This window comes from Myodes glareolus, chromosome 2, assembly GCF_982192425.1.
Source record: "Myodes glareolus chromosome 2, mMyoGla1.1, whole genome shotgun sequence".
In the NCBI taxonomy this organism is placed as follows: domain Eukaryota; kingdom Metazoa; phylum Chordata; class Mammalia; order Rodentia; family Cricetidae; genus Myodes; species Myodes glareolus.
The window spans coordinates 97,098,625-97,168,674 of record NC_142027.1 but is presented as its reverse complement, the minus strand read 5'-3'; the positions used below and the strand labels follow the sequence as shown (position 1 = coordinate 97,168,674).

The 70,050-nt window shown below is 48.8% G+C and overlaps 3 protein-coding genes and 1 long non-coding RNA gene across 6 annotated transcripts in view; 2 read left to right on the top strand and 2 right to left on the bottom strand.

The window, feature by feature from the left end:
* Znf74 (zinc finger protein 74) overlaps positions 1-2,446 on the top strand; it is a 4,233-nt gene extending 1,787 nt beyond the window's left edge. The window contains 2 exon segments of the mRNA XM_087898052.1: positions 578-683; positions 920-2,446. Of these exon segments, the coding sequence (XP_087754178.1) occupies positions 578-683; positions 920-2,009 (1,196 nt within the window). The 3' untranslated portion in view covers positions 2,010-2,446.
* A 9,181-nt stretch (positions 2,447-11,627) lies between these two features.
* Scarf2 (scavenger receptor class F member 2) lies at positions 11,628-22,776 on the bottom strand. 2 transcript variants are annotated; one of them, XM_085684398.2, is made up of 11 exons: positions 22,506-22,772; positions 17,764-17,822; positions 17,569-17,670; positions 16,873-17,392; positions 16,569-16,787; positions 16,301-16,429; positions 15,741-15,844; positions 15,546-15,663; positions 15,219-15,334; positions 13,821-13,973; positions 11,628-13,181 (listed from the first exon to the last, which is right to left on the bottom strand). In XM_085684398.2, the coding sequence occupies exons 1-11, from the start codon at positions 22,655-22,657 to the stop codon at positions 12,331-12,333; spliced, it is 2,523 nt and encodes an 840-aa protein (XP_085540524.1). In that variant the 5' UTR covers positions 22,658-22,772; the 3' UTR covers positions 11,628-12,330. The 2 variants fall into 2 exon arrangements, with proteins under 2 accessions (XP_085540524.1, XP_085540525.1); XM_085684399.2 differs by lacking the exons at positions 15,219-15,334; positions 15,546-15,663 and having other exon boundaries at positions 22,506-22,776.
* A 4,650-nt stretch (positions 22,777-27,426) lies between these two features.
* On the bottom strand, positions 27,427-63,127 carry Klhl22 (kelch like family member 22). Of its 2 annotated transcripts, none has more exons than XM_048452341.3 (7): positions 63,062-63,127; positions 57,273-57,536; positions 48,852-49,017; positions 45,612-46,330; positions 35,628-35,820; positions 31,129-31,362; positions 27,427-28,362 (listed from the first exon to the last, which is right to left on the bottom strand). In XM_048452341.3, the coding sequence occupies exons 2-7, from the start codon at positions 57,497-57,499 to the stop codon at positions 27,997-27,999; spliced, it is 1,905 nt and encodes a 634-aa protein (XP_048308298.1). In that variant the 5' UTR covers positions 57,500-57,536; positions 63,062-63,127; the 3' UTR covers positions 27,427-27,996. The 2 variants fall into 2 exon arrangements, with proteins under 2 accessions (XP_048308298.1, XP_048308296.1); XM_048452339.3 differs by lacking the exon at positions 63,062-63,127 and adding an exon at positions 61,887-62,025.
* A 2,002-nt stretch (positions 63,128-65,129) lies between these two features.
* LOC146895522 (uncharacterized) lies at positions 65,130-68,156 on the top strand. The gene is made up of 3 exons (XR_015000221.2): positions 65,130-65,214; positions 65,337-65,508; positions 65,699-68,156. It is a non-coding gene; the product is annotated as an uncharacterized LOC146895522 (long non-coding RNA).
* Positions 68,157-70,050: the final 1,894 nt, after the last annotated feature.

Sequence of the window (70,050 nt, the reverse complement as noted above, 5' to 3'; positions counted from 1 at the left end):
GAACAAGGAGGGAAGGGCCCAGGTCAGAGCAAACAGTGGAATTGCTCCTGGGCAGTTAGATAAAGGATACTAAGTGGCGACCAGTGGTGGGTAAGGGAAACTAGGTGGGGGCCACCTTCTTCCACAGGCTCCCCGCAGAAGATATCCCAGGAGGCAAATCCATCAAGGTTCGTTGCCTGGGGGTGTGTTCCAGCCATTCCAGCTGTTCTGAGGGAATGCTAAAGAGGGCAGGGTGGCAGGCCTCTTTCCCTTGGAGCTCCACAGACCAGGTCCTTAGACCTGAGTTTCTGCTGATGCAGTATATCCGTGAATGCTTCCATGATTGAATTAGCTGCTGATCCCCAGACCTCCTGAGCTGAGCCCTCAAGGGACTGATTTGAAGCCTGCTGCGTGTTCCTGTGTTCGGTTGGAAGAGTCCCTTTGAGCAATCCTTCTGTCGCTCTGCTTTTGTGCCTTCAGACTTCTGGGTACTTTTTGGTTCCTAATTAATTTTCTGGTTTACCTGCATCTCTAGGTCAGCAATCCAGTCTGAGTTCCAGGGCTTACCCACAGAAAATGGCACTTCAATCTCTTACAGAGTGGAAGGCGGAGCCTGAGGTGATGGAGGAGGACCTTTACAAACCAGGGCTGTCTCAGAAGCTGGTTCTGAAGCAGCTGAAGAGGCCAAGTCAGATGGGAGCCAGGTAATGCCCGAACCTGGGAGCTGCAGGATGACACAGTGTTAGGGAGCAAGGTTGTGCAGCGGAAGCCAGCTCCTATTGCCAGTGGAGACCGCATAAAGGAGAGTCCCGGCAGACACAGGGGGTCTGAAGAGGCCTTCTCTTCCCAGCAGGGCACTCCCACAGAAGAACACTCACCTGGCAGATGCACCAGAGACACCCAGTCCTCAGAGGGACTGACTGACCCAGAACCACCAAAGAACAGAGAGCCACCCGTCAGAAGAGCCCCGGCAATCCCCACTGGAGCACAGGCAGCATTGGATGGGCAGGGACGCCGAGGAGAGCAGGTTTGCGTGCAACCAGTGTGGGGAGGTATTCTCGCGGAGCTCAGCTCTGGCACTGCATTTGCGCTGGCATGGCAAGAAGCGCCACGAGAGCGACAAGGCCTTCCCCTGGAGCACCAGCCTCATGAAGCACCAGCGCAGGCTCTCTGGCGAGAAACACTTTTTTTGCGGTGAGTGTGGCAAGGCCTTCAGCTGCCACTCATCTCTCAACGTGCACCACAGCAGCCACATGGGCGAGAGGCCCTACAAGTGCGGCGCCTGCGAGAAGGCTTTCAGCTGCAGCTCGCTGCTCAGCATGCACCGCAGGGTGCACACCGGGGAGAGGCCCTACGCATGCGGCAAGTGTGGCAAGGCCTTCAACCAGCGCACGCACCTCACTCGCCACCTCCTCATCCACACCGGCGAGAAGCTCTACAAGTGCGGGTGCGGCCAGGCCTTCACCTGCCATTCCTCGCTCGCGGTGCACGAGAAGACCCACAGCGGCGACAAGCCATTCAAGTGCGCGGAGTGCGGCAAGGCCTTCCACAGCCGCGCGCGCCTCACCCTCCACCAGAGGACGCACACGGGGGAGAAGCCTTTCCGATGCTCCGACTGCGGGAAGGCCTTCAGCTGCCACTCCTATCTCCTGGTGCACCAGCGCACCCACAGCAGCGAGAAGCCGTTCCGTTGCTCCGAGTGCGGCAAGGCTTTCGGGTCACACTCCTACCTCATAGTGCACCAGCGCGTCCACACCGGCTAGAAGCCCTTTGACTGCAGCAGGTGCTGGAAGGCCTTCAGCTGCCATTCATCCCTCATAGTGCATCAGCGCATCCACACTGGCGAGAAGCCCTACAAATGCCACCAGTGTGGCAAGGCCTTCAGCCAGAACCACTGTTTTATCAAACACCAGAAGGTTCACTCCAGAGAGAAGGCGTCCAAGTGCAGCGAGTGTGCAGGGGAGGCCTGCAGCTGGAGCCCACACCCGGATCACCAGAGGCTGCACAGCACCTTTCACCCAGCTCAATAGGCACCTGCTGAGCACCTGCTGAGCACCTGCTGAGCACCTGCTGAGCAGGGAACATCCAGGGGCATGGACTCCACAAAGACCTTGGGTGTAGCAAAGCTCTTGTGTGCGCACAGCCTCCGGCTAGTAGAAACTGCCCTTTGGAGAACAAGCCTGTCCCTAAGGGTGACACTAACTGGCCACTTCCCCAATTACCCAAGTAATGTGTCATCAACTCTCTAGGCTCTCAGAACCAGACTGCTGTCCCTCCAAAAGGCCTTGTGGTTGTCTCACAAACCATTCCCTCACACTAAATACGGTCACTCTGGGGAAGGGACAAGCTACAGAAGAGATCTGAAGTTATCGCACCACTGTGTTTTCCTTAGCGGGGCCAGAGGTCACTAATGGGGTATCATGAGATGGGGTTTCATGTAGCCTAGGCTGGTCTGGATAGCTGGAAATGCCCTTAAAGATCCTATTCAGTCCTCTTGTCTCTACCTCTAATGAGATGACAGGTATGTGCGAACCACCATGCCTGGTTCATGCCATGCTGGGGACTGAATGGGGACTTCATGCATGTTAAGCAAGTTCTGTACCAACCGAGTCCCTTTCCCACCTTGCAAGACTGTACCTGGCTGGCTGGCTGGCTGGCTGGTTTAGTTTTTAGAGACAGGGACTCTGGTTAGCACTGGCTGTCCTGGAGGTCACTTGGTGGACCAGGCTGCCTCTGCCTCCTGAGTGCTGGATTAAAGGTGTGTGCTACCCCACCCAGCTAATAAATAAGGAGGGTGGAGAGGTGTACACCAGAGGTGTAGCTCAATGGTAGAACGAGCCAGGGAAAGAACGGCTCTCTAGTCCACATCGGCTGCACACTCACTGGTGCCAGATGATCTGACACGCCTGATCCTCTCACTTCTCCCTCCCACGTCCTGGATTACAGGTGTGCACCGTCATGCTCAGCTTCAACAAAACGTAGAAACTGAAAACGTGAGACTTATCTCAGTGGTAAAGAACTTGCCTAGCAAGCACGGGTTCAAGCCCCAGCACTAAAGAAAAGACTGAACAGACATAATTTCTGATAAACATATGCTTTGATGCACTGCCTTCTGCTGTGTTCCCTGTGAACTTTTAAACTACTTTAAGTACGTGTAGTTTATCCTTTATTCATGCTGTAACAGTATAGATTTTTTCACAAATACCTGATCTGTGTGTGTGTGAGTGTGTGTGTGTATATATGTGTGGGAGTATATGTGTGTATGTGTGGGGTGTGTGCATGTGTATGGGGGTGTACATGTGTGTGTGTGTATGTGTGGGGTGTGTGCATGTGTATGAGGGAGTGTGCACGTGTATGTGGGGGGGTGTGTATGTGTATACTCATGTGTGTGCTCATGTGCATGCCTGCCGTGTGTGCCCACACACTCGTGGAGACTGAAGGTTGATGGGGGGTGGGCTTCCTCTATTGACCTCACCATTTTTTTTAAATGTTTACTTGTGAGTTGGAGAGACTGTTTTCTCAGAGGACAAAGCACTCACTGCAGCCTGGAACTCCAGCTGCATGGGCTCAAACACCCCTGCTCTCCAAGAGCACCTCCACACATCTGTACATACCCATACCCAGATATACATGTGCACACACACACACACACACACACACACACACAATTTAAAATAAAAATTTCTCAAATATTTGCATAGGGACACTGTGTGTGCTCTGTTATGCACACAGAGATCTGAGGACAACTTCTAGGAGCCCTTTTCCATTTTCTTTCTTTCTTTTTTCTTTTTTTTTTTTAGTCTTTTAGCTTTTCAAGACAGGGTTTCTCTGTAGGTTTTTGGAACCTGTCCTGGAACTCACTCTGTAGACCAGGCTGGCCTTGAACTCACAGAGATCACCACCACCGCCACCCAGCAGTTCTTACCTTCTGCCTCCTTGAAGCAGGGCCTCTTCTTCCCGCTGCTGTTCTATATAATCTGCCTCCAGCATCCCCAAAAGGGTGAGGCCTACCCAGAGAAATGCTGTCTCGAGAAACAAAACAAGCAAATGAAAAAGAACAGTGAAATTCTCAAAAAATGAATAAGAAAGAAAGAAAGAAAGAAAGAAAGGAGAAAATGGTGGAATCACAGATTTGTGCCCCTGTGCGCAGCTTTTTCCGTGGGTTCTGGGGACTGAACTTGGTTTGTGAGACTTCACAGCTGCTACTGTTACCCATGGAGCCCTTCCTGGTCCCCCACCTTATTATTTGTTTCTTTATTTTTTGAGACACAGTCTCTTATGGAACCTGGAGCTTGGCATTTGAGGAGAGCAGAGGAGAGGAGCCTGCCCAGTCCCTATGCTGATGAGCTGGGAAATCTGCTAGGTCTCCCTGGGAGGGGAACTATTCAACACTGGACAGCCAGCGGCACTTTGTTCAGAATATAATATTCTCAGTCACCAGGATCTCAGGGCCACAAAATGTGAGTTCGAGGCCAGCCTGGTCTACAAGGGCTAGTTCCAGGATAGGCTACAGAGAAAACCCTGTCTCAAAAAACCAAGAGAGAGAGAGAGAGGTTTATTTTTAATTGTGGGTGGGTGTGTGCGCGCGCACACCTGAGTGCAAGTGGCTCGGCTGTGGCAGTTATAAGAGGGTGTTGGGTCCCCAGGAACAGGGCCTATGACCTGCCCAGTGTGGATGCTGGGAACTAGGACTCTTCTGAAGAGCGGGAAGTGTTCTTACCCTGGACCACCTCCCCAGCCTCAGAGTTTATTTTTTATCACAGTTTTTTGAAGAAAAAGGTACACCTCTTGTTCCTCTTTCCAGTGGAGTCTTCTTGCATCCTTAAAGCTGTCTCTAACAAGTCCCCTTCCATATCAAAGAAAAAAAATATATGTATACTGAGGAAATTTAAGAAAGATCAAGATTGCCAGGTGGTGGTAGGGCACACCTTTAATCCCAGCACTCGGGAGGCAGAGGCAGGCGGATCTCTGTGAGTTCGAGGCCGGCCTGGTCTTCAGAGCTAGTTCCAGGACAGCCAGGGCTATTACACAAAGAAAATTTGTCTCAAATATATATATATATATATATATACATATATATATATATATATTCGAACAAAACTAGTGTTCAGTATCCACTCCTGGGTCATGACGTGAAGATTTGGGGCTGCAGCTACCAGGATGCGTTTTCCTTCAGCTTTTTCCCTTACAACTACACCTAGGCATTGTCTTTTAAAACAAGATAAACCCAGGGCCTCTGGAAGAGCAGTCAGTGTCCTTAACTACTACGCCATCTCTCCAGTCCCAGAGATACCATTTAAAAAAAAGAAAGAAAGAAAGAAAGAAAGAAATTAGAGCCAGATGTGGTGGCATGTGCCTTTAATATCAGCAGTTGGATCTCTGAATCTGAGGCCAGCCTCGTCTACAGAGTGAGTTCCAGGACAGCCAGGGCTGCACAGAGAGATCCTGTCCCAAAATAAATAAATAAGGTAGAGAGCCATAAAGAAAGACACCTGGTGTCTCCATCCTCCACAAACACTCACACACAGATTAGGGGGCTCTGGAGAACTGGCACAGAGGCACCAGCATGGAACCCCGAGATCTGATCCCCAATGCACACACCCTCTCAGCATTGCGGCAGGGACAGACAGGAGGAGCCTTGTTGACTGCCGGTCTAGCTCCAGATTTCTAAGAGACCAGGAAAAAGGCTCAGTGGTCTAGCAGGACACTCGATGTCCCCCCTGACCTCTGCAAATGAACACATGGGCACACACACTCGTACATGCACCTACACTAAACACATGCACACCAAAAACCATTTAGGACTTGGAGTCAGTGGCACATGCTTCTGTTGAGATCCCAGCACCCATGTAGAAAGCCATAATTATAACATGCTTGTCCTCACACTGCTGGGAATGCAGAGACAAAAGGGACCCTGGGGATTGTAGGTCTAGCCAAATTGGGAAACTCAGGAGTCTTTCGTCAAGGGCCATTTACCTTGTTTTTGGAGACAGCAACCGAGGGCTTGATGATAGTGCTATGCTGGCTGGTAAATCCCAGGGCTCTGCCTGTCCCCCTTTGTCAGTGCGGCGGTTTCAAACACGCCTGTTACCAGCAGTCCCCTGATGTGAGCATTGGGCATGAAGCACGAGCCCTCCCTCATGTTTGTGCAGCAAGCGCTCCACCTGGCCTGCTCCCCCATCCCCTAAAGCTGTATAAACAAGCAGAGGAACCGAGACAGAGGGCAAGAGGGCAAGGATCTATGGCCTGGGTTTCCTCATTTTTAAATTCCTGTTCTATTGTGAGTCCTGGTCCCAGTTCACGGGAGTAGAAATTTGGAAATTCACTTAATGAACCCAAAAAACTATCCCAACCCCAGATTCCCATGCTGGGAAGAGCTCAGAAAGATCCTCCTAGGGCCACTGGTCTCCAGGTCACTATCAGAAGCCCCAGGTTCTCATTCAAGGTTGTTCTGAACTTTCCAGGCAAGTAGATCTCTGTGAGTTTGAGGCCAGTCTGGTCTACATAATGAGTTCCCAGACAGCCAGGGGTGCAGAGTGAGACCCTCCCCGTCTCAAACAAAGAATAAGAAAACAAACAAACGAACAAACTTGTAGGATGGGACAGGAATTGTGGGGTGGTGGGGTTGGGGTGGCCTATGCTTCGGCTCCAGCAGACACCGTCGCCTTTGGCTCACCAGGTTTGCTTCACAAACCTGAACGGTTCTGTCACGTAATCCACAGCGAGAGCAAAGACCTGATTCTAACTAGCTGTCCCGGACCTCCATAGGCATACTATGGCATCTCGAGCCTGCACCGAGATGTGCGCACACATCACATGCACACGATAATTATTTTTAAGTTTTAAAATATAAGCCTAGTTAGCGCAAAGTCTGGGAAGTGCCCGCAAAGTGGGCAGTGACACCCTGCTACCGACTTGCCCTCTCTTGCTCCACTTCCCTGTGCCTTCCCGTCCTTGCCACAGGTTCCCACCAGCCCGGCCTAGCCCCGCGTTACACTGTTCTTCAAGCTGCTCCTCTAGATGCTTATGCTCGTGAAAAACCTGAGCCTGCCCCCACCTCAGTGCTTGTCCTTGCAGGACAAACAGCAAGGCTATTTTTCCACTAGGACCTTGGTACACACTCGTTTGGATTCCAGATGTTCTAGCAGTTGACCACTAGATGGCACCAGAGGAATATGTCTACCTTAATTAACGAAGTCCCATCTTTGGTCTTAAAATAGCAAGGGTGTCCTGCCACACAAGAGACAGCAGTGTGATTGAAATGCAAAATGCCATGCCTCTAGAATGGATGCTTTTCACCGTGAATATAAAACCAGAAAAAAAAAAGCCACTGGACACTGGATATAGTGGTGTACACCTTTAATTCCAGTTCTCAAGAGGCCAGCCCAGTCTACACAGAGTTCTAGGACAGCCAGAGCTATGTAGTAAAATCCTGTCTTAAAAAAAAAAGTTGGGATTGGTCTGGAGAGATGAGGCAGCAGTCAAGAGCTCCTGCTGCTCTTTCAGAGGTGCTGGGTTGATTCCCAACTCCCACATGGTAGGTAGCTCACAGTCATCTGTAATTCCAGTTCCAAGGGACTCGGCACTCTCTTCTAGTTTCCACAGACAGCAGGCAAACACTCATACATGCAAAATAAAAATCAGAAAGCCACTGGAGATGTTAGGAGTATAGCTTAGTTGGCAGAGTGCTTGCCTAGCCCTGAGTTCGATCCAGTACTGTTAGATAAGGCATGGTTCTGAACACTTATAATCCCAGCACTTGGAGATAAGGGTATCAGAGGCTCAAGTCATCCTCAGCTACAAGGCTAGTTCAAGGACAGCCTGGGCTACAAGAAACACTGTTTGGGGGCTGAAGAGATGGCTCAGCAGTTAAGAACACTGGCTGTTCTTTCAGAGGTCTTGAGTTCAATTTTCAGCAACCACATGATGGCTCACAATCATCTAGAATGATGCTCAGCGTCCTTCTGGCCTACAGGCATACATGAAGACAGAACACTGTATGCATAATAAAAAACACCTAAATAAATAAATAAATCAAAAGAAAGAGAGAGAGGGAGGACGGGAGGGGAGGAAGGAAGGAAGACAGTCTGGCAAAGAAAAAAAAGCCACCGGAATAGCTTCCATGCTGCTGTGTGCAACAAGCACCTTTGGGGTCACTGTATCCATCGACACTCTGACACCCTGCACCCTTCCCAGCAGCCAGGCAGCTAGACAAAGGCTGCTGTAACTGGGACACCTAAGAAGATCCATGAAGTAGCTAAAGTCTTCGCAAACATAGGGAAGCTGTTACTTTATCCCAAACAACTTTCTTTTTCTTCCTTCCCGATTGCTTTTGTTGTTGTTGCTTGTTTTGGGTGATGCTGAGGATTGACCAGGATATTATACATGCTACACCTCCTGTTTTTCTGGGTCACAGTTCTCAGATGACTCCCAGTACTGTCTCAACACATCTGGGTGTTTCAGGGGCATGCGCATGCTGTGGACCTCTGTCTTCGTGTCTTTCTACCTATGGACTTAGTGTGCTTTTCCGTGTCTTTCCAGTGTGCATGCATATTGGGCTAGTGTGTGTGGGTGTGTGTGAGAGAGAGAGAGAGAGACAGACAGACAGACAGACAGAGACAGAGAGAGACAGAAACAGAGACAAAGACAGAGAGACAGAGTTGTGGTCAATGTCTTGATATCCAACTGGCATGTTACAGGTTGTGCCGCCGTGTCTCTGTGTAGATGGTGGCAGAGGAGTGTCTCTCAACGTTCTTGTCAGATGACAATGGCATGGATGTTGCAAGTTTAGGTGAGCGCTCCTGGACATGCCTTGACATTTTATCTAGTCCAATGGTATGTATCACAGAAAGCAGGCTTGGTGAGTGTGCTGAGTGTTTGCCTCCTGTTTCTGCATGTGGTGGTTTTATGTCTGAGGTCAGTACTTGTCTCTTTTTCATCACATTAGGGATTGTATGTATGTGTGCTGCAAGAAATTCGGTCTCCGTGTGGCAGGTATCCCACGTGATTCATATGACATGATCCAATTCTTTCACCATGCCTGAAGTGTGTATATTGCAAGGTGTCTTGCTGTGTCCCCTGCCCTTTGTTTGTGTGTTTTGAGGGATGATAGTTCTCTGCATTACTGTGGGCTGGCTGGACATGTGGGTAGCAGGGTATGTGTCCCTTGGTGTGTATGTGCAGTGCTGCAGTGTGTCTGCATTGGACATGAAGGTCCATTTCCTCCTCCTGGATGGTATGTCTAGCTGCCTCTGTGTCCCAGGGAGTTCTGGAGCCTTGATAAGTATGCCTCTGCTTCTTTGGATGCGGTTTGTGTGCGGTGCATGCTGCTGCATGTTTGTTCTGTGCTTCAGGGCTGTGCTGGTTTGTCACACATGTGAGTGTTTTGCATTGAGTGTGTTGGTATTTCTATGCACCTAGTGGCAAATGTATGTATGTCACACGCCAGACAACTGCTGGTGTGTGTGCACGCATGCATGTGTGTGCATGCACATGTGTGTCTGTGTGTACGCATCTGTGTGTGCGTGTGCGCATGTATGTGGTGTCTGGCACAGCCTGGCCTATCTGAGTGATGTGTGCTACATCCTGCTGGAAACCAGACGGAGCCCAGGCCCCTCTCCAGTCCCCACATTCCTTTGTGCTCTGTGCTACAAAAAAATATTTGCGTTTTCCACGACTCATAATTTTTCCTCCTCAATCACTACCAGATGTGAGCTCTGTGGTCCCCGTCCCCATGGCAACAGAGGTTCCAGCAGTTGTGGTTCCCTTTTGTGGCGCCTGCCCTGGGAGCTGGCACTACTGCAAGCCCAGAGGGGGTGGGGAATACCGGCTGGTGAAAGACATTTTAAGGGGAACTCTCCTGGAGTGGGAGAGCGGGACTGACAACAACAGGCGGCAGGGCTGACTATGGAGAGCACTGGCCTCTACTCTGGGATGTGCCCACAGAGGCTGCTGAAAGTCAGACTTCCTGGACAGTGGGAGGAGAGGCCCCAGGCCAGTGCTGGGACATTCTTGCACTGCCCAGATCATAAGAGTCCAGACAAGGGAAATGGAGGGCGAAAATAAGGAATTAAGGAGTAAGCAAAAGACCATTGTGGCAGGATGGCTTGGTAGGGGCATAAATTGGTCAAGAGTTGGGCCTAACAAGTGTCACCCACTACGCTGATTGTCCCGCCTTGGCCACTGCCCCTTTCTGGCTGACACTGAGCCTGACTGCAGCCCCAGCATCTATTATGGCTTGGTGCCTCAGTGGACCAGAGGCCAAACAAGACCCAAGCAGGAAGGGGCCTTGCTGGCTGAAGGAAGACACCTGGTACAGAGCAGCAGGACTGCCCTCCGTGTGTTCTCCAGTCAGGCCAGCCTGAGGCGCTGTATCCATCAGCTGCTCTGAAAGCTCTCTCCATTCAGGTGTGGGACCACAAGGAACCTCAAAGCGGTAGTCAGACTGGCCAGAGAACAAGGCCCCTGCTGAGGACACCCCTGAGTTAGCAACATTGGAGATGCATGAAGCAGGAAGACAATGGCAGGATCAGTTTTGGAGCTGGGCATCAAGAGATAGGAAGAAAGTGCTGGAAAGCTGGCTCTGCAGTTAAAAGCATTGTTTTGCAGAGAACCCACATCTGATTCCCAACACCCACTGGCAGTTCACAACCATCTATAACTCCAGTCCCATGGGATTTTACATCCTCTTCTGACTTCTGTGGCACCAGGCACACACGTGGTACACACACACATACATGCAGACAAAACACTCACGTATCTAAAAGAATCAGTCTTTCAAATTAAAAAGCAAAAAACATAGGGAAGTCACACCTATAGTCTCGGCACTTGGGAAGCAGAGGCATAAGTTCAAGGTCATATTGAGCTACAATATGTGACCCTGTCTCAACAACAAAGAAAAGTGGGGGACAGGAGGAGCCTGCTAGTGGCAGGGCAGTGGGAGGAACCCTGGAGGAGCACCAGTCTGAGGCTTGGAAGATCCAGTTAGAAGTCTGCCAAAAGTGAAGGTGCTAGGGTGGGGTCTGGACAGAAAGCCCAGCAGCAGGCTGTCTTCCCTCTCTGTCCCCTCTTGAAGCATGTGGTCGTGGGGTAGACAGCAAGGCACCCATGGAGGCAGACCACAGGCTCTGTACAGTGGCAGACTGCTTTGGGAGCTTGGCTGGAGGCTGCCCACTGCCCATTGTCCCTTGCCCCCGTCTGTCTCTGCAGAAATGGTTCTGTCCCCTGGATCCACCCTCCTTCCCAAGTGACAACTCAGGACTGGTGGATTTGGCACACTTTTCTTTTCTTTCTCTCTCTCTCTCTCTTTTTGTTTGCTTTATTTCTTTGTTTTGTTTGTTTGTTTAGTTTTTGGTTTTTCGAGACAGGGTTTCTCTGTAGTTTTGGAGCCTGTCCTGGAACTAGCTCTTGTAGACCAGGTTGGCCTCCAACTCACAGAGATTCACCTGCCCCTGCCTCCTGAGTGCTGGGATTAAAGGTGTGTGCCATCACCGCCCAGCTTGGTACACTTTTCACATAGCTCCTGGGGACCCACACTGGGGACTCCAAGGTTCCACTTAACTGGAGGAGTCCAGAAGATGTCACATACAGGTTCCAAAGGGGCATCTTTGCCCACAACCTCATGTAGGAAGTAATCAGAGCACAGAAAGTGGGGAGAAGCATTTTATTAAGAAAGCTTTGGCTTGGCCCTGCTAGGAGGAACCCATCCTGGAAGCGCCAGATGGGATGGAAGCAGCCCTGCCCGGGGCCTATAAATACATCTAAGGCCATCAGAGTCGCACCTGGGGTTCCCACAACCGTGGGGTGGTGGGAGGCCATCAAAACCAGCTTGACAGCTGAGGGACCAGGGCTGATGTCGGTGGGGAAGGGACAGGCCAAGGTGCACTGAGCCTCCTGAGGGGCAGAGACCAGCTCTCCTCCCCAGGTTCGAGTCAACCAGATTCTCAGGAGCCCAGTCCGTGGAAGCAGCCTCAGGCTATTTTCAAGAAAAAGACCCTACAGCCATAGGCACCAGGCCCTGGCAACTGAGAGGCAGACACGCTAGGCGTCAGTCAATGACAGGCTAGCCCAGCCAAGCACGCTCTTGGCCAGTATGAAGTCTGTAGGCTCTCCCAGCCATGGCCAATGAGACGCAGATTGCTAGAAAACTCCCCAACACAGCTAGTGGGAGCGAGTAGCCAGCTAAGTGTCTGTCTGGCCTGAGAGCAGATCCAAGCCCGCAGCTGCTGCTGGAGCCCGGGCCAATCAGAAACAGCCTCGTGCCGGCCGCTAGCTGCTTGGGCCAATGAAATGCTTCGCTGCCGCCACGCGGGAAACGCCGCCGAGAAACGCGGTGGCTCGCGCCCTGCGAGCCTAGGAAGCTGCGGGTGGCGCGCCCGGCCTGCTCGGCTCCCCCGCCGCCTCCCTGCTCTTCTTCCGAGGCGGTTTCTGGATGGGGGTCTTCTTCCGAGGGGTCTCGGGCGCAGACGTAGCGGCCGCTGCCTTCTCGGGCGCCGTGGCCTCCGACGCCGGGGACGCGCGGACCGTCGAGGCAGGGAGCACGGAGCGCTTGGCCTTCTGCGGCGGCGGTGGCTTCTCCCGCGATCCCGGCGGCCCCTCGGCGCGGCCCAGGCTGCGAGTCTTGTCGCGCAGCTCGGCTGCCAGCATGGAGGCGGCCTCGGGCGCGCTGCGCGGGGGGCCACCCGTGTCCGTGGGCTCCGAGAGACCCGGGCCGCGGCCGCGCGCTCGCGCCCGGGGCGGCGAGGGTGCGGCCGGGGCGGGGACCTCCTCGCTCGGGCCCGGCGGCTGCACCGACGTGTTGCTGGGGGTCCGTTTCCTCCCGCCAGGGCTCGGCGCAGCCATGCGGCCTGCGGGCGGGGGCGACGGGGCGGCGGTGGCGGCGCCCTGCTTGCCGTGGATCCAGGACACCTTAGGCTTGGTGGCAGGGTCGGGTGGCGGCGGTTTCCTGCGCTCGGGCGATGGAGACAGTGACAAGCCCCCAGCCTCACCTCGGGCCCGGGCCGGCCGGGCCTCGCGCCGGGCCACACGCGCGTACAGCGCTCCTCCGGGCCCCTCCACGCTGGACGCCGAGCGCTCGCTGTCTGAGGATGCAGGGAGGGCGGCTGGCTCCTCCGCGGGCGCCGAGGTGCTCGTGGGCGCTAGGGACGCAGCGGGCACCTCAGCCAGCGCGGCAGGAGCTTCCGAGTCTCGGCTCTCTGTCGCCTCTAACAAGGGAAGGACAAGCGAGTCACAGCATCCAAGAATAGCGCGTGGATCCAACCTCCACACGTGACCCTCCCCCCCTCGGCCGAGGCCCAGCTGTCTCTGTGTGGTCCAGACATTCAGGCATGCCTGCTGCTTCATTGCATTACCATGAACTTAGTGGGAACCCCCATGGTGTGAGCTGACTGCTGGGGAATGAGGGATACTTTTTCAGGGCTCAGGCTCCAGACTTTGTGCCCTTCCCCCACCATAGTCCAGTCTCAGGGGCCACAGCCATCCAACTTTAAGCGGATTCATGTCCTTTAAGAAGTAAGGTTTCTGATGTTGAGGGAAAGTCACTTGCTGAAGGTCACCTACTGGCACCAAAGTTGGAGCGGCCAGTTCCTTCCCACTAGCTATACTGTTTCTGTCTCCTCTGCCCTTCCCTGTCCAGGTCCAGTCCCAGAAGCTAATATGACTGACTAGGAACAAGAGATTTCACCCCAGCAGAGCAGAAGCACTCAACTTTTTGCTGGAGGCCTGTGACTACAGCTCCTAGGTCTTGGTCTCTTGGTGCCCTGATCCCACCCTTACCACCACCTCCAACATAGAGAGCAAGGCCTTTCACTGTGCCGGAGGGATACCCACGCAGGACCACTCACCCTCGTGGGGCACACAGTACACAGGGCCTTCATCTGTGCTGTCAAAGGACGAGAAGGAAGCCCTGGACGACCACGATGGAGAGGGCTGCTCCAGCCCTGAGGGTGGTTCCAGGAAACTGCAGTTGAGTGTGTTGTCTAGGTCATGATGAGCCACTGAAAAAACGGGTGAAGCAGAGTTGCCAGGGATGCTGCCTTTTCCCAGTCTGTACCGTTAAGTACCTAACGTGAACGATGTGGTCATGATCAGTCCCTAAGGAAAGCTTCAGGTGGGCCATGAGGTTCAATTGAGTCACCTTAGCTCAGGGCTGAAGGGTGGCAGCAAGCAAACCCAGGAAGAAGCTGGCATGGTGGTGCCGCCTGCAACCCAGCACCTGAGAGTCGGAGGGAGGAGGAGGGTCACTGTGAGCTTGAGACTAGCCTAGGCTACATAGCTGAGTTATGGGACCCTTTATCAAAAAACGAACAAACAACAACAACAACAAAAACGGGCTGGAGGAATGGCTAAGAGCACTGGCTGCTCTTCTAGAGGACCTGGATGATTCCATTCCGGGGACCCTCACGGTAGCTCGTACCATCTATAACTCCAGGCCCAGAGGATCTGATGTCCTCTTCTGGCCTCCAAAGGCACCAAGTGTACAAGTGGTGCACACACACATGAAGGCAAAATACCTTACACATAAAATGAGTAAAAGAATTTTAAAAGATAGTTTAAAAAAAAAGAAGAAGCAGGGGAAAAAAAAAGATGCAAGCCCAATGCAGTCTGCTTGGGGGCTGAAAAAGGAGACTAAGTGTACGGAAAATCATAGAGACCCTAGCACATGTGGCCAGGAAAGGCCCCCACGTTCACCAACCAACACTGAACTCTGCCTGCTGGGGCCTGGCCTAGAGGACTCCAGAGTTCAAATGGACAGGGGCAAGACAAGGGCTGGGCTCTGGCTTTCCTGATACCTGTGTCTGTAGGAGTTATGCCGCTAGAATAAACCAAAGCATTTTTAAGCTGTCCCCTTGACCTCCTAAGAGCCTGAACTATCCCACCAATCTTCAGAAGGAAGCTACCTAAAGGAAGGAACCGCCTATTTGCCTGTCATCACAGTGAACATCTACTAGAGACTCTGCAGTGGACCAGCCTGCCCTTCCCCAGGAAGGGTTCAGTAACTGTTGGGAGCCAACCAAACTGTTGGGTGTGCTTCATCACATACACATATATGTCCCCTGCAGCTCTGCACCTCCTGCATACCCCCAACATCTGCCCACACATCTAGCACTACTTTCTTCCTTCCCCTACAACCTCTCCCATAGCTGCATCCGCCCTTCCTTTACCCCCACTTCTACAAGGAGTCTTGTACCCCCGTGCACCATTTTCTAGAAACTCTTGAGTCCCAGAGCCTACATTCTCACCTACGACTTTGGGCAGCTTCTGTCTGCGAAGCGGGATTCGGGGCAGCTTCATGCTGATGCGGCTGAAGCTCCCGCAAAGGCGTTGAGGTGCCTTCTTCCTTCCCAGTGAGAGTTCCCTGCGGGGGCGGGGCCTGAGCGAAGGGGCGGGGCGGGGCGGGACTGGGAGGGGAGGTTCAGTCTCGGTGGGAACAGAAAAGGGAGGGCGGGAAGAAAGAGAGGGACGCGCTCTGCCCCGGGGGGTGAGGTCTGGATTCAAGAAGCACACCCTGTCACTGAGAGCGTGCGACCTAAACCAAGCGGTGGGTGGGGACTGGCTTGGGGCCTCACCGGCGGGCCGGGTCCTTGCCCCGGCAGGCGCAGCAGCAGCCGAGCAGCGAAAGCAGCAGGCCGAGGAGCAGCGTGAGCAGCGCGCCGGCGCCCATCACACCTTTGCGCTGATTGGTCTCTGTGGGGGAGCAGCGGCTCAGCGCAGGATCACGCACCCCACTTCATTCCCTGGCCCGACGTTCTTCACCCACTCACCCAGGTGGCAGGCACCGGTGACCGGGTCGCATGATTCCTCGTGACAGCTGCAAGCCTGGGCGCAGTCCACGCCATGGAGCCCGGCCGGGCACGTTATATTACAGCTGCAAAGTTTTGCAGTCAAGAAGGGCCGCGGTGGCTCTCCAGAATGCCTCCTTCCCCTGCACCGGCCGCCACTGATGGCTGGTCCCGGGTGCTCTAGACAAGCCCTTGACTACACTCTCTAGAGGCTGAAATCCACCCCCACCTGAGGGAGAGCACTCACTTGATAACCACAGTTTGGAAATGTATGTGTGTGCTATCTCCCGGAGGAAGTCGTGGTTACCAGGGACTGACCATTGTGCGAGTGGAAAATAGAGATCACAGTTCAGACCACTGACTCCTCTACACCCTATCTGTGTATCAGGATGCCTTTTGGCCAGATTGCAGTCTGAGGATAGGCTCCAAATCAGATTCTGCCCTAAAGTGCTTGCTGTCACTCCCTGGAGTATCCCTGAGGTCTGGCTGGAGGCCCTAGTGTAGGGTACGAATTCCCTATCCCTCTGCAGGGCCCTACTCACTGAGGTCCGTGAACACCAGGGCTGCAAAGGCAGCGCCCGGACTGGAAGTCACAGTGGCCGCTGCCGCAGTCAGAGCACACGAAGGCACAGTCCTCCCCGTAAGTACCATTACTGCACTTGGTCTCGCACCTTGGTATCAAGACAGGAGGTGTGAGTTGAAATGTAAGCCAAAGGCCACAGAACCTACAGAACCCACCGTTCAGGGACTGTGTGGAAACCAGGACCAGGGATCTGCGTGTCTGGGCCGAAATAAGCGCGGGCTGCTCACCGGTCGCCAATCCAGCCCGCATTGCAGCGCGTACACTTGCCAGTGACATGGTTGCAGGCGTGCCCGTCGCGGCAGGGTGGACAGCGGTGGCCGCAACCCTCGCCATAGAAACCGGCGGCGCAGGGTTGGTCACATTTGGTTCCGTTCCAGCCGGGTTCGCACGTCACACAACGGCCATCAGCTACAGTGCAGGGCTGCTGGCCCTTGCACTGGCCACACCTAGGGAAGGGTCAGGAAGCTGAGCCGGATGGAGCTCTACCTCACCCCTCCGTCTTCCCGCTACCTACCGGGCCCCCACGCTTACCTCCGGCGACAGCCCAGGCCATAGAAGCCAGCGGGGCATGGCTCGCGACAATACTTGCCCCGGTAGCCCGGATCGCAGGCGCACGTGCCGTCTACCGGGTGGCACCGACCACGAAAGCACTGGCAATAGCGATCGCAGCGAGCACCGAACGTGTGCTCGCGACACTGGCAGCGGCCGCTCTGCTGCTCGCAGGGCGACGAGTTGCAGGCGCACTGGTTGTTGCAGCTGCGGCCCCACCAGCCCGCATGGCACAGGCAGGCGCCGGTCTGTGGATCGCACCGTGATGTAGCGCTGCAGTAGCATGCGCTAGCGCATTGCGCACCCCACCAGCCCGGCTCGCAGCGGCACGCGCCGCTCCGCGGGTGGCACGTGCCATGCTGGCACTGGCACGCATGCTCGCAGCGCGCACCCCAGCGGCGCGCGTGACACGTACACTGTCCGGTCACGTCCTCGCACTGTCCGTGAGGGTGACAACTGCACCTCTCCTTGCAGTCGGGGCCCCAGAACTGGCGCGGGCACTCTGCAAGAACCCGGGGCGCGGGGCGATAATTTAGTTGTTAGCCTGCATACACCCCATCCTCTGCTCTACCATAGCAACCCACCCAAAGCCAATCCAACCCCAATCTGCCTCCTTGTAATCTCTCTAGTTTCCCTCCAAGCTGTCCAACACCCAACCCCACCTCGCCCCGTGCTCACTAGTGTCGCAGTTGGCGCCGAAGTAGCCATGCCGGCAGCGGCACTCGCCTGGCCGCACGCACACCTCGTTTTCTGAGCACGTAGAATTTCCTTCACACACCGCTGCAAACAAGAAGGACTGAGCTGCAGCACATGCTCTTTCCACCTCCACCCTGCCCGTCCCCCCCCCCCCCGACCCCAGAAAGTCCCACTCACCGATCCCACACTCATCCCCCAACTGCCTCCAGCCAGCGCAGCACGTGAGCACCTGGGAACTTGAAGCAGAGGACGCCTGAGTCCGAAGCCCTTTTCCCTACACTCCTTCTCTAGCCTTCGCGGTGTCCTGCCTTAGGGAGATGGTTGGATACCCAAGCCTGCTGCCTGTCAGACAGTGGTAGGCGAGCGAACTAACACTTCTCCGCTGCCAGAAGCGCATACAAAAGGAGCAAAAGGAGCAAAGAGCAAGACCCCAAGAGCTCACACCTCCAAGAGCTGTCATCTACAGGGGCTCCTCCAGCCCATCTGCCTCAAGGGTAAGAAATAGGAGGCAGTGAGGCCAAGAAGGGGCCACTGTGAGTAGGAGTAGGGAGTCACCTGCCTCTCACGATCTTTTTGAAGGTGGAGCACGGTTCTCAGGCTTGGGGGCCTAGCCAGATGGGTGTTAGGGATCCAAATGCGACATTTGGATTGCCAGATGGGCCTGAGGGCACGTGGGGCTAAAACCCAGGGTGGCCGAGCATCCTTGAGGAGAGGATGGCGCCAGTGTAGACCCTGCAGAGTTCTCCCAGAGGGGTTTCCTGGAGGCAGACACCTGGGAACCTTGTTGTAGGCCAGGGGAACCACACATGGGGGTCAAAGTAAACTGAGGCAGGTGGGCTGGAGTATCTAGCTGTATTTAATGTTTTACTCTTGTTTATTTGACCTTACAAAGTGCATGCTATGTCTGTTTTTCAGGGGACTTCTGCTGACGGCGAAAGCTTGAGCTACACCCCAGAATTTCTGACTGCATCATTTCAGGGTGGTTCATCCTGGAAAGGCTTCTGGTGTGAAAGCCCTGTCAAAAGAAGCCAGGGAGGGTGCCTTGGAATTGAGTTTGGGTGTACCCATTACAGTAGAAGGGACAGTCACTGAAGCCATAGCTCCCCAGAGAATCCTGAGCTCCAGAGTTTTACCTCCATCCTACAGAAATGCAGCATCCATTTACAGTTTAGAGGAAACAAGCGTGCTTCCTCTGAGGCTAGGGAATTTAGAACCCCGCAGGGTCTGGGGGCAGATTGAAAGGAAAGCCCACACTGCCCCAGACCAGTTTGGGGGTAATAGTCATATTGTAGATAGGATCCAGATGCCTCAAAAGGCCCCGTGCCCAGCCAAAGAGTTCTGTTCTTCCCCAGATCAAATTTGGGACCTTAGGGACAGGGCCCATAAAACCTTAAACTAGGGGAACCCAAGCTTTGCATATTTCCACAGATACAAGTGTAAACCACAGAAAACAAAACATGCCTGTTTTTGTTGTCCACACTGGCCCACCCACCTTGCCCCAGGGATGCCAAGGATCCCTTCTCAGAGGGACCCGGGTCCACAGGCCCATGTCTCACTTCCACCTGGCTCTAGACCAGACTCTCCAGATAGCGCTTCTTCACAATTGCCAGGTGGCCTGGTGGGAGCCCAGAACCACTCAGTCCTGTCCTCCCTGGCTGGCCTAGAACACAGCTCTTGGGAGTCTGGATCTAGGGCCACACTCAATGGTGTTTACGGTGGGTCAGCATATGTGGGAAAGCAGACTGCAGTAACCAACAAACTGCAAGCATCTTAAGCTCTTTCCTCTTGTCAGATCCCATGGGTCCCATTCTTTAAAACAAACAAACACACAAACATACATTTATCTCCCTCCACCTGTGTGTGTGTGTGTGTGTGTGTGTGTGTGTGTGAGAGAGAGAGAGAGAGAGAGAGAGAGAGCGAGCATATAAACCACTTTGTGCATGTGAAGATTGAGGACAACTTGAGGTCGATTTTCTCCTTCCACCAAGAGGGTTCTGGCAATTGGACTCAGATCATCATCCTTGGCGGCATGTTCCTTTACACACAGTCCAGCAGCTTCAAGTCCCACTGTTTAAAGAACCTGCAGCTAGCCGGGTGGTGGTGGCGCACACCTTTAATCCCAGCACTTGGGAGGCAGAGGCAGGCGGATCTCTGTGAGTTTGAGGCCAGCCTGGTCTACAAGAGGTAGTTCCAGGACAGGCTCCAAAGCTACAGAGAAGCCCTGTCTCGAAAAACAAAAACCAAAACCAGAAACCAAAACAAAACCCTGCAGCTCAGAGAAGTTCCTTGTCTACGCAGGGCAATTTACAGTAATGGGAGCAGGTTACTGGTACGTGAGGCCTTTGACTACAGCTAGCAGCAGACCCAAGCCCATTCCTGTTCACCAAGACAAGTGTCGTGCATTCTAGCAGGGATCATCACTGCAGATGAGGATGGCTATTGGAGTGAGCACTACCTTGACGAATGAGAAGTGTGCGGTGCTACAGGTCAATGCTCTGGAGGCCGCTACCATTGCTGTGTGGCAACCAGCTCATTTCCCCCACTTTAGAGCCCTCTCATTAGATCTATATCTGTCCCTGGTCACTCCCAGATCCAAGCAAGAAAGCTTCTGCAGCTACCCCTCCTCTGGGTTCCCACACATCTGGCTCTCCTCTTGCCCCAGACACGGCTCTTCTCTGTCCTGTCCATGCCAGCTTCTCCAGAGAGCTCTCCCAGTTCCCACTAGGTAAGGAGTCGTGCTATGGGATCTGCTCCAGTGTGGCCTGCCCCCTCAAAGCTAGATTTGTTAATGCAACTGCCCACTGGATGACATCACAACCTAGAGAGCTCAGGAGCCAACCTCCTCTGTATTCTGTCTCCTCTGTCGCAGGTGGCCTCGGGGCCCCTTCCATGCTTGCCATGCTGTGAAGCTGGGACCATGCTCACACCAGACTAAGAAATAGGTCTGCTCTCTTTTCCAGCCTCCAGAGAGCCACCTTTCATCTCCTAACTAGCTCATCCCCTGCCTCAGAGTGCATCCTTACCTGGTTAGGTATCCCCTCTAAGAAAAGGGGCCTCATTTTTAGAGAACTGGACACACCTCCTGTGGCCTTGGCATCTCTTCAGCATCCTCCCCACACCCTTCCCCAGCATCTGCAGAGCTTCCAAGGAAACTTCTAGAAGGGGGAGGGGTGTAGGGTGAGCTGTGTCTCAAATACCTTCAGGATTGCCTCCTTCTCTCCTGTAAGCCTGTGCTCATTATGGTGGGTCTCCCCTGATCATGCTAAAGAAAAGGCACTCCCAACTCAATAACCACTTGGTACACAAGGCACTGGTCTCTGGGGCAGAGCCCCTGCACTAACAGGCCCAGCACAGCGTGCACAACATGACGTACTGGCTGAGCTCGCACCTCTCCCTCCTGGACCTCATTCATTAAAACCACAAGGATGGTCCAGACTCGGGTGAGCACAGTCCAGAGACCGTTCTTCCCACAAACACTCCATACACAGTCACGGCAACCTACCCCCCAACTCCAGCACCAGGAGCTGAAGTCCATCCAACACTACTTAACGGAGATGGAGAAACACCCAGAAAATTCAAGTATTTGTTAAACAGACAGCTGGGACAGTGTGTCGCCAGGGTATGAAGGCAAATCCATCGCGGGTGTGTGTTACCAAAACAGCCCACCTCCTGCTGAGCTCGGTCGGCGGGAATATTGGAGGCCAAGGGTTCCCCCACTCCAGCTTCACCCACCACCCGAGCCCGCCCGTCGGAGGAGGAGAAGGCCTGGTGCGGGCTGACCGCCCTCCCCAGGCATCGCCCCGCCTGCTTCTGCCGCTACATTCCTGGGGCCGGGGAGGCCCGGGAGGAGGCGACGGCGGCGGCGGCGGCGGCGATGCGAAGCAGATGGCTAGCCAGGCGGGCCCCGCCTCCGAGGCGGGGCTCACAGTCGGGAGTGGTCTACCGCATCTCGATCCGATTTCGGAAACCCGCGCGGTCAGCTTGCAGCCCCCTGTCTACTTTGACCCTCCGAAACCCTGGCTGACGTTTCGCACCCCCGGGGGACCTTAGACCCAGAGCACAACCGGGGGCCCCAGCATGGAATGTCAACGCAGTCTCCCCAGCACCCGCAGAGGCGCCCCACCGCGGGTTCCTCGGCTCTGTGCAGAGATGACTTGAGGGCGTCGTGGATCTGACCAGCCGACAGGTCCCTGGGCTTCTGCGCCAACTCCGCGGCGTCGCTCTTCACCCTCGGCACAGGCTCCGGGCTCCACCGCCTCTGGCTGGGCCTGTCCCACACCGGCTTCCCCAGCAAGATCCGCTCAGACACCCACCTCCGCGCACCCAGTGTCCGTCCTAGGAGCCCACAGGGGTTTCCACGTCCTCCCACCGCGCATCCATCATTGTCCTCACCACTCCGGTTTCTGGTCCAACGCGAGCTCCGGCTTTTCCGTGCTCACTTCCACCACCACCCTCCTCCCACTCCGCGCCCAAGAACCAAGACAAATCCATCCTTTCAAGTCTCAAAGCCTTTCCCAGTGCCCAGCTTGCTCCTTCACCCTTCTTGCCCCCATTCCAGGCTCAAGCCACTGGCTCCTGGAGCCTGTCTGTGCACATGCTGTTCCCTCCCTCGGAATGCCCTTCCTTGGTCTCAAGAGTAGTTCTTTTCTGGTTTTTCCTGACATTTTTGGACACTACACAGTACCACCTCTGGGGGCCCACAGCGTTCCGTTACCCCCTCAGGTGATCTCTGGTCCAGTCGGCCCTCCTATGCACCCCGGGGGCCCAGGCTCGGCCTGGAACCGAGCCTAAGTCGCGAGGGAGGCCCGAGGGACTCGCGTGACCAGTTTAGCGAGGTCCTGGATACCCCGGACCGCAAAGGGGCGCCGTTACCCCCAGCCCGCTTCGCGCCCCAAGCCTCGGCCAGGCCCAGCTCCTACCCGGGCGCGCGGCACACGTTGCGGCCTCGCGGGTTCAACTCCTGGGACGCCGCGAGAGCGGGCAGCAGCCAGAGCAGCAGCAGCGGCGGCGGCGGCCCTCGGGCTCCCTGGCACCGCGCCGGCCCGGCCCCCCGGGACCCTGCGCCCTCCATGAGGCGCGGGGCAGGCGCGGGTGGGCGCGGGCGCGGGTGCGGCCGCGGCGAGGGCGGCCGGAAGCGGAGTGCGAGGCCGGGCGGGGGGCGGCAGGAGGGGCGCCGGGCCGGGCAGGAAATTCCACATCGGCTCCCTGATCCTGGGCCAGCGCGGCCGGCCAGGCGGCAGCGCCCGCCCCGCGCACCAGACCCCACCCTCCGGCCGCGCCTCCGCCCCTTTGCTCGGCCCCCGCCCCCACCTGGCCACGCACGAACTCCGGGCGAAGTTGGTGGAGGCCGGGGCAGCGCTGCGGGAGGAAGGAGCTGCAGGAGTCCGAGAAGGAGTCCTGGTGTGCGCCTTTCCACCCGCCTCGCCAGACAGCACTGGAGCCGCCAGGCCCTGGAGGGAAGGGGCCCCAGCAAAGGCCCTGGGTCACACACTGGCCTCGGACTGAAGCCAAGGACACCCCTCCCGGGCCTTGTCCTGTGGTGTGCCATCAACATCTCCTGCAGAGTGCAAGATGTAGGCAAAGACCAGTGGAAATGGACTGGAGACCTAGGGAAAGGAGTTGGTTGCAGGAAATATTGGAGAGGTGGGAGCAGAAGGAACAACCAAGGTCTCTGATATGATGAAGACATTGGAGATACAAAGTGAAACTCAGAAGCTCTGTTAAGGGATGGAGAGGAACTGAGGTGCCCAGAGGAACTAGGGGTGCCCAGGGTATGAATTCAACTCAGGGGTGCCCAGGGTATGAATTCAACTCCAGAAGTTTACTGGCTCCCAAGAGGGAAAAGTCCAGACCGTGGAGTCAAGACTGACAAATGGAGACCGAAGGGTAAAAGGGACAGCCACAGAAACACACCCTGGCCATGAACCTGGAGCCAGTGAAAGAAACATACTTAGGCCCAGAAAGCAGAGCCAAAGAAACACACTTTGGACCTGAAACCAGAGCCAGTGAAAGAAACACACCCTGGTCCTGAAACCAGAGCCAAAAGACTAAAAAGGCCAGCGAAAGAAACACACTTTGGGCCTGAAACAGAGCCAAAGAAACACACTCTGACCCTGACCAAGTAAGCACAAAATCCAACTAATCCCTGAACACAAAACTCGCCAATCCCTGAGCACAAAACCCAGCCAATCTCTGAGTTTGTTCAAAATTTGGGATTGAAATTCCACCAGTTGCCTTCCTGAAAATCTTCACCCTGGAAAAACCCTGCCCCTAAGAAGTCCTATAGAAAGAAGCCCTGCACCTGTTCAGTTTGCAGCTGCCATTTTCCCACCCTGGCAGAGGGAATCGACCTCCTCCATTCTTCCCTCCCAAAAAAATCTTCTGAAAGAGGTTTCTGCCAGACCCGGGGAAACCTAGCAATACTGTAACGTTCCCCTAGCAGAGCCAAGTTGTTACACTGGACTTCAACAGAAACTGTAACAACTTTGCTGAGGAAAGCCTCCCCTGCCAGAGCAGAACACTTGCACTGGGGAAGCCTTTCCCTTCTAGAGTAGGGCTGCAAGCTGCTAGGCTTATGGTGACTTTCTGGTATTCCTTGGTTCCCAACTGCCAGGATCCCTCCCTTTCCATCCAAGCTGCAATGCTTACAGAGGCCGCTATTACATCAGGACAAGCAGGGCCATGGGGAAGCTACTAAGTAGGCTGGTCTGTCTCTACCAAATCTGCTTTTTGCTTTATTTCCTGTGTACTAAAGTGAGCTGTCAAGGAAGAGAAACAAGAAGCCTTCTAAGACTTGTAAGTTTCCTTCACCAGGAACCTCCAGTGACCTTAGTATGACATCAGCATGCCTGTCAAAGGAGCTGCAGAATCAATGACCATCCTAGTTCCAACTTGGCCATGATTAAAGCTATCTTTCTCCCAACTCTCTACATAAGCTTAGCGAAGAAACCCCTAGGCAAGATGGAGGCTTAGGGCAGGAGCCCTCAGCCCTTTACTGTTAACAGTAAAGCTCCACGTTCAAAACTACCTTGAATCAATGGCTTCACCCAGGAATAGCTGAACACAATACTTATGGTTACCACAGCTCAGGTCAGAGAGGAGAGGGTTGGAGTTGTGTAGGTCCAGAAAACACAAAGTAGAAGAGCTCAGGAGGCAGACTGTGTCCCAGACCCCGAGCAGGAAGCTCAGACACCCGCTGGCAGCCATGTCCCACCAAGGTGGAGTTTGTCCTTCTGACTCGAGGGGAAAACTAGACAACATCCTCTTGAGTAGCAAGCAGAAGGCACCTTGAATATCAGGGGCAGGTGGCGGAAAGGGAGCCTAAAGGACGAGGCTGGGGGAAGGGGGAGGACCTCAGGTCTCTTCTCAGCCCTCAGCCTGGGGAGGCTGGTGGTGCAGCGGGGGGGGGGGGTGAGGTGGGTAAAAGGAAGTCTTTCTATGTGGTCACAAATGCAAACACTTCTCAACACAAGTCAATAAGCCAACCACTTCTGGGAAGCTGAGCCTGAGCACAGCTCTGCCTTCAGCAGTGCCCTCCCCAAGGAAGCTCTCACAGTTGCCACCAGCAAAAGTGCCTGTGGTTGCCAGGTTCACCCCAGATTTTATAGGTACTGACCTTACTGGACCTTAGGGGAACCCCTGGCTGGGCCACATTTCAATGGCTTCAGTTTACACGCTTCCCATGGAACACCTCCCATGGCTTGATGTCTGTGAAAGCACAGCCTGCAGGCCACCCTCCTTACATGACTCTACATGTCACCCACACACCCCATTTACCCGTCTTCCTAAGTCAGGGTGCGCTCCTGCCTGGGCACCTGGCACACACTGCAGCCTTGTAGGTTCACCTCGAGATGACTCTGAATGTTGTCTTACATTTCCCGCTGCTGTGACAAAATATGTTGACAAAAGCAACGTAAAGAAAAGTTTGCTGGGTGGTGGCGCCGGTCTTTAATCCCAGCATTTGCGGGGCAGAGGCAGGTGGCTCTCTGTGAGTTTGAGGCCAGTCATGGCCTACAAAAAGACTCCCAGGACAGCCAGGACTGTTACACAGAGAAACCTTGTCTCAAAAAGAAAAAGAAAAAAAAAGAGAGAAAGGAAGGAAGGAAGGAAGGGAGGGAGGGAGGGAGGGAGGGAGGGAAGGAAAGAAAGAAAAGAATGTTTATCTGGGTGTTACCGGTGGCATGCCTTAGACCTCAAGAGACAGGACCTTGAGGACAACCTTTTCTATCTACACAGCAAATTCTAATACACCCGGAGTTATATAGAGATTCTGTCTCAAAAAATATTTTTTTTTAAAAAAAGGAAAGGTTTACTTTTGTTTACAATTTGACATTAGAAGTGGTGACACTGGGCAGTGGGTGTCATCAGAGACTTCATACCCTACTGTGGTTGTAGGCAAGGAGCATGGGATGAGATGAGGCCAGATAGCACATGTCCTGAGAGTATAGTATAGACAAAGCCAGAATACACGACCAGAAAGACCCGTATAACCTCAGAGGGCTACCCTTACCCTTTGGCCAACCAGAGCACTTCTGTAAACCTTGGCCACATTTGGCTTGGATGACAAGAGTGTTAGCACACAGGTACACGAAGTACTCTGAGGCCTGCAAAATGGTGTCCTACTTGGAACTGGGGAAAGTGGCCACTTGCCCTTGAAGAAGTGGCTTTTTTCAGGCAGGTGTTAACATTTGGGTGGGGTTTGTCACCCTGAGGTATCTGTGTGATGTCATGTTTCCCATACGGGCCCAAGATCCTAAGACAGTGAGGTTACAGATACAGCTTGCTGGTAGATATCAACTACAAGTCTCCAACCCACTGCCTTCAGAGACCCAGAGTGACCAACTACCCTTTCTCAGCCCATCCCTCCATCACTCCATCCCTTTGCATTCTCCCCTTTCTTGAAAGGGCACCAGTGCGAAGATTGGGTGCACCCTCTGTCCAGCAGCCCATTCCTGGTGGGAGGCCTGTGGTCTGTGATAAGAATCTGCACTTGAAGATCTTGGAGCAAACAGCAGGGAAGGTGTTCTGAAAGCAAGGTCCATGTTTGGACTCTGAGGCCACCCACGCTGGGTATAGGCCATACCAGACAGCTCCCAAAGGGTAGGGGAGGTGCTAATAAAGGTGACTAGAGATTCACCTGCTATGCTAATGTAGCCCCCAGGATGATTGATTACCCAAGGGTCATCTGGCAAACTTGGGAAGTCTTGAGGTGGGAAGAAGTTCTATATAGGAACCCACAATTGAGTGATAGACACTGCCACCCCTTCTCTTGTGCCTTAGATCTATTTCCTGACACAGACTGGGACTTCACTGCCTTTCTATTTTCATGTCTGGATCATACTCTAGGCAAGTGCTTCAGCATTGAATCACGCCCCCAGGAGCCAAGAGCTTTCTACCTTCAACCAGCCTGGATGTCATCCATCCAGTGAAGTGAACCATCCCAGGCTCTCTAAGGAGGACAGGACTAAGTTCCTCCTTCAACACCACAACCAGAGTCTGCAAAAACCAGTGGCAGGCTGTCCAGAGACTAGGACAGGAGGAGCTGGTGAGCCACAGGGCAGACATTCTAGATACCCTGACTGGGAGAAAGGTAGCTATTTGCCACCTCAGTGGGGCAGGTTCTGGTCTCCATGACCAACATCCTTTTAGCTTGGGGAGCTTGTCAGATGCCTGAAGCAGGGTAGTGACCTCGTGGTGACACGCCATGTGGTATAGAGCAGGGCCTCAGTTCCCATGCCAAGCCCATTCCCCAGGGCAGTTGACTTGAAAACTGCCTCCCTGGATGCCACTCAGAGAGGCACTGGAAAGGAAAAAATCCAGACCATGCCACAGAAGACACAATACCTTTTGCATAATGTTTTATTTCATTTTTCAACAATACTGGGTCAGAAACACACAGCTATGGGGGCATCTCTTCATCCCTAGGACCAGTTCCAGGTACACGGTATCCTCTGTACCCTAAGAGTTCCCCAGCTGCTCAAGGCCCGGGCTGCAGGCAGCTGGAGCTGCTCACCAGATCATGTGGTTCACAGAAAGGAGTCATGAGCTCTGACCACAGCTATGACTGCTAGACCCAGGACCTCTTGCAGAAGGGACCTTAACCCATTAGGGACCAGACTAAGGGGAAGAAGAGGCCAAACAAGACAGCAGCCCTTCAGAGTTCAGAGGATGGGCCTCATCACTCCCTCAGAGATAGCCAGCCTTTCCGGAGCACTTTTTTTTATAATAGAATTCACAGCCACAGAGTTTGTAAATGCTGGCAGCAGGCTGGTTGAAGAAACAAGAGTGGAAAGGGCAGCTGGTGAACCAGGAGGGCTTGGGAAAGGCCCTTCCCCAGAGCCTGGTATTCTAACCCAGACCCTATGGCCATCATCACCCCTTTTCCCTTCCCAAAAACAAGGCATGAGAGCCCTAGTCCTCACTAGAGTTGTCAAACTCCTCCCAGTCTGACACACTCATAACTTCAGAAGCGAAGTCTGCATCTGCCTGGCTACGGTTGGGGGTCCCTCGGGGTGGCTCACAGAGCAGGGAGCGGGGCAGGGTGAGCACACAGGCTGCAAGGCCTGAGATGGAATTGTTCAGCTGGGGTCCCTCTTCCCAGCAGTCTTTCTCCATGTCGTAGATGTGCACGTAGCCTGTGCGGCTGCCTCGGTTGTGAGAGCGGCCACCCAGCACATATATCCTGTTGTCTAGTACAGCAATACCAGGCTCGCCATGCCCAGCTGGGAGTGGGCAAACCGTTGACCACTGCCGAGATGTGCAGCTGTAGCAAGCTACCTGCAAAGCCAAGGTCAGGGTTAACACAGGCGTCGTCTGAGACAGTTTGCCAGCCCACTCCAGGTCACTGTTGTCATCTGTTACTTGCAGCCTCACTTGGCTGTAGGCCAACATCTTGCCACCCCCCCCCCACAAGCCATCAGCAGGAGTCTCCCGCTCATCTCCATATCCAGTCCTTCTTCTCCCATTCCCATGGACCCCACCTAACATCTTTCTTCTTCATGAGTGTGTGTGTAAGCAGCTACTTGCTGACCAAGTAAGACCAACAACCTTCTTTTCATAACTAGTCAATGCAGTAAAAAAAAAAAAAAAAAAAAAGAGGACTTGGGAAAATAAAAAACAATCTACTAATAATCCAAGAAATGTAAACCAAAATGTCACCTGGTAATCTGCATGGAAGGAAGGAAATCATAAAACCCAATGCTGGTAAAGGCATGGCAAAGTCGGTGTGTGCCTGTCTCACATGACAGGAAGGAAATTTAGTCGTATGTATTAAGAGACATTAGGTTGGGTGTTAGCGGCACACGTCTTAACCCCAACACTCGGGAGGCAGAGGCAGGAGGCTCTCTGTGACTTTGAGGCCAGATTAGTCTACAAAAGCTAGTTCCAGGACAGACTCCAAAACTACAGAGAAACCCTGTCTTGAAAAAACAAGAGAGACTGAGACAGAGACACAGAGAGATTTAAATCTCTCCTTCAAGCTGGGCAGTTGCGGCACACACCTTTAATCCCAGCACTTGGGAGAGAGAGGTCTAGGAAAGTTATCTCATCAATACAGCAAGTTGGGGTGCATATTCAGATCATTTTTTTTAAGGTTTATTTATTTATTATGTACACAGGGTTCAGCCTCCATCTATGCCTGCAGGCCAGAAGAGGGCACCAGATATCATTACAGATGGTTGTGAGCCACCATGTGGTTGCTGGGAATTGAACTCAGGACCTCTGGAAGAGTAGTCAATGCTTTTAACCTCTAAGCCATCTCTCCAGCCCTCAGATCATTTTATAAATAAAAATAAATAAACACTGCCATGCAGTCCTGGCTGGCTGGACTCTGGTGTGTGGACGACCACTGGAAGTCATGGCAATTCCACTTTGCTCCCATGTGTTGAGGTGACAGGCCTGAGGAACAATGGCTCAAAATCTTTTTTTCTTTTTAAAGATTTATTTACTTCATGTATAGGAGTGCTCTATCTGCATGCACACTTTTATGTCAGAAAAGGGCACCAGATCCCACTAGAGATGGTTGTGAGTCGCATGTGGTTGCTGGGAATTGAACTCAGGACCTCTGGAAAAGCAGTCAGTGCCCTTAACCATTGGGTTGTCTAACCCCATGGCTCAAAATCCTATCTGTTTCACTAAGTAGTCAAATTGGGATTCCAGGTACCATAGATAGAATAATGCTTTCTCACCCCAGGATGTCCACATCCTAAACTTTGGAATCACCACAAACTAAATACTGCCAGCAGGGAAAGTTACCCCATTGACATCTCGATGTCAGTCTGTTGGACTGTGACAATAAATTCATCTTATTAAGGTTTGTGGCAATTTGTGATAGAAACAATGAGAACCTTTACACTAGTCAAGTTCTACCAGGTGAGGAAATGTTAATCCAGGCAGCCAAGCCCCACTCCCCAGAGCTTCCAAGTCAATGGTCTGGGGTAGGGGCTGAGAATCATGAACCTGAGAGAATTAGAACTACCTGACAGCTCTTCAATGACAGCATTATTCATAATGTAACATGGAGTAAAGCTTAGACTAACCCAGATGATACCCTGAGAACAGAGTGCTGCCCAGCTACTGGAGTCGGGGCAGACAGCAGCTGCTGCTGCACTGGCACAACTAAAGGAAGTGAGACAGGATTGCCCAAGCTAGGAGTTCTGATGGGGCTACAAAGTGAGTTCAAGGCCAGTTTGGGCAACTAAGTGAAATTCTACCTCAAAATAAAAGTCAACTGTAGATTAACTGTGTTATAGAGTCCCTCTAGCACATGTGATATCCTGGGTTTGTTTAATTTCTCACTGTACACACACACACACACACACACACACACACACACACACACACAAAATGTTAAACTGGAGAACACTGGGGACAATGCTGGTGAGAAAAGCACATTTTGTTTCTTTAATTTCATTTCACTGCACAGCCCAGACTTGTCTTAAACTTGGAATCCTCCAGCCTCAGACTCAAGTTTTGGGGTTACAGAAATGGACGACCAAACTTGACCTGGGAGGCCCTTTGACTATGAACAGCTAGAAGCAAGTCACAGATGAGAGCGAACAGTACAAGTGAGAAAATGAGTGCCTCTCAGTTTTCCTCTAGTCTTTGCTGGAGCGTCTACGACGTGGGTACATTAACTTTTTTTTAGACAGTTTCTTTGTGTAGCCCTGGTTGTCCTGGAACTCCCTCTTATAGACTAGGCTGGCTTTAAACCCAGAGATCTACCTGCCTCTCTGTCTTCCGAGTGCTGGGACAAAAGGTGTGTGCCACCACATCCAGCAAGGATGGGTATGTTAACTTTTTGATGAAAACAAAATAACTAAAGGCACAAGTGAAACTACTATGGCAGTCATATGCTTGCATTATATAGAATGTGCAGCATGAAGTATGCGCTTTCATGTAAGCTGTGGGTTTGGAGTGATGAAAAGTTGGTATGTGTTCAACAAGTCTAACACATGTGCCCTTCTGGTGAAGGATATACATAATAGGGAGGCTATGCATGAATGGAACCAGAGGGTACAGGGGAACTCCCTGGACCCAGCTCACCTGGTGCACATCCCTCCTGTAGCCAGCATCATTGTTGCTGCCTCCAATCACAAACAGCTTGTCGAGGAGGGCAGCCATGCCATGCCAGGCACGTCGCACAGGCCCATCAGCCAGAGTTTGCCAGGTATTGCTTCCTGGGTCGTAGCAGTGTGTCTCCTTCAGGTAGTCCTCTCCTCTGCGACCACAGGTAATGTACATCTTTCCCTGCAGTGTGGTGCCTGCATGGGCATACACCTGTTTGGAGTCACCAAAAGGGACAGGAAAGGCAGGGAATAGGCAAGAAGGCAGTGAGGAAGATGGCCAGTAGTGGCTGCCACCACCACTCTGCACCTGCCTGACAACACATCAATCAAGGTTTCACATCTGATGTATCTTCACATACTGAGGAGAATTCACCCGGATTCTATCAGGTTATACTGCCCTACTTGTTGACCCCTAACCTCTTTCCAAGAGGGTATGCTAACTACAGCCCCAGACTGATTGTAATCTTTGTGTTTCTTTGTCCCTAAAGGAAACATCTGGATGGGGAACAAGAAAACCAAGGCCCGCTCCAAGCTGCCAGAGAAGCACACTGGCAGTGAGAACCTGCCCTTTCCATCACCCAACCTTTCCAGATGTGTCTGCAGATGGTTCCCACCCACAGGAAGTGTGCTATAGGGAAGAAAACAAAAAGATTGAGACAAAGTATCAAATATAGTTGGTTCTCCATACCCATGTGTTTGCATATCTGGATTCAGCCAAACAAGGACAAAAAATATTTCAATTAAAATACTACATCTGTACTGAATATGTAGAGATTCAGTCCTCTGTATAAAAGAATTTATATATCATTTATATTGTACCACGTGTTAATACAGGATAGGAGACGAAGACAAATGTCTTACCACTGAGTCATAATTCTTTTTTTTTTTTTTTGAGACAGGGTCTCTGGTATCACAGGTTGACCTAGAACCTACTACATAGCCAAGGATAACCCTGAACCTCTGATCTCTCTGCTTCTACCTCAATCCACCCAATGCTAGGTAGTATTAAAGGTGTGTGCATGACTCCAGGGTTATTTGATACTGAGGGCTGAACTCAGGGCTTCATGCACGTTAGCCAAGCACTCTATACTCCTAGCCCCTACATTTCTTTCTTCTTGCTGGGTGGGGTGGGGGGATGATTTCTGAGACAGGGTCTCACTGTGTAGGTCTTTCTGGGTGTCTTGGAACTTACTCTGTAGACAAAATCTCAAAGATCTACGTGCCTCTACCTCCTGAGTTATGGGACTAAATGACTATGCCACTACACCCAGCAACCCTTATAATTTTTTTTGCTTTCAGAAAGGGTCTGGCTTTATACTCTGTAGCCCAGGCTCGCCTTGACCTTTTGTTCTTCCTGTCTCTGTTTCCCAAGGAGCTGGGATTAGGCTTGTGACAGAGCAGGCTCAGATGTGTAGGTTTTACAGATACTGTTATGACTTCAGCCCCACAGACTGCACTGTCCTTGGGAGGGTGGGATCACAAAGGACAGCCCCACTGCAGTGCTGTGCTGTTCCTGAACAAACACTTGGCCTGGGAGAACTAATCTCTCTGTTGGTCAGTTTAAGTTGACAATAGTCACAGCCACTTCTCTCCTGATCCAAATTCCTACATCTAATGTCTGACAATCATCAATCTTTTTCCCATTTCTACAATGTTGTCATTTCAAGAACATATAACTAAGATAGAACAGGTTTGGTCTTGTTTTGAAACAAGATCTCTCTATCCTGGAACTCTCTGTGAATCCATGACTGTCCTGAACTCACTATACTGACCAAGTTGGCCTCAAGATTCCCTGTCTATGCCTCCCAAGTGCTAGGATTAAAGGCACATACCATCTTACCTGGTCTGAAAATAGAACCTTTACAACTGGCTTTCTATTCATCTAGGTTCTCCATTTTTATTGCTGTGAATCAACCAGTTTATTAAGCCATTCACCTGTTGAAGGACATTTGTTCACTTTCTGGCTACTATCCAAAAAAACTGGTTATTCTTATCCACAGAAAAGTCTTCATTTCCCCGAGATAAATCCCCAGGATGGCAAGCTCTGAGCTGCATGGCAGCTGGAAAATGCTGCCACTACTTTACATCCTCACAGGCAGAGCACAGGCGACCTGTGACCTTATGTGGCATGAACTTCGGAGGAGGAGCCACTTTCTGTTTCAGGCAGCACTCACTGTGGCCTGGTGTGTATTTCCTTGCGATGAACGATGCTATTTTCTTAAGTGTTCATCTATCTTCTCAGTGAAATCTCTTCCACTCTTTTGCTCCCTCCTACTTCCTCCTGTCTTGTTTTTCCAGAGGCTCTCTCTATAGCACAGAGGCGTCTCATACAGTGATTAAAGGTACAAACCCCAATATAAGACTTGACTTCTTCAATACTATGGTTCAGACATATGGTTTGCATCTTTTTTTTTTTTTTTTTTTTTTTTTTTTTGCTACTCAGTAACTTCTTTCCTAAGTTTCTTTTCAAAAAAATGTGTGGGTGGGGCTTGTGAGATGGCTCAATTTCTACAAGCTCTTGCTGTCCACCCCAAAGGCCCTAGTTTGATTAATAGGATTCACATGGAGGAATTAGAGACCTAACTCCTGGAAGCTGTTCTCTGACACTGACAAGTCCCCTGTAACACACCAACATAAATAGGCACGCTTATTTATTTATCTATTTATTTATTTAGGTTTTTCAAGACTAGGTTATCCTCAAACTCACCGAGCTCCGCCTGCCTCTGCTTCCCAAGTGCTGGGATTAAAGGTGTGCGCCACCACCGCCCGTCAAGTAGGTGCACTTTTTAAAAAGGTCTTTTGCCAGCAAGAGCTTTTAATTTTGAAAAGATCCAATTTATCAGTTTTCCTTTTTCATGGCTTAAATGTTTGACATCAAATCTATAAACTCATTTAGCCATATCCTTTTGTTTTGTTTTGTGCTTTTGATTAGGATAGGGTCTTACTACGTAGCCCTGAAATTCATTATGTAGACCAGGCTGGGCTCAAATTTGCTGTGACCCTCCTGTCTGTCTCCCAGCACTGAGATCACAAGCACTGTCACCATACCTGTCTCTTACTCTGTTTCATTTGTCTAAAGGGTCTAGCTTTACATCTACATCTATGAATGTCTTCGAGGGGCCTCCAAACCACTTCTCAGCCCTCCCATTTCCCTCACCCTTCACAGGCTGGCCCAGTCCTAGACCACACAGGTCCCAACACTGCCCTCCTTATTTCTTTACTCTTCAGGTTGTTTGCTCTTCACAAGGCTCTTCAAAGCTCATCTCTCCCGGGCCTGGGAGCTCCTTTGTCCACTGAAAATGGCTAATTTATTTTTAGGCCTTACTTTGACACTTACTCAGGCAGACGTCATTTCCTTCATCTACTTACTGTAACTACTCTAGTAGTGTTTGGGTTGATTAATAAGTCTCCTCTGCAATGCACCTGTTGGAGGAGGTTGTCATTTGTCGTCACTGGATCCCCGTGACTTAGTGAAGTCATGAAGAGATGACCCCATGCATGAAGCAATGAAGGTGACTAGCTGCAGAATGAACGGAATGCAGCTCAAGACTGCTCCTATGTGGCCAAGATGAAGAACTGCAGCTCTGTCCACAAAACTTTCTCAAACTCCTCAGGTAGAATCTATCAGAACTCAACAGCCCCAGATATTTTCCATGCGAAATCTGCTTCTTTCTCCAGAACTAGGGCAGGGCCTCCTTTCCTGCAAAGAAGCTAAAGAGCAAGGATCTGGCATGGCTGGGGGCCTATAGAGAGGATGACAGAAATCAGGCCCGCTGTGTGGGTGACTTGGTCAGAAGATCCTGATCTCAATCCATTGAAGTCAAGTCTTAATCCCCAACGGCTTGAGGAAGGGTAAGAGAGAAAAATGACGGGTAGTGGAAAGACTCCAAAGCCAAAGGTCTTGTCCAGGTCCCTGTTGGGAAGAGTTTTTACGTGTGACCACTATACTATCCTGATTCTGGAGGGCCTGGAGACTCTAAGGCGTGAGCCTGGAGCAAGTGCACAACAGCCTCAACATCTTTCCTCAGAGGCCAGGGCTTTAGAGCTGATGCCAACAAGGCCTATCCTTGCCCTGAAACCACAGGTAATTGGGGTTAGGTCAAAGTACCCAGGAACCACAAAAAGAATTAGATGCACCCCATAAAGCATTACCTTTGCATCACGTACATAATTTTAAGCATCTCCAAACTGGACTGAAGCAAGGTGCTATGCTGTATGTACATGACGATTATCATCTTTATAAAAATAAGACCTCTAAAGGTCTCATGCTGTGGCCTCTGGGAGGCCCCACGGCTGTTTTCTGTAGGGAGGAGTTTAAGAAAAGACCTGTGAATCAGGTTGCCCTCCAGTCTCCGAGTCTCTCTGTTTTGACATATTTGGAAATCTTCCAGCTTGTGTCAGCAAGAACAGATGTGGGCCTCTGAGTACAGCCCATGGAAGGGAACTCGGAAGGCTCCTATAGGAGGGCTTCCTTACCTCCCTCTTGAGTGGGGCCACATAGTCCCAGGAGTTGGTAGCAGGATCATAGCGCTCCACGGCACTCAGGTCATTGTGGTAGTCACGGCCAGCCACAGCGTAGATGTACTTGCCCACGACACACACACACAGATCTGCGTGTTCCTGTTGCAAGGACTGGATCTGGAACCAGCGATTGTGCCTCGGGTCATACCTTTGGAGGAAATGAGAACAGTCTGTCACCAGCAAGGAGAGCAACTTGCCTTTCAGGCTTACACTTTCTATGCCCCCCTCAACACACACACTTCTTTGCTGCAGTCTGGTCCAAACACCCTCCATCCTGACAGTTAAACCTTGCTGACCCAGAGCCATGACAGAGGTTCACGGAACACCGTTTGCTCACAACATAGCTTGGAATGTAGCCAGAAACCACCTGAGTTTTTGCTCACAAGGTAGGCCCCTCACAGGAACAACCTCTAGGGTTTGTATCGACCAAATGTCCATCACAGGCTGTGATCACCATCTTCTCGCCTGTGGTGACCGGATGCACTAGCCTCCTCCAACATTCTTTTATATGAGGTCGGCAAGGGTCACCCTGTGCACTGTCATACCCTTGTTTTTCCTGAGAGTCATAGGTTTCCATCAGCCCCCTTCATACACATGAAATAACTATACCGTTCTCTGATTGGTAGATTTCCTGATTTCTTGGCCAGGAAAGCCTTTTCCACCCCCATCCCCTCAGGACATCCTTCATGCTAAAGGGAGTATGTCAACTCTCACCAGAGAGCAGGATCCTGAAAGATTCCAGGGACCCCAGTAAAAGAAATGGAACCCACTAAAGGAAAAAGATGAAGCTGACTACATGAAGCCATAGGATTCTGCAGGACCAGGAAGGCTGCTGGGCTGAGGCTTCCCTGGGGCAACCTGCAATGATGTGCATGGAAGAGGTCCAGGGAAAGAGAAGGGTATGAGGCAGGAGAGGAGAAACACTCCCTAACTCTCTGCTAACCCCTTGCTGAGAGTGGAACTCTTAAGCACTGTTACTACAGGTTACTGATATCAGGCCACATTATGACACTTTCAGAGAAAATATAGCGTCCCCAAGTCAAAGCCTTGTTTCCCTGACAACTGCAAAAACAGGTCTAATTCTCAAGCAACAAGTATCATCTAACCTGTCACTGCTGCGCAACCTCAGTCAGTCCAGGATGCCCCCCCCCCCGCTTCTTCTTGCTGTGTCTCCTACCTGAAACTGCCTAAACAAGGCTTCCAGCTCCCCCAGGGCACTCTCAGCTACCTGGCTGCCACTTGTCACTCACTGGTCTCTACTGTACTTTAGATCTACATGACTGTCCACTTAACTATCCTCAGTGAGCCCTGCATTCCCCATGTCCCTCTGTTCCCATCAATGCCAGCAAAGTCCATGCTGCTCTATGCTGATCCCCACACCTGAGGTCCTCTGCAGTCTAAACCCATCCTCATTTTCTTCTGCCACACTAGGGGCTGAGTCAATGGTCCCTGGATGCTGGGCAAGTGTTCTACACCAACCTACATTCTCAGCCCTCTTTTCACCTTAAGGAAAATTAAAACAATATTTTTAAAAGATTTATTCATTTTTTTACGTGCATTGGTATTTTGCCTGCATGTATGTCTCTGTGAGAGTGTTGGGTGACCTGGAACTGAAGTTACAGACAATTGTGAGCTGCCATGTGGGTGCTGGTAACTGAACCTGGGTCTTCTGGAAGACCATCCAGTGCTCTTAACTGCTAAGCCATCTATCCAGCCCCTTAAAATATTTTTAAGATTTATTTTAAAAACTTTCAAGTATCTGTTTTGAGTATCTTGCCTATAAGAACACATGTGCTCTATGTGCAAGTCTGGTGCCATGGAAGTTAGAATAGGGTGCTGGATCCTGGGGAACTAGTTACAGATGGTTCTGGGCCAAAATGTGGGTGCTGGGAACCAAACCCAGGTCCTTTGGACAAGCAGTAGGTTCTCTTAGCAGATGAGCATCTCCCCAATCCTACCTTTCCCAATTTTTGAGAGAGAGTCTCATTAAATTACCAAGGTAGGCCGACAAAGCTGCCATCTTGTTAGATTGTCGTCTGCTGCCTTTCCTGTATACCGACCTCTTTTATGTATGCATACCCCCCAAACCTCACTTTCAGTTCAGTCAAGTCAGAAGTTGCTTCCCCACCACAGTGAAACACCAGCTTCTCTGGAGCTCTCCACCTGATTCCCTCTGGTTTTCAATACTTAGTTTCTTAGGCTGAATTTCTTTGGACCTTGTGGCTTCAGGATTAAGGACACACACACACATTCACGGAAACTGTAGGTTTATAGGTTTTATTCTCCTTACCTATCTGTATCTGACCTCTTCCTCCTCACCCTCATAAGGTCTTGTTATAACTAACGCTAGCCTTGAACTTGCTAAGTAGACCAAGCAGGCCTTTAACTCCCAAACCTCCTTCCTTAGTCTCCCAAACACTGGGATTACAGGTATCTATGACTATATTAGATGACCAAGTTCCTCTTTATTGGAATCATTTTCCACTTTGTTTCTGTTTGTATTATTACAATGTGTTCGTGATTGGGTTGACAGACAAGCCATGACATGTCTGTGAAGGTCGGAGAACAGCTTTATGAAATCTGTTCTTTCCTCCTTTGTGTGGGTTCAAGGGATTGAAAACAAATTGCCAGGATTATGTTGCAAGTATCTTTACTACTGAGCCGTATCACTGGCCTTCTGGGGTGCTTGCTTGTTTCTCTGTTTTTAGACAATGTCTCATGAATCCCAGGCTGGCTTGCACTCCCTAAGTAGCCTGAACCCCGTCTCCATCTCAAATATTGGGATTACAGGTGTGTGCCACCACACCTGGTTTTAATTTTCTTCTTAGTCAGAACAGATTGTTAAGTAATAATTTTTCTAATTAAAATAAGCTTCAGGAACTGGCAAAATGGCTCAGTGAACAAGTGTGCTTGCTGTCAAGCCTGGGGATTTGAGTTCCGACCCTGGAACCATCATGGTAAGTTGTCCTCTGACCTCCACGTCCTACGGCATGTGCACATGCACACATTAAACAGATGCTTTAAAACATGCTTTGTGCATGCTGATGTAACCCCGCATGTGCTTGTAGAGAGGACAAAGGTCAATGCTGAATGTCTTCCTCTATCATTGACCACTTTATATCTTGAAATAGTCTCTGACACTGATTACTGGCTTTATGGGCTGGCTAGTGGGCCCCTGAGGGAAACCTTCCTGTTTCTACCCCTGCCACACACTGGAGCTACAGAGGAGAACCACCACATCTGGCTTTTATATAGGCACTAGGGGTCTGAATGAAGGTCCTCATAGTCGTGAAGCAAGCTCTTTACAGACTAAGTCATCTCCCCAGCACAAAATTCAGTATCACATGTAAGGGTATAAGTTCAGTATTACATGTTAGGCTACAAGTTCATCTAACACTACTATGGACTGAATGCATACGTCCCAAGAAACAGCTATGTGAAAGCTACTTTGACAATTCTCTGGGATTTAATAAGGTCTTAAGGATAAACATCTCAGGATAGGTTAGTACCTATTAGGAAAAAGATTTAAAAGTCAGGTGGTGGTGGTGCACACCTTTAAGCCCAGCACTCAGGAAGCAGAGGCAGTCAGATCTCTGAGTTCGAGGTCAGCCTGGTCTACAGAGAAAGTACCAGAACAGCCAGGGTTACACATAGAAACTCTGTCTTGAAAAACCATTAGAAAAAAAAAGTGTCTTAGGATTTCTGTTGCTATGAAGAGATACCATAACCACGGCAACACTTATAAGGAAAACATCTAATTGGGGTGGCTCACTTACACTTTTAGAGGTTCAGTCCATTATCATCATGACAGGGACCATGGCAGTGTGTATGTAGACATGGTGCTGGCTACATCTTGATCAGAAGGCAACAGGGGTGGACTAAGACACTGGGCAATATATTAAGCATAGAAAACCTCGAAGCTCACCCCACAATGACACACTTCTTCCAACAAGACCATACCTACTCCAACAAAATCACAACTCCTAATTATGTGGGATAATCTTTTTGTACACTGTGAAGATGTGTTTCTGTTTTACCTCATCTGTCTAAGGTGCCTTCTGATTGGCTTAATAAAGAGCTCAATGACCATTAACTAGGCGGGAGAGGATAGGTGGGAATTACGGGCAGAGATAGGAACTCTGGGAAGCATCAGAGAATTGGGGATTTGCCAGCCAGACACAGAGGAAGTGAGAAGCATGGTACTGAGCAGACATAACAAACCACATGTCAGAATGCAGACTAATATAAACATGATAATTTAAGAACTAGTTGGAGCAACCCTAAGCTAAGGCCAAGCTTTCATACTTAACAAGAAGCCTCTGTGTCATTATTTGGGAGCTGGCAGGACTATACCTAATAGTGCTACTCCCTATGAGTTTATGGGAGTCAATTACATTAAAACTACCACATTCCACTCCCTAGCCCCCATAAGCTTGTAACAACATCATAATACAAATGCATTTAGTTCAAGTTAAAAAGTTTTCATAGTCTATCACAGTCTAAACAGTGTTTAAAAGTTCAAAGTCTCTTCTGAGATTCATGCACTCTCTTAACTATAATCCCCTATAAAGTAAAAATCAAAACAGACCACATACTTCCAATATATAATGGCACAGGATATACATTACCATTTCAAAATATATGAAAGGAAGCACAGTGAGGAAATACTGGACCAAAGCAAGACCAAAACCCAGCTGGGCAAACTCCATACTCTGCATCTCCATGTCTGATGTCGAAATGCTCTTCAGATCTCCAGCTCTGTTCAGCTTTGTTGACTGCAGCACACCTCTCTCAGGGTGGTTCACTCGGTTAGTAGCTCTCCTCAGCAGGGATCCAAAGGCTCTGGTATCTCCAGCTTCTTAGGTTCTCTAGGGCAATCCAGGCTTCACCTTCATGGCCTCCATTCAGGGACACCCCTGACATATGCCTGGCCTCAGCAGCTTTCCTTAGTCTCAGGGGCAAATTCCATAGCTCCTTTCTTCTATCCTTAATTCCAGAACAACGTGGCCGAAGCTGCCAAAATCTGCTGCTTACTGGGGGCTGGAACATGGCCCCCTTGTTCAATTAAAGGTGTGCACCACCACAACCAGTTCTAAACTTTCCTTTAGTTCCTTTTCATAAATTGGAAAAAACTGACTAGCGTGGGATCTTACCCTGAGGTCAACACTCCATTTATTCCATTTCTTAATCTGGTTATCTCCTTGAACACAGGATTTAGCTTCATTCCACTTCCTGGTGCCCCTTTGATCAACCTGTACATTTTATATTTTTATTTTCTCAGTTTGCTCCTTTTCATCATAAATCTTCATTATAGTTACCAGTAATAACCACATGACAGAGGCTATACCAGGCTGTTTTGAAATTTCCTCTGCCAATAGAATGAATCCAAAGCAATCTCTTAACTGTAATCCCCTATAAAATCATATTCATTTTATCCTCTTCAGACAAGGGCAAAAAGCAGCCATGTTCTTCACCAAAATATGACTAGAACAATCTCTTGGCAACATACTAAAATTCTCCTCTGAAACTCTTGAGCCAGCCCCCAACAGTTCAAATAACTCTTAGCACCACTGTCTTCCATGCTCCTACTAGGATGGCCCATTAAGCAGTGCTTAAAGCATTTTACTGCTTTCCAAACCCAAAGCACCAAAATCCAGATTCCTCCAAACAAAAACATGGTCAGACCTGCAACAGCAATATCACAGTCCCTGGTACCAACTTCTGTCTTAGCTAGGGTTTCTATTGCTGTAAAGAGACACCAAAACCATGGCAACTCTTATAAGAAAAAAAAATTGTTTTTTGTTTTTTTTCGAGACAGTTTCTCCATAGCTTTGGAGCCTGTCCTGGAACTAACTTTTGTAGACCAGGCTGGTCTCAAACTCACAGAGATCCACCTGCCTCTGTCTCAAGAGTACTGGCATTAAAGGCGTGCACCACCATTGCCCAACATAGGAAAATACTTAATTGGGGTGACTCACTTACACTTTAGAGGTTCAGTCCATTATCATCATGGAAGGGATGATGGCAGCATGCAGGCAGACATGGTGCTGGCTACATCTTGATCAGAAGGCAACAGTAGTGGACTAAGACACTGAAAGGCATCTTGACCATAGGAAACCTCAAAGCCCACCCCCACAATGACATACTTCCTCCAACAAGCCATGCCCATTCCAACAAAGCTAAACCTAATAGTGCCACTTCCTATGAGATTATGAGATGAGGGCCAATTACATTCAAACTATTACAAAGAAGAAACGAGAACTCAGTCTGTCTTTTATGTGAGCATACAACAAGAAAGGGTCCCCAGCTGACATTCTAGAACCAAGAGTATGAGAAACAGGTGTTGGGTATTTAAGCCACTTATTCTGTGATATTTGTTATAGCAGCTAAAATTTTTTAAGATAATAACTTTAATTCACATATTCAAACTGCCAAACTATTATAAATTAAGAGTAAAAATCTAAGTTCAAAATGATCTAGAGGTCTTTATCAAATGCAGCAAACTGTTTTTCTTCTGTTATTCCCACGACTGTTAGTGGTATGACAGGGTACACACTGAAGTACTAGGGATTAAGCCCAAGGTTTGGTGCATGCTATCAGAGTTCTATTATTGAGGCATATCACCCCAGCCTACCTTTCTCTTTTTGTTGGAAATAAGGTCTCACTGTGTCACCTGCCTGTCTCCCAGTGCTGTGATTAAAGGTATGAACCACCACACTTGACCCCTGGCCACCTTTTCACGACTTGACCAGGCTAGATCTGAACTCATTCAGTAACCCAGGCAGATCTTGAACTGGTAATCCTCCTGCCTCAGCATCTTAAGCAGTTGGGATTATAGGTTCATCATTAGGTCCAACTCTTACTGTTTTAAATGCTATTAAAACTTTAAATACACCTGGAAATGTTTAAGAAAAAAAACCAAAAATACTATTTGATACAGGCAGGGTCAGGATACATGCAACATGGACTAGATACTACTAGGCACAGCACAGAGTGCTCAATAATTTATCTAGTTATACTATGAAAAATATACAAAGAATGACGTGGCTAACTCCTACGGTTTGATCCAGTGCCCTCTAAAGGTCCATATATAAAGACCTTGCTCTGCCTAGTATTATGTCAACTGGGCATAAGCTAGTCATCAGAGAGGATGTCTTTTTTTTTAAAAAAAGACTTATTTATTAATTATGTATACAGGGTTCTTCCTGCATGTATGCCTTCAGGCCAGAAGAGGGCACCAGATCTCATTACTGATGGTTGTAAGCCACCACACGGTTGCTGGGAGTTGAACTCAAGACCTCGGGAAGAGCAGTCAGTGTTCTTAATCTCTGAGCCATCTCTCCAGCCCCAGAGAGGACATCTTAACTGAGAAAAATGCCTCAATAAGATCAGGGTAAGAAAGCCTGCAGGGCATTTTTCTAGTTAGTGATTGATGGTTGAGGGCCCAACCCACGGTGGGTGGGGCCACCCCTGGATGGTGGTCCCAGGTTGTATAAGAAAACAGGCTGAGCAAGCCATGGGAAGCAAGCCAGTAGGCACCACTCTTCCATGGTCTCTGCATCAGCTTCTGCCTCCAGGTTCCTGCCCTCACTGATGAGCTGTTAATGGAACTATGAGTGAAATAAACCTTTCCAAGGTGTTTTTGGTCATGGTGTTTCATCCCAGCAAAGTAACCCCAACTAAGACCTGGTCCTCAGGGTGGCAGTTTGGGGAGGTATTATGGTCTTGCTTAGGTCACTAGAAAATGGACTCAAGGGAATAGTTGCATATATCTCCTATCCTAGAAACAGGAAAGCAGAGGGAGGAGGAGCACTGCAAAGTCCAAGGCCAACCCGCTCAATTTAGAGTTCTGGGCCAAGCAAGATTATAGAATAAGGCTTTTTTGTTGTTGTTGTTGTTGTTTTGTTTTGTTTTCAAAGACCTTGTCTGTAAAAACCACAAAACAAAACTGTGTGACTCTGCATCCCTAGTTTCTACATTCTGTGTCCTGGACCAAAATGTGACTATCAGGTTCAGTGCTCCTATCACAGCCATCTACCTCACAAAGGACATATCTCAAAGTATACAGTAAATAAACATTTTCTCATTAACTAATTACTTTAGGTACTTCATAGTAGTCATGTTGTATATAGGAATTCAAAGAAGAAAATAAAGGAAGTACTGGAAACAAAGACAGAAACAATTTGCTTCATGATACAATTTCTTAGAGTTTCTACAGAGCTCTAGGGCATACCAGCTAAGCACTGTTCCTCACACTGCAAAACCTTATTGCAAAATAATGTTTTCTTACATTCCAAGAGCTTATAGATTTTTAAAGCTGGTAAACTATAAAAGGGAAAAAGAAACAAACTCAGAAAAATCAATTTTAGGGATCAGCCACTGTACTATCCCAGCAAGGAGTAGATGAAAACAGAAAGATCATGAATTCAAGGTCATCTTGCCTACTCAACTGGCACTAGTTCGACCAAAAAACAAAAGCAAAAAAGTGTTAGGGTGGAACCCAGGGCTTTATTCATCTAGGGCAGCATTCAACATAGAGCTGCACCCTCTGTTTTGCAAGTTTTGCGATAGCTAGGAAGTAAATAAAGTTTTCATTCTGTATGATGGCAGACACCCTAGCCAGTTGGCAGGCAGGCCTTGGCCCTACTTGCGACCACCACCCTGGACATTTCTGTTCCTTTGATCCAAGGTCAGCTCTCAGCTGTCACTGCTCTAGAGAAATCTGCTCTGCAGCTCTCAACAGATGAGGTGGGGCAGTCTGACATGAGCCCCACAGCTGGAGGCAGAGCCCTGTAAGAAAGAAGCTTCCAGGCTTGACCGGAGGGAAGCCAAATTCAGTAATGCTCACTGGAGACAGTATCCAGTTACAAAGGAAGTGAGTCATTTCCTTCTTTCTGATCACTGCCATTCCAACCATCTAATCACAATGTGTTACAGGCAGGTTTAGTTCCCAAAGGTGACTGCTTCCTAGGGTCAGGAGAAATGACCAAGGAATGGCTGTTTTCCTTTTGGTCAGTATCACTGTGCTTGCTTGATTCATGTGACAGGGCCAGTCCAGAGTCCAGCCTTACACTTACAGCCAAAGACAGAACAGAAATATTAAAATGAACTGCAATAGCACCCAACCCAGAACTGCTCTCTACAACATCCTCTCTTAGCTTGCGGGAGGGATCAGGGATGGCGGGAGTCCCCACATGTGCCAAGGTATGATGGAGAGGCCCCTCAAAATCCACTGGTAGCTGAGGGTACTGGAGACTTGAACTAATGTCTTTTGTTCTCTTTCAAGAATTGGCTCTCTCAGATCAGAGCTAGACGCATCCTGCAGATCAAAGCAGTCCACAAGACTCCCTCAAGAAAAACTGCTTCCTCACAGTGTCTACTGAGTACATTCTCAGCTGACTACAGGGTCAAGGGGGAATTTAGCAAAGGCTCAATGATGCTTACTGGTCCTTCCCACTCCTCTGTACCCAGATGTGGGCTCAAAGCAGGCAACATCTGGAAGACATTCTTGGAGAAAAGCAGAGTCGACCAGCAAGGAACTTGAAAGAAAGTACTGAAGAGCTAGACTGAAGATGGCAGGAGCAGCTAGCCTAGCCCACACAGCACTCCCTAGCATGCTCCCTGAGCACAGGCAGCCAAGGTGACCTGCTACAGACAGTTGGGCTTCAGGATAGCAGGGACAGAGTGGCAAGAAAGCAATTCCGATGTCCTTTTTTATCTCACTGTGGTCCACTTTCTCTGGATTCAGTGGGACTTCATTACATGAAACAGGCACACCCCTGAGAGGCTGTTAACATTCATGTAAAAGGCAGATGCAGGGATCAGGCCTGTAGTGATGGGCCCTTGATAACATGTCCCCTGAGCAGCCCATATAACCCACATATCCTGCACATGGAGCTGTCAAACGACAAAGGCAACAATGATAATGCCCTTTCCTACCTCCAGCATCGGGACTCAGCTCGGAATCCTTGGACATTATTGTCCCCTCCAATCAAGTACACGAAGTTGTTGAGCACCGCGATGCCTTGGTTGGACATTCGAGGAGCCAGAGAGGCAGTGAAGTGTTTCCACTCTCCCAGTAGGGGATTCAGGTACTTGGCCTGATCACTGAGGATTGTAGATGGTGTGGAGTGAATGCCTCCAAAGCCCACAACACACTGGAAGTCTGAGCGAAGCTCTGTCTGTGGGCCCTGAAGGCTGGGCTGCAGGCTCTCATTCCGGTGGTACATAAGGGCACTGGCCACTGTGTCCCTCAGTGGGCTAGGGCCAAGCTTGTCATGCAGCCGCTGAAGGACCTCAGCTTCCATCAGGGGAAAACGCACTGTCTCTAGGAGCTTGGGGGGCTCATGCAGTGAGATCTGGTCAGCCTGCACCTGCTCCAGGGGGTAATGGTAGAGCAGGGCCCCTTCATACACCTCAGTCTCACAAGAAACCTCCAGGCGATTGCTGCTGAGGAGGGAGTAGACCTTCTCCAAGGGAAGCTGGCGGTACTTGTCAGTTCTCGAGAAGGCCACGAAATTTTTGAGGATGTAGGTGTCCAGCTGTTGCGTCAGACGGTTCAGGTCAAAGAGCTCTGCCAGTCGGTAGACATCGAGGATGTTCTCCTCATCTACCCATGACATGAGGAAGTCACAGCAGAAGTGGATAATTTCTGGGATCTGTAAAAAGAAGGACACCTACTCAAGCCTGAGCTGGAGAACTGCATCTGGCTATGGGAGACAGAATGACAGCAGAAAAAGGCTTATGGAGGGGGCTGTCCCTGTAGCAGGGCTTCTGGGGTTGGGGAATACAAAGTGAAATCTTCCCTCAACTGTCCCCAACCTTTTCTGATAAAAAGCTAGGACTTCCTGCAGGCTTAATCTAGAACGTGCCATGGAACACAGGGTATGGCCTTCCTGCAGGCTTAGTTTAGGACGTGCCGTGGAACACAGGGCATGGACTTCCTGCAGGCTTAGTCTAGAACGTGCCGTGGAACACAGGGCATGGACTTCCTGCAGGCTTAGTCTAGAACGTGCCGTGGACCACAGGGCATGGACTTCCTGCAGGCTTAGTCTAGAATGTGCCGTGGAACACAGGGCATGTCTCAGAGCCCCAGTCCTCATCCATAAAACAAGGATAAAGTAGTGGGGAAGGACCTGAGGATGAGAGCACGATCACCACTTGACAGTCAGGATTTTTATATATATCACCTGCTTTCAGATCAAAAGTGCATGTGGGAAGGAAGAACGACATGCCTCAAACTGTCACTCTTTGGAAGTAGCCTGTGGCCATTCCCTGACCAGTACTCTCTAGAAGGGCCAAGGCACTAGAATCAAGGACACCTGGCTCTTTTCTCTGAACAAGCACATCAGTGGAAGGACAGAGCAGGCCTGCCAGACCCACTCACTGCTGCACTCATAACTGTCAGCAAGGCATCTCCAGACATTCACCAGAGCCAAGGCCCAGACTCAGGATTCTTGAAAAGCTGTCAGACCATCCTGTGGCCTCTGCCTGAACTAAGAGACACCCCTCAGCACCAGTGGGTGCAGGATTCCCAGGAGGCATCATAGCTTGTCCCTAGACATACACAATCACTGGAGGGAGGGAAGGCAGGCCAAAAGAGGCACTAAGGAAGGCGGAAGCTGAATGTCAGGCAACCAAGCCCTGAAGGCTGTTCAAAGACACCCTGGAATTTGACAGGCAAACAAAACAAAGACAAAAAAAAAAACCCAAAAACCCACAACCCACCTTTCTATATAACAAACCAGGTACAGATAAAGTCCTTTTTACTTTTAAATAAGATTTCACTGTATAGTCCAGGAAGGCCTCAAACTCACAGTAGCTTGTCTCTGCCTCCCAAGTGCTGGAATTAAACACATGCACCACTATATCTAACATATTCTTTAGGAAAATAAGATTTGAGTTTCACTGAAAATAGAAATACAGGTGGCAGGGCAGTGGTGGAGCAGCACTCGGGAGGCAGAGGCAGGTGGATCTCTGTGAGTTCAAGGCCAGCCTGGCCTACAAGAGCTAGTTCCAGGACAGGCTCCAAAGCCACAGAGAAATCCTATCACAAAACAAAACAAAACAAAACAAAAAAAAAAGAAAAAGAAAAAAGAAAAAAAAAAAGAAATCCAGGCAGCAGCTCTATCTACAGGTTCTACTTCAGAGGGTAAAGCTGCCTATAGATTATACATATATGTTCTTACTGTAGAGTCCAAGTTGTCCTCAAACTCACTACAGCACTAGCCTAGCCCAGACTAACTATGCAGATAACCTTGAACTCCCTCTCCCAACTCTGAAGTACTTGGCTTAATAGTGCAGTTTGTTATTGTTGTTGCTTTTTATTTCTTTCTTCTGATTTTTTGAGACTGGGTTTCTTTGTGTAACAGGTCTGGTTGTCCTGGAATGTTTTTGTAGACCAGGTTGACCTCAAACTCACAGAGATCCGCCTGCCTTGCCTCAGTGCTGGGATTAAAGGTGTGCATCACTACATCCAGCTTTAGCATCGGTATATAGAATAACAACTGTCTGTGCAGCATTTAGCTAATAAGGTATTACAGAAATCTAGAGATGGTGATTATGTACAAGGAGCACATAAGAAAGTCATATACCAATGATACTCTATTTATAGAAGGTCTATAGAACTTCGGATTTTGGTATTCACAGAGAGTCCTGGAACCAGTTTTCTGAGGGTACCACAAGACAATGATCTCTTACTCAATTAGGATCACCAACAAATTAACCACTGTATACAGAGAAATTCTGCTACTATCTAAATTCTATTAAGAAATGTTTAGAATTTTTTATATTAAAAAGACAACTCATGCTTCTTCCTAGGTGAGGTTCTAAGGGTTGGGTACCTACAAACGATCAAAGAAATACATACTCATGTCAGGTTCTCCCCAGTCCTCTTTCCCCTAAAATTCCACTTCTGCCCTAGGCCTAAGCAAGTGTGAATGAACAATGCCATCTGGAAATAACCCATCCCCCCACACCAAGACCTCGTTTCCCTATCCTTGGTCCTTTGGTCTGTTTTCAGAGCAGTGTACCTCTGTTGGGTACCCTCCCTGTTCCGTATTTTGCCTCAGTACTTGGTATTCTCGCCCTCTTGACCTACCTCATGACAGCAGTCATCACAGGTATCTGGGGAAGCCCCCCTCAGGTATGAGTCTTCTTGTTAAACAAGGCAACTCTCACCTGAAGTTGGCAGGCAGCAACCAGGGTCTCCTGCACATTGCTCAGGCTGAGCTCTAGTTCAGAAGTATATATGAAATGCAGGATTTGGCACATGGCATTGTAAGACACACCATGGATCAGGACTTCTTCCTGCTCCATCTCCTTCAATCCCCCAGCAAACATTCCTCTGTAAGGCAAAGAGACAAGGCATTAAGAGTTACTCAGTCAGGACTTCATTGTGGGCCACAGAAAGCATCCAGAAGGTACCAAGAGCTAGTGGTGAGGCTGGCTGGGTAACAGTCTGCATGCTGAACACTGATCGCTCTGTGCTTTAAATAAATAGTCGGCAAAGGGGAGTCAGTATATGGAAGGAGCTTCATCAAGCTGGGCAGCCATCATGGAATCACTTGGCTCCCTGTACATGGTCCCAGGAACCCTACATGCACTTTCTAAGAGCAGGCCAGTGTCTAGTTGCCTGCTTCATCATCTACCAGTACAATTCTCAGGTCAGACAGCAATAGAGTTACTCTGGAAAGAATGTGCTAATGGCAAATACGTAAAAAATGAGTCACAACATTCCATATATTTAAGGGATGCTTACCACATGTTGAGTATTAAGGCAGAACAGAAAGACAGAAAAAAAAAAAAAACCAAGGGGATAAAAGAAGGGGGAAAAGTCTTCCACATGGGATCTAGTTTGTCTTTCTTGTTGACAGAGAGCCAAGACGCTTCAATATAACTGGTAAGGTAAACTTGTCTACAGAGGTATTATGTTTTCCTAAAGACATCTTAAAGATATTAAAACAACAAATAAGCCAGGTGTGGTCTCACACACCTTTAGCCCAGCACTCGAGAGGCACAGGTAGATGGATCTTTGTGAATCTGACTGAGGCTAACCTGGTCTACATAATGAGCTTCATGATAGCCAGGGTTACATAGAAAAAGCCTTTTTGCTCTTCTCTTCTTTCCCCACATGTCTATGATTCAACCTAACATATGGACTCTCCTTATCTTAATAAACTCACTAACTTGACTTCACTCTGATGCCTCCAATTCTTTCCTGTAGTTCAGCTGAAACTGGAAGCTGGAACCTACGAAGAAAGGAACTCCTCCAGCTGCTGATGGCAGTGCTAGGCTTGCCACTTGACTACCATTGATAGTATTTTTGAGGTAAACTACTAAACTTCTGGCTTTTACATTACATTTTTTTTCTTGAAATTCTATTTACATATTTATTTACTTACTTATTTTTGATTTTTTGAGACATGGTCTCACTATGTAGCTTGACCTGTCCTGGAACTCTCTCCGCAGACCCCACTGACCTTGAACTCAGAGATTCACCTGCCTCTGCCTCCCAAGTGCTAGGATTTTACACAGGCACCACTACCACCTGGCAAGATGGTACTTATTTTTATGCAAATGTAGCCTGAAAGTGCATCCTTGCCCTATATGGCCCAGTGTCCTCTGAGATAAGAAGGAATCAGATCCCCTGGGACTGAATTACAGACAGTTATGAGCTGCCATATGGATGTTGGGAATTGAACCTAGGTCCTCTGAAAGAGCAGTCAGTGTTCTTAAGTGCTGAGCCATCTCTCTTGCCTCCTAACATACAAATTTAATGGTGACAAAGGAGGAAGACAGGCAGGTACAGCTTAGAAGCAGAGGTCTTACCTAGAATTAATATGTACAGAGCCCTAGGTGCCATTTCCAGCACAGAGTAGAAAGAAAAGAGGAGTGGGAGCAGAGGGGGGATGATAGTTGTTTGGATTGGGAAAATACTAAAATACTGAGGAGGAGCTCAAGGGAGTCTGACTTGAAAGTAACTCCCTGGAACATGTGGAAAGAGCAGGAGCAGGACGCTGGAGAAGTGAGACCTATGGGCAGAGCTGAGGGCAGCACATCTAACGCAGAAGAGTGCTTCACAGATGAGGAAGCAGGTACATAGACTCGGCTTGGATGAGCTTTCTGCTCAGTGCAGCTAACACAAAAGGAAGCAAGCAAGAGAAAGGGGGGCCAGGCTGGCAGGCAGAGCCCAGCTAGATCTCCAAGGCAGAAGAGAATGTGTACTGGAATCTCAGTGTGGTGAGACGCTGCTGGAGAGGAACTTCGACATAAAGTGGCCTAGAAAGGAGGGGCTGGAGAATGGGCTGGGGAAGCGACAGAAATAATAACATGGAAACTTCTTTTTTAATTATGAAAGCTTGGTCTTAGTTTAGACTTGTTCCCAACTAGCTCTTAAAACTTAAATTAACCAATTTATAGTCATCTACATTTTGCCATATGGTTTGTTACCTCTCTTGTCCAACCTGGTGAATCTCCCTAGCCTCCAACTCTTTCCCAGAGTTCCTATCTCTTCCTGCCTATCTACTGGGCACTCAGCTCATTATTAAACCAATCAGAAGGTGTCCTAGGCAGGTGAGGAAGGACAGAGACATATCTTCACCAAGTGTACAAAAAGATTATTCTAATGCAGAGACATTGATTAGGTATCACCAGGACCAAACAAGCTTTTATTACTGTAGGGTAAAAAGTCTGAGTTCACTTTTGAGTTTGAAAACCTACCAAACCCCACCAATCCCTGGGGCCTCAGAGCACAGGGTTGCCTCTTTGGGGAGTAAGTGCCACGCTGGGGTGGGCTTTCCAGCAATGTGGTGGCTTTTGAGGCATCCTCGCTCTGTAAAGTCTCTTGTCAGTCCTTTAGGCTTATTTCACATGATGGATATGGCACCACCCCTATGTCATACCATATCTGGTCGGATTAATTGCCACAAATGTGGATGCTGGGCCACGAAGTTAACATACATTTATGATTGAACAGTCCTATCCACCTGATCTCCTGTCACTCCCCACACTGGAGGCCAGGAACCTGGCCTCAATACTACTTACAAACATGCTAAGAGCCAGGAAATGCTGGCTCTAACTCAGTCACCATGAGAATAAATATTATTATAAATAGAATCAAAAAAATCTTATCACGTTGTTAAAAGCCATCCAATAGTCTCTCTCAACAATCTAGAATTTTGTAGTTTCCTGGTATAATCTCTCATCTATTAGAAGAGACAGGTCTTTTCAGGTGAGCTAAACTTTCTTCCATCCTTTCCTGAAGATTTCTGACTTGTAGAAATTTGGCAGGCTTTTGTTTTGTTGGGGTTTGTTTTTTGTTTCAGTCAAAATCTCTCTACATAGCTCCAGTTATGCTGGAGCTTTCTATAAAGACCAGGCTGGCCCTAGAACTCACAGATACTCACCTGCCTCAGCCTCCTAAGTGCTGGCTTTAAAGGTATACACTATCATGCTTGCCTGAGAAATTTGGTTTTGGTTTCACTCTTTTTTTTTTTTTTTTTTTTAAAGCTAACTAAAACTATGTAGTCCAGATTGGTCTCAACCTTGTGAATGCTGGGAATACAGGTATATATTACCATGCTAGCTGTCTATAGTGTAATCAAATGCATCTATTCCAATTTTTGTTACTGTTTTCTATCAAATTTAGAATGACTTTTTCCCTCTGAGATTATATTAGAAAATACTTCTCTCTATCTCCCTCTAGTTTGCTATGTAATGTTAAATACTTAAAACTCAGACTTGAGGACCAGAGAGATGGTGTAGGGGTAATGATCTGACTCATCAGGACCTGAGCCAGATCCCCAACACACGTTAAAGTTGGGCAATACAATACAGTCCTGTCACCCCAGTGATGTGGAGCAGAGCCACAGGACCCCAGGGCTCACTCGTCAGGTTCAATAAGAGACTTTTCAAAAACTGGAATAAGATGAAGAACAACAGAAGAAGTCTAAGAGGTTGACCTTTGACCTCTACATGGGTGGATACTAGCAGACACACACGACACACATTCATCAGACTGGTGGGGGTGGTGTAGCCCTAATGGAGCACCCGTCTATCATGTGCCGAGACTGCTGGGTTTGATCCTTAGCACTGCAAAACAAAACTATTGATCACTTGGCATTGCATTAACGTTTGCATAAGGTAAGTAGCAAGGGTCCAACTTCATTCTTCCAGTGGCAATGTGGCATCTATTGCCCCTTGATTTACAATGTCATTTTTATCACATGCAGTTCCTATTATTTTTGTGGTATTTCTGAACCTCCTGAATTTTTCTATAGTTCCTTCTCTTTCAACCAACAGAAACAGCTTCAAATCCTACATATTCATATTATAGCCAACAAAGGACAGGGCTAATCTTCTTTCATTACTGTTGTATCAACAATTTCCTGACAGCTGTTGGTTTTTTCAAGTTTCTAACAAATTTGTGCAATTAACCCCCAATAAATCCTCTTGGAAACATAGTAAATGTTCAGATTAATGCAGAGAGAACTAGCTCTTTGCGAGGAATACAATGGCCCTTTTCTATGTCCAGTTATGCTTGGGTTCTTTTCAGAGGCCTGGCAAGCTTCCAAAGTCCTACAGACTAAGCACAAGCTAAACTTATTTCCAGATACTCCCCATTTAGCCAGCCTCTTGCCATCTCTCTTTGCATTTTGTAGTCTGGACTTTCCAGAGCTGCTATTGCAGACTTCCCTTGCTGACTTCTCTGCTCAGACCTCAAGGCACTGGTAAGAGCAGAAATGGCAGTACCCTGAGCACTGTCTCTGTGTGGTATGCGCTCACACATAATCCCAGCTCTCCAGAAACAGAAGCTGGAGAAATGCAACCAGTTTTAAGCTAGCCTAGTCCCATACAGGAAGTTCTAGCCAACCAAAACTACATAAAAAGATTCTTTCTCCAAAAACAAACAAAACTCAATCAAATTTAAAAACAGGGCCAAGGCCATGAATGGTGGTACAGACCTTTACTCCCACACTCAGAGACAGGGGCAGGAGGAGCTCTAGAAGCTCCAGGCCAGCCTGGGCTAAACAGTGAAACCCAAGTCAAATCAAACAAAGGCAGCAGCAGATGTGGTAGTTCATACTTGCTACCCAGCACAAGTCTGAGAACACCCTGCACTGCACACTGAGTAGGCCATCTTGAGCTTAAAACCTAAGGCCCCAATACCGAAAGACAAAAATTAAAACCAGACATGGTGCTGCATGCCTATAACCCCAGAACTGAGATAATGGAGGCACAATTAAGGAGTTCAAGGACAGCCTGGGCTGGAAAAAAGAGCAGTAATAATAGTAACAGAAGAAGCTACTACATGGTCCTTTCTGGACCTAGAATGAGGGTTGTGGGAGCAGGCTCGGAGACATTTGAAGGCTATTAAGACTCGGTATCAGAAGAAATCATATAATTTAGCTTAAACTTTTCTCTCCACATCCCTTTTGGAAACAGAGTCTCAGATAACCCAGGGTGGCCTAGAGCCCGATACGTAATTGAGGATGATCTGATCCTTCTGCCTCTACTACCCACCCAAGGTACCAGCATGCCCAGTTTAATGGTACTAAGGATGAACTCAGGGTTTCATACATGCTAGGCAAACACTCCAGAGTTACAACTCAGCCCAGCTAAACTTTCTTAGGCTGAAAAGGGTACTATAGATGTGTGAGACTATCCCTAGACATACTAGAGTATTTAGAGATAAAAGTATGCAGATCAAGCCAGGTGTAGTTGTGTACACTTTTAAACCCAGCACTCAGGAGGCAGATCTCTGTGAGTCAAGCTACATAGCAAGTTCCAGGCCATCCAGAACTACATAGTAATATCCTGTCCCAAAAAGCAAAAACAAAACAAAAAGTCTTGCTGTCTGACCTTTCCTGTTAATGCTCATAAATGATAGACTCGGGCTGATGGCAAAGCGCTTGTCTTTCAGCCACTATGCAGAATCAATATATTTCAAAAATGAAAACCAGTAGGAAAAAAAATCCCCAAAGAAAAAGAACATACAAATCTTTTTTTGTTTGTTTTATTTTTATTTCTAGCAAAACCCAACAATTAAAAAATGGCTGTTTGTTTTATGAAGCATTTCCCTCTGTAGCCCAGGCTGGCCTCAAACTCATAATCCTTCTGCCTCAGCCTCCTGAGTGCTAGGATTACAGACAAGTACCACTGTACTAGGCTCAGAACAAAACATTTAATTCTTTAACATTTACCACTTTCCTGTAAATCAAAACTCAATTTATGATTTTATATATATATATACACACACACACTTAAAAGAAGCAGCTAGGGACAGAAATCAGGTTGTAATGTTGGCCTAGCATGAATGAGACCCTGGTCCATTCTCTAGCATGGCAGAAACAAAGAAATAAACAAATCCACCTAAGAAACTTAAAAGAGCCAAGAAGTGGTGCCATACACCTTTAATCTCAGCACTCAGGAGGCAGAGGCAGAGGCAGAGGCAGGCCAACAGCTACAGGACTGGAAGCTGACCTGCACCTCACCTATAGCTGCCTGAGTAGCAGGGGCAGAGCCTCACCATCACTTCTTACCCCCATTCATTCTCTCCTGAGTGCTGGAATTAAGGAGTGTGCCACCATGCCCAGCATGTGACGACTCATTTTTGGTGTCAATGTGACTAGATTAAGGATGCCTAGAGCAACACCTTTTTCTCGCAGAGACTGGCATGAACTAAATGGACTAAATGGGGAAGATCCAATCCCATCTCTTGACTTTAGACACGAGAATTCAGGTCAGGCTCTCTGGCCTTTGCACTTATACCAAACTCCTTGAACCTCACACTGAGAATTCACAGTCAGCCTTCCTGCTTCAACCATTCAGATTTGCCCTGAGTCACATCATTGGAATTCCAAATTTTTCAGCTGGGATTTCTGTCTATCTCTACAATCATAAGTCAATTTTTTCATTCTTCTCCCATATAGCTATATTGTATCAAATATTGTCATGGGGTCATGCTAGAAGCCCCAAGAAATACTAGAAGGATTACAGAGCCTATTAGAAAGGCCAAAGGCTAACGCCTGATGATTGATGGGAGGTTGCTGGGAGTGACTTTCTTACAAATCAAGTAATTGTCATCATGGGGTATTCAGCTGAACCTCTTTGTAAAAAGATTATTCCAGTTGGGCTTACTGACTGTTTACATCCCCCAGCCATGCAGGGATGGAGGGTCATGAGATCCCCACCTGAGCACCCTACCTTCTCTACCTCCCATTATATGCAACACTGCCTTAATTGTTCATGGTTCCAGGAGTATTAGCTACACTGGGGAAGCCTAGAGAGGGGTTCCATCTATGCAACTACAAGGAAGCCTCATCTCTGCTGGGTAAAGATTTTCAGGTGTTAACTGTTGGGGAAGGATCACCCACACTCCTGTAAGTAACACCTCTTCTATGCTCTGAAGAAAAACCCAATAAACTCCCTGGTTCCCCAGGGTGAAGTTCAATGAAATCATGCCCCCGTTTGTTGTTAGGACCTTAGAAGGAGTGGCATTGCTTCCATCTCCTCCTGGGAGGAATTATAAGACAGAAAGCAGTTGGCCAGGGAAAAGAGATTTTAAGCATCTCTATAGACAGATAATGTCTATACAGTGATACGTTTCTAGCTTTGGGCCTTAGCATTCAGAGCATATCAGAGGAATGGCTGTGACTTGCATAAAGCTCTTGGATGGCATTTTAATGGGGTGAGGGGTGAAGTGTCATAACGTCTTGAAAGTAGGTATGTGCATAAAAAGAGATGGAAAGTAATGTGGCAAGGATGGCAATTATGCTCATCACACATTATTCTTTCAACTTCCAAGGCTTTAAGCCCACAGTAAAGTTAAAAAGAAGCACACACTCACACGTGCACGAACACACACACGCATGCACGCACACACACATGCACCTCAAAAGCCAGGCGTGTTGGGGAGGCAGAGGGAGAGGCAGAGGCAGGCAGATGTCTGAGTTGGAGGCCAGTCTAGTCTACAGAGTGAGTTTCAAGTCATGGAAAAACCCTGTCTTAAAAAACCAAACCAAAACAAAAAACCCCAAAACATTGTAAGTCAACCTAGTCATGATCCAGTTTTGAAAAATGAGAACATGCTCTTAACACTCTTCTGGCTGATGGAGTCTCCACAGCAGACTGTGGAGAGCCTCAGAAAAAATAGAAGATCCAGCCACCTCCAGTGCCAGTAATTCCGCTTGGTAAAGCTAGGACTGCCTATTATTGGCCCTACAGAAACAGTCACAAGGGAGGGGTGCATTCCTCCTTGAGGATCTATAGGCAGTTAGTCAACAGCTGCTGAGTGAGGGGAAGACATCTTTTCTTCCTTCCTTTTTTTTTTTTTTTGTGACATTTTCTGAAGTGGTATAGACACCAGTAAGTACTCATGTCACTAAAATAACCTCTCTCCCATCTCTCCTTTAAGAGACCCTAATACACTTGTGGGTCACCAAAAACAAAACAAAGCAAAACAGTAGGCGGGCTAGGAGGGAAGAAGAAAGAGATCCCTGGGAGTGGAACAAGAGAGTAGTAAGGGGAATCTGATCCAAACACAGTACAGACATGTATGAGAGTGCCATAATGAAACAACATTAAACGTAGGCAGCTTACCTGAAGTAATCACATGATGCAGCCAGCAGAATTCGATGAGCCTCAATGTGCCTCCCCTCTACCACCAGGACAACGTCAAAGAGGATCCCACTGTCTCGCAAAGCAAGCAGGCCCCGGAGCAGGGCCTGGGAGTGCTGTGTGCTTCGATAGGTGTTGTTCACACAGTTTGAGTGGGAGGGTTGTGTTGGCAACTTGCACAGCTGGGCAAAGTCCTGCTCCTCTGCCATCCTGACAGCCACAGCAGCCCCTCACCACTGAAGTCAGCTGCAAGAAAGAAGAGGCAAGGACTGAGCATGTAGGCAGCTGGCATGCTGCCACACAGGCTGATGGCATTGCACTCAGGCACCTGCTGCAGTGACTTCCCATGATCCCAAACCTCTACTCCCGGCCTCCTCCCAGCCACGGTCCCACGTGGCCTTCTGTCTTATAACCTGGTCTCTGTACCCCCGAGGTCTTCATCCTATGGTGCCACCTTTAGCACCGCAGGAAAACAGAAGTATCCTAGGGCTAGCAGGATCACTCACAAACATAATTCCAGACACCTGGAAGGCAGAGACTGGAAGGTCACAAACTCAAGGGCAGAAAACTTAATTAAGAAGAGGACAGGGGTGTGGTTCAGCAAAGTACTTGCCTGGCATTTGATCCTGAGCACTAGACTCAGAAGAGTATTTGAGACGAGGCAGGAGAGAAAGACAGGGAAAGTAAGAGAACAGAGGAGAAGAGGAAGCCTCACTCCCACGATCAGGTTTATTTTTCACTGGCTGAGTTAAGAACTTCAGTGTAACTGACAAGACACCAAAAGATGTCCTACAGAAATTCTCCCCTTCCTGAGAAACAGCTCAAACAAGAATACTAAAACGAGCCAGATGTGGTGAGACTCAGCCTTTAATCCCACCACCCTGAGTTTGAGGCCAGCCTGGTCTACATAGCAAGCAAGCTCCAGGCCAGCCAAGGCTACCTACATGACCTTTGAGTTTATCATTAACAACAGTTCTTTCTTAACATCCCTAAAGCTAAACAATGCACCTCAGTAACACTTTACAATTTCACATTTTTTTTTCTTTCTTTTTCCTTTTTCTAAGACAGGTTTTGTCTGTGTAGTCCCAGCTGTCCTGGAACTCACTCTGTAGACCAGACTGGTCTTGAACTCAGAGATCCGCCTGCCTTTGCCTCCCAAGTGCTGGGATTAAAGGAGATGTGTACCACCACTGCCTGGCTCAAAATGATTTTTTTTTGGCGGGGGGGGGGGGTGTTTTTTGTTTTTTCGAGATAGGGTTTCTCCATAGCTTTTGGAGCCTGTTCTGGAACTAGCTCTTGTAAACCAGGTTGGCCTCAAACTCACAGAGATCCATTTGCCTCTGCCTCCTGAGTAGGTCACTTGTGGGACTAATGGTGTGTGCCACCACCACCCGGCTCAAAATGAAATTCTTTAAGAAAAATAAGTAGGCATTGGAGAGATGGCTCAGTGATTAAAAGCACTGGCTATTGCTCTTCTAGAGGATCTGGGTTCAATTTCTGGCACCCACATGGTGCCTTACGTTGTTTGTAACTCTAACACCAGGGCATCCAATGCCCTCTTTTGGCTTCCACAGGAACCAGGGCTGCACACAGTGCACAGACATACATGCAGGCAAAACACTCACACACATACAATAAAAATATATCTATTGCTGGGCGTGGTGAGGCGTGCCTTTAATCCAGCTCTTGGGAGGCAGAGGCAGGTGGAGCTCTGAGTTCAAGGCCAGCCTGGTCTCACAGAGGGAGTTTCAGGACAGCCAGGGCTACATAAAGAAATCCTGTCTTAAAAAAAATAACAAACAAACAAACAAAATCTTTGAGGGAGGAGGGCAGGACTAGAGCATTGGCTCGGTGCTTAAGAGCATGTACTGCTCTCTTCCATAGGACCAGAGTTCATTCCTATCCCACGTGTCAAGCTGCTCACAATTGTCTGTGATTCCAGCTCTAGAAGGATCTGATGTCTAGTTTCTGTGGGCACCTGTACTCATACGCACACAGACATAAACACACATATAATTAATATACATTTTTTAAATCAAGGTCATCCTCATCTGCAATGGGAATCTGAGGCTAACCTGAGCTATGTCAAAAAACAAACAAACCCCCAAAACAATAATTAAATATTACCTTCTAAAGCCAGGTATGTGACTCATGCCTTTAATCCCAGCACTAGAGAGGTAGATGCAAGCAGATCTCTGAGAATTCGAGGCCAGCCTGATCTACATATTAAGTTCCAGGACAGCTAAGGATATGTAGAGAAGATCCCATCTCAAAACCCTCTACACATACACAGAATGAACCAGAAACAACTGTGCACAGTCAGCTACTAGGGGTCAGGAAGCAACCAGTCTGGAGGTAAGATAGGGCCTGTAGCCAACCATATGTTCTTTTAGCCATTTGGTAAGCCATGAACCTTCTCCACCTCACATCACCTTACTTACCAGCTCCAGTTCCCTACCACATCTTTAATTAAAAAAAAAAAAGAAAAAAGAAAACAAAGGTCAGTGGGTAGAGACATTTGCCCTATAAGCCTGGCACCCGAGTTCAATGTCTGAAACCCACATAAATAAAGATAGAAGGAAAGGCCGGACTCCACACATACACTATGTTGCACACGCGTACACACACATACACACACAATAAAAATGAATAAGTAAGGCATAAATATTTGTTTTTATTTTGTGCACTATGTGTGTGCGTAAGCCCTCAGGGGTCAGAAGAGGGTGTCGGATCCCCTGGAATGTAGTCAGGAGCCATCAAGTGAGGTACTGGAAAAAGAACCCAGGTCCTCTGTGAGAGCAGTAAGCACTCTTAAACTACCGAACCATTTTACCAGCCCCCAAGTGTATATATTTTAAAATAAAATTAAAAAAAAAAAACACAGATGCTAACACAAAACTAGCCCCAAAAGCTTTCTTACTACTGAAGGGGCACAACTCTCCCTACCACCCACCTACGCCTCTTCTGGACTTCTGTGTTCTCAAGCCTCTGCGGCTCCCATCACAAATGCTCATCTCTCTTGCATCTGTCTCTACTGGCTCACCCACACTTTCCTTCTCCTGAACTGACTGCTTTCTCACAAGGCCCTAGAGATGACTGGAGTTGTATATTCCACCATCTATCTCTGGGTTAGGACCTCTCCATCCTGAAAACTCTGCCTATAATAAGGCTCCTCTCCTTCAATCCACTCATTTCCCCAGGACATGCATTCCCAATGGCATCTCCAGCCACGATCTCTTCTAACTGGTCTGTTTGTGTCAATCGTGCACTACATTTTCTATCCGAAACCTCCTAGCCTCAATGACTGCTCTCCCCCTTTTTCTAGACAGGGTTTCTCTGTGTAGCCCTGGCTATACTGGAACCGGCTTTGCAGACCAGGCTGGCCTTGAACTCAGAGCTCCTTCTGCCTCTGCCTCCCCAAGTGTTGGGATTAAAGACGTGAGCCACCACGCCCAGCTTCTCTTTTCCTTTTTAAGTCTATGTTTTGTAAGATCCTTCGGTCTTGACTCTTCTCCTGTATCTCACTCCATGGTCACAGTTTGGAGTCAGAGCATAGGAATGTTGTTCCAACAGATTTCCCCTATCACCTCATTCTCTCCAGGATGGACAGGAAACCAAAAATGTTCTTCTGACATCCTCCAATCAGGATCAGGTTTGTTTCTCATAATCCTATGCTGGCCATGACCTCGCTGATCACATCTACCTGGCATTTTCATACCATCTCAACAGATATGCTCTGGTGGGGAATCGATCATCTCTACCCTTGACAGCTTGTCTCACAAGCATCTCACGAGTTAGCTCCTATGACTACATCTGATAACCGCAGTCTGGGTACTTGGCTGCTACCTCCAAACCTCAGCTTCCTCAAAACCACCAGCACAAATTATGAAGTCAAGAGGGCTTTCTCATCTGTGGATGACTATGAGGACCAATTACCTTATAAGACACTTACCCCCAGCCCATCGCACGTGCAGGGATGGGGTCCCACAGCTGTCATCTGAGCAGCCTGTCTACCCTCTTGAGATGGGATGGATAGTGTCTACTTCCTAAACAACCACCACAAGAACAAGTATAGTAAAATAGGATGACTACTCTTCTGGGCAGGCAAAGTATATTTACTAAGTACAAGAAAAGAAATTTGCAGGTCGTGGTGGCATATGCCTTAAATTCCAGGACTCGGAAGACAGAGGGAGGAAGATCTCTGTGAATTTGAGGCCAGCCTGGTCTAAAGAGTGAGTTCCAGCCAGCCAAAGATACACAGAGAAATCCTGTCTCGAAAAACAAAACAAGGAAGGAAGGAAGGAAGGGAGGGAGGAAGGGGAAAGGGAAGAAAGGAAGAAAAGAACAGGAGAGAAAGAAAGAAAAGAAGAGAAAAGAAAGGAAAGTATTAATTCAGCATAACCCAGAGTGCAACAACATCCAAGGTTTCTGGAACAACCAGACATCATGGCACAGGCCTGACTCAGGAGTACTGATATGAGAGGACCACAGGTTTGAAGTCTGCCTGGAATATGTAGATATTTGTCATAAAGAAACAAAGAAAGAAGAAGGAGCTAGGGTTAGAGAAAAGAGCCAGAGCAACTAAGAGCCGCATACTTATCTAGCAGAGAACTGGAGTTTCGTTCCCAGCACCCACATAGGCGGCTCGGTTCCAGGGATCCGGACGCCCTCTGCTGGCCTCCAAGGCACCTTCACTCCTTCACGCGGGCACACATAGACACTTTTATAAAAGACAACCCATGGAGACTCTGACGACTGCAAGTCTACAATATTCCTCCGCTTTCCATTAACTTCTGTCTATAACTTCATGCCCCTCCCAGAGTCAACTGTATAAACATGTTTTACTTAAGGGATCTTATTTGATCCTGTCAAAACATCTCGTTTCCCTCCCATTGTTTGCTACTGCAAACAGTTGTGCACTAAAAATTATTTTAGAGGAATCTTCAACTCATCGTTTACTGAAAAGGCATTCTCAACTCTTTGAAGGACTCCCAATCAATATCTGTCCTCAACGCACCCCAATCTTCATCAGTGCAACGCAGGATGTGCAACAAAAGAAAACCCAGCAGTTTGAAAAGATCAGAGAAGGGAATGGGTCCTTATTCCAAGGAGGGAGTCTCCAAGGGGTGCTGACGTGCTCTGTGGCTGCTTTCCCAGGGCGCCGCAGACTAGGAGCATCTCGGAGCCCGGCCTGACCCTAGAAAGCAGCCGCGGGCAGAACAGTGGCCCCGTTGCGTCCCGCCCGGTCGGTTCGTTCGGCCTGACAGCATCTAAAATGATCTAAACTAGTACAACCCGGCGATTTTGCACGGACAGCGCGAACTCTCTGGCTTCTCTCAGCAAACACAGCCGCGGCTCAAGAGTCTGAGGTCACGGCAGGCGCGGCAGGCAGGCCCGCCCCGGCGCCTGTTGCAATCCCTGCTCTCATAGCCTCGAGGGTCGGGGACTGGCCAAAGGCCACACTCGGACCCGCGGCTGGCGACAGAGCCTGGCCCACCAGGCGGAGACGGCCACGGCCCGCCTCATCCGCGAGAAGGCCTCGGCCGCCGCACCTCGGCGCCAGGCCCGCGCCGGACGCCCGGGGGTCGCCCCGCCGAGCCCCCGCCACGTCAGGCAGTCGCCTGCGCCCGGCCCCGGCGCCCGAGGTACTTGGCCCCCATCCCCGCTCCCGCCGCCGCCGCCGACCCCGCTCCCGCTCCATTCCCCGTGTGCAGCGCGAGCTCGGCGACGCAAACTGGCCGGGCCCACACGGTACGCGCCTCGCAGCTGACCTGGTGCTGCCGCAAGCTGAGGCCGCTCTCGCAGCAGGCGGGAGGCCGGAGGCGGGGGCGGAGCTTCACCGTCACGTGGGACACCGCGCAGACGCAAGTGGACTTACAGGGAGGGGGAGGGGTCGCCGGCGGGGCGGGGCTAGTTTGAAGGACCGTTCTGGGGATTCTCTGATGCGGGGTCGCTGGTCAAGAAGTGCCACCAATGAGGTACCTTTTGGAGGTGCAGATCTGAGTCCTCCTTCTTTCCCTTTTTCCTTGCCTCATTCTTCCCCTCACTCATCTCTCATGCATAGCTTTGCTCGCTTGTCTCTTCACACCCATTCATTTGCCATCTCATTCGTTTTGCCTCCTTACACTCACTCGCGTTATTTCATGCATTCATTTACTCATCCCTCACTTTCCTTACGTCACTCCTTCCTCCTTCCCTCATTCACTTGCCCGTTTCCTCCATCATTCATTTCCTCATTTCTCCCTGCTTTACTTCATTCCCTTCATCACTTAGTTATTTCTTCACACACCACCTTTCTTGTTCCCTCCTCGCTTCTTCCTTGCCTCCATCTCTCAATCGCTCCTACCCTCGTTCATTCTGTCTTCCTTTCCTTCCTTCCTTTATTGTCCGAGTTCGTCCCTCTCTCTCTCTTATTTCCTCGCTTCCTTATTCACTGGCCCAGGCATCTCTTCCTTGTTTCATCTCTCATTCTACCTTTCTAAGGCGAACTAGACATCAGAAGGTCCCTCGCCCGATGCTCGCTGTGGAGCGTGTAGACGAGCAAAGGCTTTACAAACAAGTATTCATTTTCCTCTTTTCTGAGACTTTAGAGTAAACCTGGTTCCCAATCTCAAAACTTACCTGTTCCTACCTGTCTTAAGGAGACTTTTGGCACCCACCTTCTCTGCCTCACCTCCAGGAGGAGCGCACTCTATGAGCACATACCTATGGCAACATCCAAGAGAAGATCTGCAGAGCCTTCTTACAGATGAAACAAGTTGTGGGGTCTCACGCTGTAGTTTCAATGTAGAGAATGAAAGGAACTGTAGAGCAAAGACTGGCAAGATGAAAAAAGGGAGGGAAGAAGGAAGAAGAAAATAAGTAAAAGAAAAGCTGTTTTAGGGCCTGGAGAGATGGCTCAGAGGTTAAGAGCATTGACTGTGCTTCCAGAGGTCCTGAATTCAATTCCAGCAACCACATGGTGGCTCACAACCATCTGTGGTGAGATCTGGTGCCCTCTTCTGGCATGCAAGCATGCATGGAAGGAAATGTTGTATACATAATAAATAAATAAATCTTTAAAAAAAAAAAAGAAAAGCTGTTTTAGGTGAACCCCAATTGCTGCCCAGAGCTAGAGCTGGCCTCTAAGAAAAGAGGCACCCAACAGAGGTAGACCTACCTCTTACCCATTAAGATTCCCTGAAGCAAATGTGTTACTGAGCAGTTTCAGATAGTGGTCAAAGTACTCTAACAAGGAGATACCATCAACAAATAGATGGAGCCAACACAGAATTAGAAGGGGATACTCCCTGGTCATTTCTGACTATCTCAAAAATCCACCTAATCACCCATGAGAAAGGTCCAGAGGTAGAGAAAAGGAGACTGGGAGGAGATCTCTAAATCTGTGCTGTGAAACTAGTTTATGTAGTATGAAGTTCCCATCCCAAAAACCAACTCCTTAGATTTGAAGAGAAGATTCTCTCTCTTTCCCTTTGTAGTACAATAGTTTTCTCCAAGGCGGAAACTTTCCATCCTTTGGAGAAGCTCCTTAAGCAGGAAAGTTAAGGGAAAAGAAAGAAAGAAAGAAAAAGAAAAGGAAAGAAAAGAAAAAGAAACTTAAAATAGCTTCAGAAAGTCCCTGAAAGTGACCAAACTCAGTAGGCCCCTCCCTGCCAGGGTAAACAAAAACTGAGAGGTCGTCTCAGACAGGTGAAGCTGAGCTGCACAGGACTCTTGGGAGAAAAGCTGCAAGGTAGACTCAGACTAGACCAGCTGCCTGAACAAAGCAGAAACCAGCGGAGCTGCCTGGGAGAGGTTTAGACCACCTGAGGCTCCTGGAAAGCACACTCTCCTTCCTACAGGCTGTGCACTGGGCTCCAGGTTTCCGGTTTGTGAGCTGTCACCCATGCTGGTGGTTGATGCAGCTGTCTTTGAGTCATTTCCTGTAAGTAACCCCCAGTTGGACTTGGGTGGTACCTGTACTTGGGTCTCTCCTAGGCTCCCTCCCTGGAATGAGTAGACATGCAACATGCGTGTTGTGTCCCCAGAAAAAGTTTTGTTTCACAGCACCCTTCAAGAGCCCATTCTGACTGCCTGTGGCCATGGCGGTACGTCTCTCCTAAGGAAGCTCCTCTTTGGACCTGAAGACCAACTTCCGCTTTAGGACCCTAACCCCAATAAAGCTCTCCTGAAGGGTGACGTCCACTCTTTCTCACGAAACTTCCAATGACAAACCAAAGTAAGGGTTCCACTAAAGTCCATCCGTGTTTATGAACCAATGAGTTTTATATAGCTTACTTATAGGAGCATGGGTGGCCCCCAAAATCTGTATCACTTCAAAGTGTCACCCTGTCATCGATGATGACATCATGGAAGCTGCATCAGGAAGTCCCGGTTTCAGTTAATCTTCCACTTCTTGTATGTTCTAGAATCGCCCAAGATCACATGTTCCCAGGAAGAGGAGGGCCAGAAGGAGGAAATAGAATGCCCTGTGAGAAACCGATCGTCCTCCCCCTTTTCTAATCAGGGAGTATCACTGCCGTTATTACATCCCTAGACACGACTGTACTATCCTGCTTCTTCAGTTACCATGCTAACAGGTGTAACATGACGGGGCCAGCTTGTTGGGGTTTCTGTCTCGCCCGGTTCCCCACAACTGGCAACTCCCAAGGAAAATCACACACAAGACTCCATAAGATTATAAACTGATTGGCCCATTTGGTCAGGCTACTTATTAGCTCTTATAACTTATGTTACCCCATTATCCTTATCTACGTTACCCACATGGGCTAAGTACCTTTCTCAGTGTGACAGCTTACATGTTGCCTCTTCAGTGGTCTGCGCAGGAGTGGCTGAGGGAGCTTTCTCCTCCCTAGCCTTATCCTATTCTCATTGCCCCGCCTCTACTTCCTGTCTGGTTGACCCGCCTATACTTCCTGCCTGACCAATCAGCGTTTTATTAAAATACATGATTGACAGAATACAGATAATTCTCCCGCACCAAACAGGCAATGTCTACTCCAAAATGTCATGGCATATCCGGAGGAAAAGGCAATACTACAACAATTATCTTGTCACTCTTATTGGAGAACAACACCATCCAGAGAGTTTCAAGTGTCTGCCAAACTAGAACAGATAAAGGAAAGATGAGAGAAAACTTATTAAAGAAAATACACTGATAAGAGAGACCGAGGTACAGTGGGTGCGTTCTAAGAGAGAAAGGCACCCCTGAGAAATGGTGGGTCACAGGCCTTCTAGCTACCCCTCACTTTCCCTGCCAGAGATCAGGTCATGCCTGCTGCGATCTGTCCCCTAGGATAAAGACTTGGCAGGTGTCTGCTGTGACAGAGCACTCCAGCCTCGGTGAGAAAAGAAAGGCTACTCCCTCTTGCAACTGCAAGATACATAAATATATGTCACTGCTTAGTGCCCACCTCTCTGCCCTTCTGTGCGGGCTGGGCCAGGCCAAGTCAAGTGGTGTGGAACTTCTTGGCACCTCATGAAAACATGAAGAGTCCCTTTCTTCTAGGCCCTCTGTCATACTGATGCAGTGGCATCACCTAAGAATGCTTCTCTACAGACCTGGGCCCGCTGTCCCCTGCAGGGCCTCATCACACAGCAATACATGCTTCTGAAGGGCGATGTGAATCAGCCCCTTCCAGGAACCTGCTTCTTTTTAAGTTAAGGATGGGATTTTTTTTTTAACAGCTAAAAGAAATTCCTCAATCTTATTGTTAGGATGGAGGTTGGTTCTGGGAGGAACTGAAGACGTTACTCAATCTTCTGGAAAGAACTGATGAACAGGCCCTTGAAAATATAACATAAAAAAAAAAACAATGAATTGGCCGGCTCAAGGTCCTAAAACAGGCATAAAGATAACGGTCAGGAGATGAAGAGAATAGCAGTAGTACCTTAGATAGGCCAGCTTAGCACCCCAAAAAACAAGATATAAGGTACAAATAGATATCAGTGGTCAATACTAGCTAAGTCAGATAAAACAAACGTAAGACCCCCCTCTCCAATGGAAGCTTGTACAGAGAGCTGTGACCCTTTCTCTTAGAAAGCTTTCAACTTTAGGGTACTTCAACCTCTGTGCACACTCACGCTTCTCTGTTTTGTTATTTATATGTTGTTGTTATTTATATGTTGCCGGGCTGAAACACTAGTGACGAAGGCAGCTTATAGAAGGAAGGTTTATTTTGCCTGTGGTTCCAGAAGGACAGGAGTCTGACATGGCAAGGAAATGTGGCAGCAAGTGCCAGATATGGCAGCAAGACAGCTGAGAGCTAACATCTCAAAACACAAACAGGAAGTGGGGAGGAGGGGTACTGGAAAGGGCAAGTAGCTTTTGAAACCTAAAGCCGGCCCTGGCAATGTACTTCCTTCAACAAGACCTAAGCCTGCTCAAACAGCCTCGCCAACTGGGAACTAAAGTATTCAAATGCCCCAAAATGCAGGGGTTAGCTCATTCGAACAACCACAATCTTATATCTGATTATAATAGACTGTATTCCTGATTTAAAAAGGGGGGAGGCGGCTAACAAAAATCTTGCCCCTTTCCTAGGCTATGCAGGGAAGGGATGACAGGAGAGAGAAGAATCCCATGCCTGACAGTATACCAGAATAGACTAATGGGAGAAGACAAAAATAAATTTATGACATGCCTTTAATCCTAGCACACCTGGAGGCACAGAGAGGGAGGTTGAGACCAGCCTGGTCTACATATTGAGTCCTAAAACAGTCAAAGCTACATAAAAACAAATATAACGACCTGGAGAGATGGCTCAGGAGTTAAGAGCACTGGTTACTCTTCCAGAGGTCCTGAGTTCAATTCCCAGCAACCACATGATGTCTCACAACCACCTACAATGAGATTTTGTGCCCTCTTCTTGGTGTGTGTATAAATAATAAATAAAGAAATCTTTTTAAAAAACGTAACAACAATAATAATTGTTATCATTCATGACGTGGGTGACCCAAGGCCAGTCCCATGAGGTATACCACTGTGGGTGAGAGACAGACATATGCCATGCAGAGAGAGCTCCGGTATATAGAGCATATTTAGTGGGTGCTGGGAACAGTATAAGAGTAAGGGGCTATGGGGGGGGGGAAGAAGGGGAGAGAGAGAAGGGGCTAATAGAAGAGAAGAAATGGAAGGGAGAGAGGCAAAAGTTGCCTCTTTGGAAGGGGGGGAGTGGAAGAGGTGGAGAGAAGGCAAGACATCAGCTTGCCTCAGCAGGAAGGGAGAGATTGGGAATCAGCAAAGCTTGTCTCTTAAAGGGACAGGGTACCCAGATAACAGGCAGGCCAGCAGATTACAACATTCCACCTTTCTCTTATAATAAAAAGGTGGGAAGTTAGGCATGACATGGTGTCGGGTTCTCATGACTTCCTTCTGCTTATTTGTGGATGTCAGAGTCTTGGGGGACCTGAGAAAGTTGGCACATCCTGGGGTATCCGGTTGCTTCACTCCTGTTTAGAGTTTGTGGTGTGGAGCCGTCTAGTGTCTCTTGGACCTGGCAAGGTGTTGGCAGAGCAGAGGACAAGGTTAAGTTTAGGAAGAAAAAAAAAATTTCTTTAGGTCTGGTAATTGAAGAGGAGAATATCAGGACCAGGGAATTGGGGTGAGAGGGTATCTGACCTGTTTAAGGTGGATCCTTCAATCTGGCTCCTGGAACGCACAAGAATTCTTTGAGTTTGTAAAACACAAGTTTTAGATGTATACATTATATAAACAGCAGCAGATTTATGCCAGAATTACTGTGACAGATGTTTTTGTACAATGAAAAGTATCTTTAGAAAACGACCAGGGAGAATTTGAAATCGTGAGCTTGCAGCAGCGGTAGTCCTCATAGCCTATCCGCACTTTATTGGCGATGTTAAGGTGGTGAAAGGCAGCACGAGAGAGAAATCTGATAACTTGCATTTGTCCTCAGACATTTATAACTTGTGTTGGGTCCAGGGGGGTCGCGCAAAGATGAGAACACCACCAAGTCTAATAAACCAGAAGCAAACTTTATTCCAGAAACCAGATCCTAGGAAAACCAGAAGCAAACTTAAAAATAAAAATAAAAATAAAACACCGCGGGGCACAGAAGCTTATCAGCTAGCTGAGACCACAGCCAGAAATGGTGTTTGTTAGGCTGTGGCAAACGGCTGGTTTTTGAACCTCCTTTTTATAGCAGGGGCACCAGGCATTATCCCTGATCAAAAGAATTTTACAACCTTGTCCTGACCCTTGGGTTGGTCAGCGGAGACCCTAAAGAGGGGAATGAGTGCTAGTGTCCATGAGTAATTAGGCAGCCATCATGAAATATGTTTTAGGAGAGACTACAACGAAACTCACTAATTGCAAGAAAACATATATCTTTAGCAATTCGTCAGAAAGGGGGCTGCTTGTAACATTAGAAGGTTAATAAATTAGGATTCTTGGACTGAGAACTTAGAAGAAAAGTCTTTCTCATTATTTTTAGGTAAATTTTCAGATATTGACTGCCATACTTTACAACCTTCATTATCAGAGCTCATTAAAACCTTCTTTTATTTATCCACTGTTTCCTGGTATCCCCGAGTACAAACTGAGGTCATGCCTCTCCTCTGGTAGTACCAGTCTCTCATAACAGAGACAGTGTCTGACTCAGAGGTCACATATCTCTGTCTCCTAAGGGTTAACTGTTTGTTAAGGACAGTCAAGACACTACCCTCAGTTTACAGGGAGATGCTCTGGCCTTGTAATAAAAAAGTCAGTTGCAAATAGCTAACATGATGGAGATTTCCCAGG

Bases quoted from the DNA above. Each gene is read 5' to 3' on its own strand.
- Scarf2 (XM_085684398.2), bottom strand. From the start codon at position 22,657: ATGGAGGGCGCAGGGTCCCGGGGGGCCGGGCCGGCGCGGTGCCAGGGA. The intron at 17,823-22,505 runs GTAGGAGCTGGG...CTCTGCTTCAAG, and splicing joins AACGTGTGCCGCGCGCCCGG to TTCCCAGGTGCTCACGTGCT. The intron at 13,182-13,820 runs GTGAGTGGTCCT...TTCCCTTGTTAG, and splicing joins GTACTGTGTGCCCCACGAGG to AGGCGACAGAGAGCCGAGAC.
- Klhl22 (XM_048452341.3), bottom strand. From the start codon at position 57,499: ATGGCAGAGGAGCAGGACTTTGCCCAGCTGTGCAAGTTGCCAACACAA. The intron at 46,331-48,851 runs GTGAGAGTTGCC...TTCTTTTTACAG, and splicing joins TTGCTGCCTGCCAACTTCAG to ATCCCAGAAATTATCCACTT. The intron at 28,363-31,128 runs GTGAGCTGGGTC...TTGGCTTTGCAG, and splicing joins ACAGGAGGGATGTGCACCAG to GTAGCTTGCTACAGCTGCAC.